We start from the raw sequence: 72,089 nt of genomic DNA on the forward strand, positions 1-72,089 counted from the left end.
GCTGAGTGACTCGCGGCTCCCTGAAGATCGTGAGACCTCCGAACTTGTGCTTGAGCCTGCTGAGTGATTCGCGGCTCCCCCTGACTCTCTTTGGTCCCGCCGGACCCCATGACGACAAGCGTATCCCCCAGCTCGAGGATTGTGAGCTGTGCGCCGGGTACGCTCCTGCATTTGATCCGATCCCCCCCAAAGACTGTCCCGCTACCTCCTACCCCCGCCAAGACTCTGTGAGCCCACGCTTTGCTTGTAAATATCTGCCTTGCTGATCATAAAGATCCTCCCGCTTCGATTTGATAAAGCTTGAAGCCTAAGAACCCCCGGTGTGGTGTCTCTTTGTCGTGTGGTGCCAAGTGTACGATCCTAGGTACGAGATTCCTCCCCTGCGGAATCTACCGCCAGTGCCCGGCTACGATACCTTGAGGGTGGGTCCCAGGACAGTCAGGGCCCCCTCCGGGCTCCCCTGAGGTCGCCTTCTAACAGTTAAAAAAAACAGAAAAGCAAATGTGCACAACAACAGACTCAGTGGAAACCATCTTTCTTAATATTTTATTTGAAAGCTACATCAGGGTTGGTTGTAGCAGATATCAGTTTTAATTCAAATTAACCATAGCAGTGCTGGTTTTATGAGTGAAATTGTGTGAAATAGTCGGAGTCATAACTACTGGATCCTTTGACCTCACATTATGCATGAATTTGTATTTATGGAGATTCCTTTTTCACTATGGATTGCACTCTGGAACCTCAAACCTGTAACAGACAAACACAACATATATTAATAGTTTTAGGTGTGTGGGGTCCATAGATAAACCACAATATTAATACATTAAGGTTGATCATTACAATAAACGTCAGAGATTGGAAAACACGGTGGTCACCTCCATAAAGTAATTTAATAGCATGTTTATAAAGCCTCGTGCATGGTTTGAGTTGCGTTGACAAGCGATTTGGAGTTTGAAGGTTGAACAAAACAAAGACTTTGGTTGTGCGATGCAAGAAGGTTTTTCTTACTTCAATATATGAGATTAAGTTCATTTGGGTGCAGTTAAAGAAACAACTGTGATTTATTTAACATGCCAATTCGCAATTTAACAGTTCGAATCTCCTATAAAGATAACAGTGGGAACTAGACATCCCTGCAATCCTATGCACCTCTGCAGAAGCCTGTGGGGAACTTGAAAGGTGCAGGCTTTAGTTATGCCTGGAATGGACAGTCCAACAAGGTCAATACAGTGAATGTCCCTGAGAGGCCTAATGAAAGTATCTGCTATCATCTGTGTAATTTGAGGTGTGGGTGATAAAATACAAAATGTCCAATCATAATTATTTCCTTCTGAAGTCGCAACCAAACTCTATTATGAAGCTATCAAAAATGTATCTTCAAACTTTAAAAGCAAACACCAAGGTCATCTTCAAATTGATCAAACGTTGTCAATCATTCATTAAGTAAAACTGCTTTATTCTCATTATACTGGCTATTGTATTGATAAACAGTGATTAGATTTTCTAACCCCAGCCTGGAAGCCACTTCCACTTTTGAAAGCTTTATTTAATGTGCTCTTCTTTCTTTGTACTGATTTGTTTTTCTCTTGATGTTTTGGTTGTACAATAATTGTAATATATCTTGAACATGGCTCATCAGGGGACTGAATATGGAAGATGTCATGGTTGTATACATGCAATTCCCCACAGTATGTCACCATTACTTCGCAGTTTTTACATAATTAGGGGCATATCAACAACAACCGGCGATAATTTTCGCTGAGCACACTTAGCGCCAGGATAATTATCGCCGGCTAGCGCCGATTTTTATCGCTGAGATAGCGTGCTATTAGCAACGCTTATCTCATCAGCGATAAAAATCCTGGCGCTAACTGGCTAACGTGAGATTATCGCTGGAAACCCAGCGATAATCTCACGTTAGCTTGTTGATAGGGACTCACAAACTTAGCCATGATATCCACCTCCCATAGGCTTTTCGGCTGAAAACGGCCACTAAAGCGGCTATAATTTTTTATCGCCTCGTTGTAAATATGCCCCCATGTCATTACATCGCAGGTAAACACACCGGGAGTCTGACATAAAGGGTGACATTGTAGTATTCGACTTCGCAGGGCTTTAGTTCACAGCCAAGTTAAAGGCTGATTTAGAGTTTGGCAGATGGGGTGCTATCACAACGTGAAGGATATCCCGTCCGCCGTCTTACAACTCCATTAGGATATGATGCACTTGCAATACGGAGGATGAGATATTCATCACGTTGTGACAGACGAACCAATCTGCCGAATTCAAAATCAGGCCCTTAGTGTTTCATGATTTCAAGGGCCTTAACAATATCATATATAGATTTATGGGAAAAACGAATTCTTGCAACCTTACCTGAGAAGCAATATAAGCGTGATGGAATAACCTGCAATGTAAGATGCTCCTCGTGTAATGACTGCGATGTAAATCACTCCGAAGTAGCACCTTACATTCATGGCCATCTGTTTGGATATCAAACATATTATGTCCAATTTGTCAAGCACTAATACCTGCCTTTATATCTGCCAGTGCCCATTCCATTCAACCTAATTTGTTCTTTTGAGGGTTTATTTTACATCTCTCACTCAAATTCCTGTAATTTTGTTAACCATCTCTTATTTAAACGTTTTACCTGCAGTGCGTAAAACTATGCAAAGGACATCAAGTGCTAAATAGATAGGTGCTTCCCATGTTTTCACAGCAGCAGAATAACACCAGGTTTTCTGACATTCTCAGCACTTAATCAGCTGATGGGAGAAGTTGTTACTGCTGCATATGGCCGTTTATACTTGGGACTGGTCAGCAGGAAATAATCTGACATACGAGGACCCGGCTATTATTAGGGCAATGAATGTGGATGACTGACAGAACACTCCGATGCATACAAATGGATCTTAGTATCCTCTACACAGATTAAATAGAATATACGGATATGATAAATATCTACCGATGAGGTCAGATGAGCCTGAAAAGTAGGGACATACCATGACACATAGCGTGGGAGTGGAAACCATATAGTGAAGCGCTTATTCAGACCACCACCAGTCACACTTTTCTTATCTTCTCACAATTCAGTTGACCCAGCAGTACCGCCATGGTGCTGATGGATACAATAAGGCTTATAAGAATAGGATGGTTAGTGCGGTCAGTAGTTTCCGAAAGGTCCTTATAGATAGGTCATTAGTGCTCATTTTTGGGCAGAGGTGCAGGGCCAATAACCAAGTGGTCGTTTGTAGGCGGTCTGTAAGTAGATCTGTTGTTTCCTATAGATACCATTCACTTAGAGCTTTGGGTCAGCCCCCTGCTCCTTCTTGGATTGCTTTCTAGGCCAGCCTCACTAGACTGCTACAGCTTTGATGGCTTTCCTCCATATTGTTGTGTTTGTCTCACCCAGGAGCATTTGGATCACACAGTGTTTTGATACTTCCACTTCTGACAGCCGGTCTTTCCTTGTGTATTTGGGCCTCTTCATGAGACAAGTGGGTTGAGTGGTCAGCCTGACAGTTGTACACCACTGCAAGAATGCTACTGTAAATGGCTGCTGTACCGAAGAGGAACTATTCTGAAACAAAATGTATCTGTGGTGCATGGGAGAAGAATCTATTTAAGCAAGAAGCTGTTCTGTTCGGTTTTTGAAATCCTAGAGATGATTTGACTGGAATACTGCTGAGTCTGGTCTATTTCACATATTTGACATGTAACAATGTTTCAGAATTAATGTTAATGGATACCAGTAAAGTTATCAAAGAATCTGTTCATGTGTGGCGTTCTTTGAAACAACTATCTTTCAGTTGGTTTCATCATTTTTGTAACACTTAATCTGGCCTATAGCTCTTGCAGAACAATAGTAAATCACATCAATCAGAGGAACACATTGTCTGTGAATTTGTACTGGTTAGATGCCTCTGCATTTGTTTTCACCAGCAATTCTCTGAAATGAAATATGGAGGGATGTTTAACTAATTTGAATTTCAAAGACTACATATGCATTTGTTGTGCGAGTTATGGCTTTCAAGGCTGTTGCAGGAGTGATGGATTGTGCTCCTAACCATAACTTGCAAATTTCAGTTTTTCCGTTTTATTTCCTAACAACCGCTGCACTTTAAGTGTGGTTTTTGAAGTGATTTTTTTATTTTTCCCCAAAAAATGGTTGAGGTGCTATACTCAAAGCCTTCACTTTATCAAGCAAATCATTTTAATCGTAGGATTTGCAAAGCCTATGCTGAATTTTAAGATCACGCAACTTCTTTAGGTCCCGAGGACGCTCCTGGGCCCCAGAATTCACAAAACCAGCATAGGATTGCCAAATTCTGCAAACAATTGAAAAAACTAAATAAATGGGGGGGGTTAGCCATACTCACTGGGGTGGGAGCACAGCCTGAATGCAGCCCTAGCCCTGAGGTAAACCCCGCAGTGTGTTGCTCATGGCTGTGCACAACAAAGTTAGGGCACAGGGCCAGGCCAAGGGCCAGGTTCTTTGATGAACTCTGCTGAGCACAGCCAAAGACCATGGGCAGCAGGGATTTGGCTGCCTATGGGGAGTTGGGGCCAGGCCCTGGCCTATGTTAGGTGCTGCAGCCAAATGTTAGTCGCTACCAGACTTCTATTACCCTGCAGTATTTACAATATAGTAATCTCAACGGGATTACTTTCACAATAGGGTGTTTTACAACATAATAATGTTATAATGCAGGTTAGTTGGTTTAGTGATATATATACATTTGTTTTAACTTTAATTATCATTTTTGTCATGCCATACACGGAAGAACAGCAGCCCCACATCCGGGGAGTAATATAAATCACATTACAGGATTATACATTGTAGGGATAATGAGAAGCACATAGTAAAGCATAGGGGCAATTAGTTAAGGCAAATGAAAGGGAATGTATTCAATAGTCTAAACATTAAGGCCAATACTGTAAAGCAGTGTTAGCACTGACGGGGCTAGGGTCTATGAAGTCTTCTTGGGATGAATCTGAAGACACACTTAAAGTCAGGAGTCTAGCTTTGGGGTTTCAGCAGGTAGTCTCTCAGTGGCTGCCAAATGTCTTTTAGTTTGGAGATTGGAAGCATAGTGTTTGCTTATAGTGTCACAGTATATGAGACTCTGTAACCAAGCCTTAGTCTTAGGCGAGCTCCTGCCCCCCTCCCCAGTGAAGCGCGATCTCACATTTGGCCAAGAGCAGTGCAGTGGAGGTGAATTGTAGCACGCTTTAAGGTATGTCTTGAACATAGCCCAGTAAATGCTAATAACGGATCAGGTTTGAGTGTGGTGTTTAGCATCAAGGCTAGGCGGCTGAGGGCATCTCTCCAAAATGGTTCTACATAACTACATGTCCACGTCATATGGACAAAGTCAGCCCCAGCAATGAGACATTTAGGGCAGCTAGACGATCGCGTGAAGTCGAGTTGCAACAGTGTGGTTGGTGTGACGTAAGCTCTGCTTAGAAACTTATAATGTAGGAGCTTGTGGCAGCAGCTGGGAGAAATGAGGCATGTTTGAGTGCAGCAGGCATACCAAATCTTGTGAGATAGGGGCTATCCTAAATCTGTTTCCCACATGCCTATACACTTCGCAACGTGTGTTTGCAGGAGGGGTATGCAGGTATCGCATCATTTGAAAACTAGTCTGCCCTCATTGCTATCTGTAATCACTAGTGTCAGCAGAGGGAATTCCTCTGAGGCCAGCGGATACAATGGGATCTGGGCTCGCAGGGCACAATGGAGGTGTTGCAGTATGAAGTGGTCCATGTGAGTTGCATTAGTAAATCTAACATCTTCTATTTGGGAAAAGGCATGTCCGTCTGGGAATAGGTCTCCGAAAGTGTGTAGGGCATGTTGTGTCAATGTTCACTGCAGCAGCTTCTCTTCTGTTATGGGGAGCCAGTGATTGTTTGCTAATTGTATTGCTGGGGAATAAAGAATCCCACCACCCAGAAGCCAGTTAAGTTTCCACTAGGCCCAGCTAGTGGTGGATTGGATTTGGCCATCCGTCGGGCCTAGTGGTAGCCCTGTGGGGAGCATTGAGCATAATGGTGTCAGGGTAGCTTGGTCCATTTCAGGTTTGGTGTAAGGAAGGGGTGCATCTTTGTGGTGCCAGTGGTAGGTGAATTGACACTGTGAAGTTAAATAACGCAAGTGTAAGTGAGTAACGCCAAAACCACAACGCTTGTTTGGGAGTACAAGAGTGTCCCACCAAATTCAGGGCCGTCTATCCACCCAGATAAGCCTCAGTACTAGTCTCCTCAGGGTGGTGAAGAGGGAGTTGTGCGTGGGAGGAGTATGTTCAGAAAAAGTTATAAAAAACGAAGAAGGGACACCATTTTTTGCAGGGTGTCATACAAATAACATAATGTTGTATAGCCAAAGTAGCAATTGTCTTTGGCTTGAACTGAAAGCCATGGTGTAAATGTTAATCTTGGAGGTGTTGCACCAGGGGGTCCATTGCTATAATAAAAATAAGCGGTGACGGGGGCAACCCTGCCTGGTAATAGCAAAGGGGGCTGAAAGGGAGCCATTGGCTCAAATCCGGGCAGTAGGTTGTGAATGTAATAGCATGAGCAGGGAGATGATTCTCTGCATCTAACCGGGCCATTGTGTCTAGTAGAATTTGTTGAGTACAGAGAAAACAGTGCATACGTTTAAGGATGTGGAGCAGTATGGGACAAAGCCTGACTGGGAGGGGTAGATGATCTGGTCCATCAGGAGGGAAAGGCGGGTGGCATGCACTTCATTCAGCATCTTATTATCTAGAATAAGCAGTGACAATGACAAATATAAACCACTGTGCTGGGTTTCTTTGCTGGGCTTTAACAGTAAGGTGATGACTGCCTCTGGTAGCATCGGATGGAGCACCCCAGCAAAATGCCATTCCACATACATTGCGAGCAAGTGCAATGCTAAAATATGTTTGAAAGTCTTGTAGAAAATCTGGGTGAAACCGTCCAGTTCAGGGGCCTTGGATCCATCCAGCGAGTCAATTCTGAGCATTATCTCTTCTCTGGAGTTGGGTTAACTAAGGAACTGCTGTTGTGCATCAATAAGCCAGACCATTGCCACCTCAGCGAGGTATAGTGCCAACTCGGTATACTCCTCGCTCAGTTGTGAAGAATAGAAGTGGGTATAATAGCTAAGTAGCTCAGCATGGATGTCTACATTGTCACTGCCCCTTTTCCCATCATCCTGCTTTAGTTCCGGTATATATTAGGCACCTCTAGGTAGCTGTATCAATCTACCAAATTGCAGCCCAGCCTTTCGCCTTCCCCATATCAGAGAGCTTTAGCGTATTTTCCCAGATTTCTTTCCATGTACACTGCCAGTTCACGAAATTCAGGTAATAGAGCTGTGCGTTCATGTAATAGAGATACATGGCATTGTTAGGTGTCTGCATTATCCAGGTCTGCTAGTTCATACTGAATGCGGGCCAGGCTGCTGTGATTGTTGTGCAGCATCCCAGATTGCTTATCTATACATACGCCTCTGATGTAGGCCTTAAGTGCCTCCCATAGGGTAGCTTGTGACGTAAAAGATCCGTTATTAAGCTCGAAGTATACTATAATAGCTGAGTAGAGTTCAGCGTGAAATAGCTCATCATGGAGCACCATACTAGGAAAATGCCACTGGTGCTCAAGGCCTCCAATGGGGATGTGTAGTACCATCTTGGCCGGTGATTGATTGGAGAGAGTGAATGCTAGGTGTGAGATTGAGCCTAGCCACAGAGTAAGTGTGGTGGATATGAGCCAGTAGTCAATACTTGTCCATGTGCTGTGTGGTGCAGAGTGGAATATGTATGCCAGAGCAAAAGCATGTTGCGAGTGCGAGGGGTCCCTGAGAGTTTAAGTGTCGGAGATGTCGTGGAGTAAGCTCAATGAGCGGTCCTTACCCACAGGGGTAGTGGCTTTAGTGTCCAGCAAAGTATTGTGCGGCATCCGTAAATAGTCAAGTGGTGCCTTGCAAAAAAGTCACACTGGATGGCATAGGTTGGCCATGGGCAGGAGTCTGGAATCTGCCAGGTACATCAATCCGGAGGAAACAGATCTATGCTGGCTGGGGCCTGGGAGTCCGGAGGAGAGCAATCTGGTTGAGGAACGTTCCCTAGCATATTGCTCACAGAATGCAAGGGTTTCTGCTGGGTTATCAAAAAAGCGGGTCTTGTCATTTACATCCATGTGAAGGTTGGCCGGATATAGCATGCCACAGCAGAGACCCAGTTAATGTAGCCCTGCCTTGGTGTTGTTAAAATTGTGGAGGGCCTCTTGGACCGCCTCGTAAAGTCTGGAAAAAGGGAGATCGTTGTTCCTTGGTACTGGAGTGGACCTAGCTACCTTGCCAGTTGCAGCACTGTCTTGCGGTCTCCGAAATTGAGGAGCCAGGAGACAATTCGGTGTAGTGGAGTGCCTGGAGCAGTACGTGGGTCAAGGGATCTATGTGCCAGCTCCACAACAAAGGTAGATGTGAAGTTTTGCCGAAGGGGAGATGCCGTGAGGTAGATAGACAACAACAGGCAGTAGTAGCCCAATGTTGGGGCAGCAGGGAATTAATGAAAAATTTAAACAAAATGTTCAGAGAATGGGAGGTGGAAGGGGTGATGTGGATGTAGAGCAGGAGACCAGCTAAAACAAGGTAAGAGGCTTGGGGGAGAAGAGTGGTAAAGAGAAATGTGTGGAAGGAAGATGTGGATGTAAGAAGGGCAGATCCTGCAAGAAGAGGCTGGGGAAAAGGGAGAGGTTGATGTAAAGGGGACAAACCAGCAAAAAACGTTCGGGAAAAAGAAGATAAGAGGCTCAGTGGGAAAATGGGAAGAAAGGCGTAGAGCATTGATGGGAAAGATGGATGTAAGACTGGCAGAATAAGAGAGAAAGAGAGAGAGAGAAGGTAAGATGCCTGGGGAGAAATGAGAGTTGAAGAGGAGATCATGCAGAGGTGAAGTGGATATATGAGGGTGCTGCACGAGTAAAAGTGGGTAATACGTTGGTGAGAGATGAGGTGAAAAATAGAACATGGAGGAGAGATGTAAGCGGGCCGAATCAGCAAAAAAAGTAAGAGGCTGGAGAAGAGGTAAAAATGTTGTTGAACCAGTGTGTGCTGCTAAGTCCGTTGAGCGTTCTGCCGAAGTTTGCAATTCACTATCTCTTTATTTTACATGTAAAAAAAAGTCTTCATTTTGAGATTTTGTCACATCCTTCACAAAGGGTTGTGATCTTCAAACATCCTCAATGTGTCTGCTGAATTTCAATTTCGTCTCTTTGTAATCTATTACTCCTCTTGACCTTTCTATTAAATCCCACTCCCGGTGGGACCCTCTCCTGCATATGTCCTTACTGGTGGTACAGAGATCATAGTCCTGCCCTGAACTCCCTTTTCAATATCTTACTTGCCCCGTCATTAGTTCTTACCACTGTAAAAGCTAAAAAAGCTATGGTTGTTGCTCTACTCAAAAAACCTTCAGCAGGCTCAAATCTTCTACTCATCATCAGACATCTTTACTACAATTGTATTGACTTTCCCACAATATTTTTGTGTGAATGAAAAAAAAGCAGAGTGTATTGTGAGACCCTTTCTTTGGATCAGGGACAATAGGTGAAAAATTGACAGCCTCTGGGCAGGATAACATTGTTTATGATTGCTGTTTCAGAACTTGACTATTTAATTTCAGTTGGATAAGTTATTGCTTCTAGAAACTTGTCTCTCCAAAGGTGGCAATAGCGAGCTGTCAAAGCTTACTCCAGGAGTTTATAAAGGCATTGGAACTCAAACACAGTATGTCATATTAATAATACCAGATAAGCACCTTATTCAACCAGTCTAGCTATGTCTTTCAAAAGTCACTGATTTAGAGCAAGTGGGTATGGAATGAAACACTAAAACGTGTTCTGTGACTAATAGTCCCCCAATACCCAACAAAAGTCTTACAATATCTCTGTGTGTGCAAAGTGTCATGCAAAGTGATCATGGACAGTTGCTGCCCATCAAGACTTAAGTGCCGCGAGACACAGGAAATGGGTTAAATTCAGGTAGGAAAGGCAGAGAATCCACAGGTGACTGACGGGCCTTGGCCGGGCCACTTGGTGAGATGATTGTTTTTATTACTATGGATAAACTGGGCTCTTTGCTTGGGCTGGCTTGGGTGCTGGTGCACAACCCAAAAGGCTGTTGCAGCCTTAAAGTTGGTATGCACAGAGTCACCCTGACTGTGCTTGCAAAGTCAGCCGGCACACTGGCGTCTGCAGAATGACAATGGACCACCTGGGCAATCACAGTATGATGTGCGCCTCCTCCCACAACAAATAATCCCAAACCTCATTGAGTGACAAGGAGGCCTGATGAAATGGCTGCTTTTCAGGTGCACAATCAGAATTGGCTTCCTGTGGGAGGAGAGGGGAAGAAGGGAGTGCACAGGAGGTGGGGGCTATGAGGAGGAGGGCAGCTGAGAAATGAGAGGGCTTTCCATAGAGTAAAATAATGCACAGGGAGTGATCTGCCAAACACTCACCCTATGTGACTAGGTAGCCAATAGGTTCAGGGAATCAGATCTAACTTTGGAGGTTAGAAGACCAACGGTATTTTGTTAGGTACCTAGGGAGTGACAAGTGTGGGAAATGGGCTCGCACTAAATCATCTCTTTAATCAAGATTCAAAGGATTTACCTGAGGGCAGGCACAGTTTGGTTATTACTTCTTAAGTTAAAAATGTGTTGAGTTGCATGGTTCTGGTCGTTTTGCAATTTGGCGACATGGGCCTGATTTAGATTTTGGCGGATGGGTTACTCTGTCACAGTGGTGATGGATATCCCATCGGCCGAAATATAAATCCCATAGGACATAATGGGAATTATATTTTGGCAGGTGGGATATCTGTCACCGTCATGACAGAGTAGCCCGTCCACCAAAATCTAAATCAGACCCTTACTGTTTTTTAAACTGTAAGTCTTACTTCAGCTTTATTTTGCAAGTAAAGCACCACCTCACCCAACCTACCTATTACTTGCTGCTCCATTTCCTTTCTATATATCTGCAAACTGTCATAGGTCTACTATAGTAAGCCCTTTTTGTTTTGTTGCTTTAATGTATCTCTTTAATGATTGGTTCCCAGTATAGCTTTGGCTGTCTTTTTTCCCTGGTCACAAATGTCTTCCCCTTTTTAGCCATCTGTTCTGTATATCTTGAAGTTCGTTCATCTCTTTGCATCTCTTAAAAATGTAGTTCGAGAGTAATTGTTTTGATTAGGTGCCCAGAATGCAGTTGTGGCCCAGCCTTTGGTGCTTCCGCCTGCCAATATATTAGCCGCCCACCCTGTGTGTGATATTTGTGCTGCCTCCTCTTTTCATCTTTCGGAGTCGGTGCTTTCTGATGTTTGCTGGTTCTCTTGCAGTCACTTACCCAATCTAGCATATATATGTTGCACTGATACCTCATGCCTGCTTAAAACGAAATGCCTCATTTTCAAATTCACTAGTGTAAAGGGGGAGCAGGGGAGTCAGCCAGTTTGATTAATGTAATGTATTCCCATGTTATATAGCTTTAAAATATAAGAACGTATTCTTTTAGGATTATTATTTATATTTTTAGCCAGATAGCCTATCATTTAATGGCTAATTCAGGTGCTGGTAATTTAGACAATGCAGTTACGCTGTAAAGTTGGGCAAATTTGAACAAAAGCAATCTCAACTATCCTTTGAAGGGTAGAACCCTTTAAAGTTGCAGTCAAAAGAGGGGGACATCGATGACATCAACAGTGACTCACAACAATGAAACAGTGGACATGGATGTTAAAAGACTGTTAGTAGGCATAAAACTTAGTCTCTCGTTGAATGGTACCAAGATAGATACCCTCATGCATCACATAGACCGGATAATTGAGAGGGTAGACAAATGTGTAGAGCTCCTATATATGTCTGAATGTCATGTATAAGAAATTGAAGATGAACATACTGAGCAAGCTAAAAAGATGCGCCAAATGGTTGAAGACCCAGCGGCTGTGCATGCAAAAAATGAAGATTTGGAATTTAAGTCATGGAGCAACAATTTGCAAATTATGGGGATTTCTTTGTCGAACAACACAGGCTTGATGTTGCTTTATGTAGAACTGCAACTAAAATCAATGTTTCAGGGAAAACCACTTCTCCAACATGCTTGCGGTGGAGGGCAGGCTCACTAGACGTTGACACCAAGGCCCCCGCCAGCCGCCACCAGAACTCATACTGTAGTGAGACTAAATTATGGATGCTGTGGCACTGCCTTAAAGGTGGCACATGAGCGAGTGGGAGCTCTGCACCATGTGAGAATTAATATTCACTCTTCTCCAATTTCACTGGCACTGTCCAGAAGGCGCAAATGGCCTTCCCAGTAAAAATATGATGCAACTGGGAATGGATTATGCAATGCTCTTCCCCTCCAAACTTAAGGTCAAGCATAAGGACGCACAACTGTTGTTTGCAGGACCCTAAAGGGGTGATGGTGTTCCTTCAGTCAAGTGTGAGGAAACCTCCTACCTAGTGAGAATATGAGCCGGGGGAATCCCTCCATGAACCCTTTGAAGACAATGACTGATATATACATCAAGTAAGCTGTGCTGTAAACTAAGCCCCCTAGGACTGAGGCATAGAAGTCTTGATGGGGGTGATTAAAGACAAACATCGGGTGACACACTGGTACAGATCTTCCGAGACATATTTTCTATTGTAACTGGCATGCATATGCCAAACAAATATGCTGTCATTTGTACATAGAACAGCTTCAAAGCATTTACTAAGTATTGGTTAGTATGTGTAACCCTATCCTGGTTCATGGAATTCATAGTTGTTGGTCGCTGGCACAGGAGTGTATGGGGTGGGAACTTAAAAGACACACTGAAAATTTGGTTTACTGGTGTAGATGGGGCATTTTTTGGGGTTGTTTTGAGCTGCCTATATTGTATTGTTCTACAGTACAGGAATGTGCATGAGTGAGTGGAGGTCCATCACTTTGAGGAGATTCAGAAAAGTTCAGAACTCAGATAATAGCTGCAATCCCAGGTGAATGAGAGTTAGGTAAGGCACAAAACAGTGAATATGCAAAGTGGTAAGTTATGATTACTTCCCTGGAATGTGCAGGGATTGAACAACCCAAAAATGGCTAGACAAGGTCTGTCATATCTCAATGGACATTCTATTGATTCTTACATTCAGGATTCACACCTTACGGCTGTCACCGAGCGGGGATTCACTTGTAGCTGAGGAACGCACAGATATTTTGCATCTTATAACTCTTCTTCAAGGAGAGTTACTATTCTTATTAGACTTTTGTATCAAACAGCAGGAGCAGAAACCCATAAACCACGTTGAGAATAGGGTAAGTGTATAAAAGAAGACAACAATTTCTCAACTGGTATCATTTAAAGAAGACAGTTAGGAATGTATGTACAAAACATTATAAGAAAGAAGGAGAGACTCTCAGTCAGTTTTCTTTGAAAAATATGCACATGGAATTATGTATTTAGCAAACAGAAATGACAAGGGAAAAAGGAAAAAAAGTTAAAGAATATAAAGGACAAATTACAGTTGTAACAGCACTGCAAGCAAAATAAATTTGCGTGAACAACCCGAATTGTACTTGGTGCTCGAGTGTGTTCGTGACACAACGGTGTGGCGACGCAAGTGACAATGTGAATTCAGCTAGGAACGGCGCAAAGTGAAGTGAAGTGAACAAATATACAGTGAAATCATAGGTTCTAGTCAGAAGTTTTCAAATATTTTGGTAATTAATAAGCAATTATTCAGAGAACCACATGAGAAGTGCGCCATCAATTGCGCTGACAGGTCGACGGCGTTTTGATCCAGTGACTTGGGATCATCATCAGGACCGGGTTGGTATGATAAAGGCGGTGCTGGGAGAGTGGAGGAGCCGTGAGAAGCTGTGCATCGGCATATCTGTGGAATCGGGTATTAATCCATCTGAATGGTTGCAAAGAGTCAAGCTCGGGAGCCGTGATTGGGATAGCATCGGCGGGGGAGCACAGACAGAACGGATTTGTGTCTGATTTGTAGTATAAATCAATCTCAGGAGCTGTATCCTGGAAAACCTCGGCAGTAAAACCACTGAGTGAGGGGTGAAGGCTCTAGTCAAGCGAGCTTCAGTCAGGCGCGGATGGCGTCTAAATCGGCCGGTATCAGCCGCGGTTCACTTGCGTCACCACACCGTTGTGTCACGAACACACTCGAGCACCAAGTACAATTCGGGTTGTTCACGCAAATTTATTTTGCTTGCAGTGCTGTTCCAACTGTAATTTGTCCTTTATATTCTTTAACTTTTGTTCCTTTTTCCCTTGTCATTTCTGTTTGCTAAATACATAATGGCATGTGCATATTTTTCAAAGAAAACTGACTGAGAGTCTCTCCTTCTTTCTTGTAATGTTTTGTACATACATTCCTAACTGTCTTCTTTAAATGATACCAGTTGAGAAATTGTTGTCTTCTTTTATTCTTGTTAGATGCACAGTCAACTTTAGATATCTGGACTGTTTTGTTGATCCTGATGGAAGTACATATTCATGCATGGTGTAATCGGAGGTCCCTAGTTGTCCTTAAAAAAAGCACTGACCCTCTAGAGTTCTATGATCATATGTTTGCTAAGTGTGATCATTTATACATGGTTATTCTTGGGGGGAGACCGCAATACTGTTCTAGAGGTTCATAAAGATTGATGTATTACCTTGGAAAGGATCCTGTTGTGGGCTGTACAGGCAATCTATACCCAGATGCTGAATTACCGTTGAATTAAATCGTGAGAAAAGGAAGAACTCATTCTACTCATCAGTACAAGATGCATACTTATGTATTTATTATTCAATATCATTCACATGTCTCTGAGATGTGCATTTACCTGCGTGCACTGTCTGATCATTCCCCTAAAGCAGTGACACTGTACCTGACATACCCGGTATATTTGGATAGGCTGTGGATCCTCCCATCATCCGCCCTACAGTTAATTCAGAAGTGGGGCAAAGGAAGGTTGATTTCTTTGCAAATAACAGGTTCTATCTTGAGTTTCTCTGTAATAAGGGATACATTGAAGTTATATAGCAGAGGGCTGTGCCTGTCAAAGAGGCATTCTGAAATCAATAAATGAAGTTGCTAGCACAGTTAGAGACAGATCTCAAATGGCTTTAAACACGCTCTGTTAAGTCACCAACCCAACAGGGGGGCTGGGAATTGGATGACAAACTTGCCCAATTTCGCACATTTTCAGGTAGAGAATCCTAGTACCTAGGAAAACATATGAAAGTCTGTTGCTATAGTGAGAGACCACCCGAGTAGAATTTTAGCTAGACGTTTAGCCCCTAAATGGGCTTCACGTGAGCTTGTGGAGGTGGAGGCAGAGGATGGCTCACGGTTTCTTACTACACTTAATTCACATCACAATTTATGCAGCTTTAAGCTGACCTCTATAATAAGTGTCAGTCGACCCAGAGGCCCATCACAAGGAGTATCTCTCTGAAGCAACTCTTGCATAGCTGGAGTCCATTAAAAGTGAGCCTCTAAATATTACCTTGACCCCAGAGGAAATTAAGGCAGCGAATAAAGAACTGCCCAATGGCATGGCGGCAGGCATCGATGGATTAACGTTAGAATTATATAGTGAATTTATTGACATCCTTGCCCAAAATTTAGTAACTATATATGACGGGGTAGGACAAAGGGGATGACAACTCCCACCTTGAGTAAAGCAGTTATTATGGTCAAGTCACCTTATAAATGTGCATCACATAGATCACTTGCCCTCTCAAATCTAAAAACAACAGTTGATGGACAGAATGCAGAAAAATGTCATACATTCACCCCAGTACAGAGATCTGGGCATAAATCCATTGTTTTTTTGCTCACCATGCCATTCCAGTTTAAACCCAGCCATATGCAAATCAGTCTTGACCCTGTGTGTCTTTTGCTTTCTCGCCCATAGTGCGCCAAGTATGCCCAGACGTGGGTCCTGGGCTCACTGTGCCACTGGAATCAAGCTATCCTGGCTGAAGAGGGGTGAAACCCCGAAACCGGTCCTAGGATGCTTGTTTCCGGTCCAGGGAGGATCTGGCTTGGCAGTTCAGGCTGGACTGTTCCCATGAGGCACAGGGTCAAGACTGATTTGCATATGGCCAGGTCTAAACTGGGGTGGCATGGTGAGCAAAAGAATGATGGATTTAACCCAGATCTGGGGTGAATGTTTTGATTTGTTCTGCATTCTGTCCATCAATTGTGTGTCTTTTGCTTTCTCGCCCTAAGTGCGCCGGGTATGCCCAACTGTGGGTCCTGGGCTCACTGTGCCACTGGAATCAAGCTATCCTAGCTGATTGTACAGGGGAGTGGCGTGTAGTACAGTATAGTTGAGTGTTGTACAGTGGAGTGTCATTGATTGCAGTGTTGAGGAGTTGAATGTGTCGTCAAGTAGAGTGTCATACAGTGGGATAGAGTGGAGAAGAGTACTGTACAATATGGGTCATAGAGTGGAGTAAAGTGGTGTAAAATGGAGTGTCATCCAGTAGCATGGTGGTGAGCCTCATACAGTGTAGTTTCATACAGTAGACTGTCGTAGAGAGGTGGGTTGTACAGTGGAATGTGGTACAGTGCCGTACAGCAGAGGACAGTGTCATAAAATAGAGTGCTGTGCCATATAGTGTAGTGTCGTGTTGTAGAGAGGAATGGAGTGGCTTGTGCTACAGTGTCATACTGTGTAGTACAGTGGCACAGAGTGGAGTAGTGTCATAGAGTAACACAGAGTGGATTAAAGTCTTGTAGTACGGAAATACATAGAGTACAGAAGGGTGTTGTACAGTGGATTGGCGTAGAGTGGAGTGTTGAACAGTGGCATAGAGTGGGGTAAAGGATTGTACAGTGGAGTGGAGGTGAGTGGAGTTGCGTAGGATAGAGTGGAGTAAAGTGTAAAACAGCGGAGTGTTATGTTGTAGAGTAGCATGGAGTGGAGTGGAGGGGGGTGGCCTAGCGTATCATACAGTGAAATAAAGTGTCATAGAGTGGAGTTCTGTGCTGTACAGTGGAGAGAACTGGCATGTCATAGAGTGTTCGAAAGTCATACAGTGTAATGGCATTGAGTGGAGTAGAGTGTTGTAGAGGAGAGTGGCGTACAGTACAGTGTCATAGAGTGTGGTAGAGTGGAGTGGCATAGATTGGAGTGGTGTAGAGTGGAATGCTTGAGTACAGTGGAGCAGAGTGGAGTAGTGTGTCATAGCGTAGAGTGGAGTAAAGTGGCTTAGCGGTAGTTGCATAGTGTGTCTTAGAGTGGAGTAGAATGTCATACAGTGGTATAGAGTGGAGAAGAGTGTTGTACAGTGAAGTGTAGGGGCATAGAGTGTACTAGTGTGTTGTAAAGTGGCATAGAGTGCAGTAGAGTGCTGTAAAGTGGACTTAGAGTAGAGTGTTGTAGAGTGGAGCAGCTTACAGTGACAGAGAAGAGTAAAGTGTTGTACAGTGGAGTGGTGCAGTGTAGAGTGGAGTAAAGTATCATACATTGGAGTGATGTCTTCTACAATACAGTGCTGTGGAGTGGAGTACAGTGGTGTAGCATAAACTGGAGCAAAGTGTCACAGAGTGGAGTGGTGTGCCGTAGAGTGCAGTGGTATGGCATGTCATAGAGTGTGAGAAACTGTCTTAGAGTACAATGGCATGGAGTGGAGTACAGTGTTGTTAAGTGGAGTGAGAATGAGTTGAGTAGAGTGTGGTAGAGTGGAGAGGCAGAGTGTTGTAGAGTCGAGTGGCATACAGTGCCGTTGAGTGGAGTGGCATAGAGTGGAGAAGTGGAGTAGAGTCGAGGAGCGTGGAGTAGTGTGTTATGGAGTGGAGTGTTGTAAATTGTGGTGGAATGGCATACAGGGAGTTGTGTAGAGTCTGGCAGAGCGGCATAGAGTGGGCTGCAGTGATGTCTGGTGACATAGACTGGAATACAGTGTTCTACAGGGAAGTAGTATAGAGTGGAGTAGAGTTTGGTAGAGTGAAGGGGGTAGAGTATCAGAGTGGAGTAGAAGGTTGTACAGCAGAATAGACTTGAGTGGCATAAACTAGAGTGGTGTAGAGTGCAATGTTGTATAGTGTCATGATGTACAGTGTTGTGTCATAGAGTATCGTGGAATAAAGAGTCATGGTGTAGAATTTTGTGGCGTACAGTGTTGTGGTATACAGTGGAGTGGTGTAGAGTAGAGTGGCATTGAGTGGAGTGGTGTACACTGTAATAGCATATAGTGGAGTGGCTTACAGTGGAATGACATAAACCGGAGTGATGTACAACGGAATAGCGTAGAGTTGTGTAGAGTTGAGGGGGTGCACTGAAGACAGGTACAGTGGAGTACCGTAGGCAGAACAGCATAGGATGATCCGGCGTAGAGTGGGGGGCATATAGTGGAATAGCGTAGTGGAGTGGCATACAGTGAAGTAGAGTATAGTGGAATAGCATAGAGTAGAGTAGAGTGCAGTAGGATTGCGTGTAGTCAAGTGGCATAGACTGGAGTGGCATACAGTGGAGTGGGTTAGAGTGGAAAAGCACACAGTTGAGAGGAGTAAAGTGGAGTGGCATACAGTGGAGTAGCATACAGTGGAATAGCAGAAAGGTGGAGCAGTGTGCAGTGGAGTTGCGTATTGTGGAATAGCATTGAGTGGAGTAGAGTACAGTGGAGTGGTGTATAGTGGAGTACACTGGAATGGCATACAGTGGAGTGGGGTGGAGTAGCATAGAGTGGAGTGGCATACTGTGGAATTGCGTAGGAGATTGGAATGGCGTACAGTGGAATAGCATACAGTGAAATGGCGTACAGTGGACTAGCATACAGTGGGGTGGCGCACGGATGTACAGGAAATTTGGCTGGAATGTACAATATGGTGTGCAGATGGGTGCAGGAGAATGATTTGCACTCCCTTATGTTTCTTCAGATTTACCAAGCAACACAGGGCAAGCTTGGTGGCCTTGTGTTGATTTGTAAATGTGACTTACTTAATGCATTGACCATGCAATACCGTCCATGACACAAGGGTAACTCAATACAGTAGTACATCTGGACCTTAGTTATATGGGCCACAGTATAATGTGGTGACTTTGTGGTATACCATGGTACATAGTGATAACAGGGAAGAATGTGATTATTTAATGGCTGTGTTTATACAATTAAAAGGCAGACATTATTTTTGCTACACTTTGTCAGTGTTCTGAGTTGGGGCCTTCGATATAGGTAAGTACTAGTTTTTTTTTGTTGTTCCTTACTTATTACCACTTTACGAAAGTAGAAATATGTATATACGTTCTTTCATTCCCACCGGACACCGGGGCTGGAGCCAGCGCCAGGGACTGCACTTCCCAGGCTCCCCCGCAACGCCGACACTGCATTCCGTGCCTGGAGGCACATAAATTAGGCACAGAGCTCCAGCTGCGCGAGACGCGCGCGGGCCAGGCCAAGCCCGGGCCCGCTATAGACTGGCAGAGGCCGGGCCGTGCTATCCCTTGACAATTTGCAGATTGGAACTGTGACATTTCTGGGTGAGCACTATCTGTTGAAAATCAACTATTAGTTTTATTCACTCTGTGCCATTGTAGTGTAAATTGGAAGTAAGAGGGACTATTTGCACGAGGTCCTTGGACTCATTTTACTTGGAAGAGTCGGGACATTGATTCCTTTTCTCTTTATTTCTTAGATGGCGTATGTGGCATGTAACCTGTTTGGTTTTGAGCTAATTTCTCCTGGTATATGCACTTTGTAAGCCCCAGAGCATTTTCACACTATTTGTTTTATTCGCTCTCAGACTAGATTCCACAGGGTCTCCCAGAGTATTACATTTTTACATACCCGTTTAGGCACAATGGGTAAGAGAAAAGCAGGATGTTTATCAAAAACAGCTGGGGCTAGGGGGGCTTTCGAAAAACAAATCCACACTGTAGAAGAATCGTTATTTCAAGGGTAAAACCCAGGTGGTGTGGTTACAAGTGTACTAAACTCTGATCTCCTTATCATTCCGGGAATGCAATTTGGAACCCCCACTGGCCTAACTCAATGTAACAGCTGTGTACAAAATGTGTCTGACCATATATACCTCTCTGACCAGGAGCGCAAATCCCGACCCCCCAAAGCGCCCCAGAAACCCGGAGGCTGTGTCTGACACACCAGGGGTAAACTCCCCAGACACCAGGATAGAAAAATTATCAAAATAGCGGAAGAAGTCAACAAAAAGTTGTAAGACTGGGAAAAGGGCTCAACACTCTTCTAATGACCATGCATATAACCACCCCGCAGAAACTACGAAGCTAACAGCCAAGATTGATGTCTTCCAAAAAACATTTAGTGACGCCATAACCAAATTATTTGATAGAGTTGTTCTTATAGAAGACATGCTGACTAAGCTTCTAGGAGTGCAACAAAATTCCCTTAAGACTAACACTCCTAATATTTTAAGTCAACCAGGCATTGAGTCATCTCCCAAGCCTGTTGATCAGAGTAGAGGGGCGGCCTACCACAAGGATTATTGAAGTAATTCAGGGAAGCCTTCCCCTTCTAAACCCAATGTTGGCCCTACTTCAATGGGCCCATCTTTATCTTGCAGAAGCAAATATGCCCAGCCACAAAAGGCAGTCAACAATCTAACTCTTCCATCTTGCTCAAGAATAATGTCAAACTCTCTGAATCGTCATGTGACAACAAGTAAACTAGATCCAGTCAACTCTAGGTTAGATCTACCACCTGCTGTAACCCCCTACACGGTAGTCCTTGCCAATGTCCCACCTTTACCACCACAGGCGAGTGAATCCTGGGACTCACAGAGAAACAAAGCACTTTACTGGTTGGGCTACAAAATAGGGTTAAAAGATGCTTTATTCACTGAATTTAAAATGGCAAGAAGGGTTAGCCGGGTTGGTGGGGATCCCAAGATAATCCCGGGCGATTGCATAGTTCTCACATGCGCATCAGTACATCTGACACAAGAGATCCTTTTTAGAGCTGGCACTGAATCCTGCACAGGTACTGACATTAATATAGTACAGCTGTGTTTCTTTTATCATCCCCCCCACTTCGAAGCAATTAAGAACTCATAGGAGTAGTCTCACAAGTACTGGATCCTATTCTTATAGCATCCCAACGTCCAACCGATTTGGCACTTTTCCGTCTCTGGAGGAAGTAGACTGACTAAATGTATCTGATTCAAACTTAATTCAACCAAGGAATGTGGTCTCACACTTAGATAGTGAATTCTTGCATCCTTTGGTTACTACTCCTTCTAATCTGGACTCTGACATTACTCCAGTGAGTGATACAGTACTTTTACCCTGCAGCCGAGGTCAATTGCCACTCACAGATCACCATCCCAATATGACAAATTCCACTATAATAAACCCTCCTAGGGAAAGCCCTCAGTCAAGACAATCCCTGCAAGGTACAATGTTCGCCGACTCACGGGTGATCATTATGTCTTGGAATCTTGCAGGGATACGCCCCAAATTAAATGAGCCTGAGTGGGGAACATTGGTGGATAATTGTCATATCTGTCTATTCCAAGAAACCTGGGCTACAGAACAGATCCAGAGGGTGGGTTTCTCTTCATTCAGTATAGAAGCTAGACGGTCCCCCTCTGGTAAATCTGCAGGGGGGGTGCTGATCTGGGTCAAGACCACTCTGGCATGCAAAATCAAGCGCTTAGATATAGATTCACAGGAGCTTCTCTGCATTGACTTGGAACCACTTAGAGGTGGCACTTTTCCTAGACTAATTAACATTTATAATTGGTTTAAAAGTCTCCGTAAGCCCTCGGACACGATGTTGTCACTTTCAAATTTCCTGGACAACCCTAATAATGGCTACCATCTCATCATCGCAGGCGATTTTAATACAACCTTTGAGCCTGTAGGTTACGTCCAGGAGATTGTTCAGGATGAAGAACATGCAAAAGGTGTCAAAAAGCTCCAACTACCACCCCTTAAAAGATGTACATGTGTTGGGCAACAAGTTCTATCGTTCACCCTTGCTTATGGGGTATGAACATGTAATGGGTGGACGCAGTCAAATGCCAACGCCAAATACACTTTTAAAAGGGGAAATATTTAGAGCGGAATTGACTACATCATAGTAGATCTTGATATCTGGCCCCTAATTAGAGACATGTGTATTCTCAACCGTGATGATAGCGATCACAACGTACTGCTTCTAAGCATTTCTGAGATTCCTACCCTTCAGCCTCAGCCACCTCGAGTGAGTATGTCACTGGCCACAACTAACAACAATAGGAGAGTAAGGTGGGCAAATGTCGTATCTGATGGAAAGGCCCTCTCACATATCTATAGTAAGGTGGCTCAAGTACTAGAGAAATGGAGCAAAGATAATATAAATGAGAACATCGTTCTCAATAGTTATCAAGAATTGTTCAACAATATCCAGCCATATTTCAGTAACAAGGGAAGGCCACCATTGCTCAGGTGCGATAATGCCCCATGGTATAAGAAAGCCTGTAAGCAATCCAGGAGAGATCTTATAGCAGCAGTGAAAGCAAGGCTTCAGTTTGATGTAATTAATAAAAGAAGACTCTACAAAAGAATGCAAGCTGAAGCTAAATGTGGTTGGGAAATAGATAACTGGAGTACTCTAGTTGAGGCTTTCAGGCAGAGGGATAGTCGAATAATTTGGAATCTTTTTGTCTAAAGGGGTAATTCACCAGGTCAGTGCAGAAGATTTGTATATACAACCACATCTTTGGGAATAGTATTTCCAGGAACTATATTCTTAAAGGTACTGCTACCCCGCCGGGGAGGCAACTGAGTCAGTAGATTCCTATATTAAAAAGTTGGATGACCAGGAGGCAATTTGTTTTTTCTTAAAGGAAACTTTGTATGCAAATAGTACACTACAAAACGGTAAATCCCCTGTGATAGACAGCTTACCAGGAGATCTTTATAAATCTGAACCCAACCTATGGGGTCCCTCGCTTTACACAGTATTTAATGCCATCACTCATCAGGAGGGTGACATACCGGCAACTTGGAAAGGTGCCGAAATCATCCCAATACATAAAAAAGGGGCAAATGACGACCCTGTAAATTACCGGCCAATAAGCCTCATAGATGTGACACAGAAAATCTTTAGCAAAATGATTCTTTTACAACTTCAAAGCTGGATAGAGGACAATAATATACTGTCACTTTTGCAAGCGGGGTTTAGAGCCTCTACCAGTACTCTCAACCAGGTTTTTAGATTTCTCCAGCTGATATGGAAAGAGGTCAAGCTACAGAAAGGTCATCTCTATGTAGTATTTGTTGACCTCAAAATGGCGTTTGATTCCATCCACCGCATCAAGCTCTGAATTACCCTAAGGGACCTGGGACTTCCCCCTGGCTTGCTCCAACTTATAATTCGTTTACACCAGAACAATTATGCCAAGGTCAGATGGAACCCTGATGGCAGCCTAACCACCCATCAAGAAAGGAGTCTGTCAGGGATGTGTCCTGGCCCCAACTATTTTCACTTTGTTTATGAACGGGCTTATAGGTGAGATGTATTAAATATACTCACTGAAAAAAACATAGGTTAATGAGATGTTATAGTTAAATGAAAATGGAACTTAAAACATCATTTTAAACAAAGGAAACCACTGAAATTCCCCAGTCATAGTTATCCCAAGTAACTATATAACTGGTACCCTAATGTAACAATAATTAGCGCCCTAGCCATGCACAGAATTATCCACAAGGATGGCATTTCAGATGAGATTAGAGATGTTATATATGTATTAAGTGAGCGTGTCATGAGTGATTTAATAATATGTGTGGATAAAAGCAGTGCATTGGAAACCCATTTGGACCCCCCCACATGCCGCCTCTTACATATTTTTTAAATAAATTTTCAGGAGACAGGGACCAAGTTCCTGAATCTTGTAATGGCTGCCAAAAGATATTGTGCAGGTTATCACCAACAATAGGGATTCGCCAATATCCTTTAAATTGGCCAATCATATCCAGATATCTATACAGTTTTAACCTTAATTTCTCAAAAACCACTGAATGGATTTACACCAAGTCACAGAAAGTCCGCTTTCTGGACCATGGTCTTGCTTCCTGCCAAATTTGGTGTAATTCTGTTCAGCAGTTTTTGTGGTAATGTTCCTTAAAAAAGTCAGTAGAAAATGTACTGGGATTTTGCATTTTGGGTCCATCCTTTTTCTTGGCTCCTACTTGACGGATCACCCCACAACTTTCCAGGCACAAACTACGCAAAAAGGGGCACTTTGTTGGAAGTTTCATGAAGAGTCGTCAAATGGTGCAAAAGTTATTAGCAAAAACAAATGAGCATTTGCAATGCAATAGGTCTTGCATTGAAAGTTTGAGCTATTGGCGTTGCATTATTATTTACAACGCAAGTAGCTCCAGCTTTAAGTAATGAAAGACCTATTGCATTGTAAATGCTTGTTTAGGAAGACTTCTATTTTCGTTTCAGAGATTCACAAAAGAAACTGAGAAAACTGTGACAATTTACTGGGAATATTACTTTTAAAGCCAAACACGTCTCACAAGTCCCCAACAATCACACAGATGGTTCGCTTTTTCCTTTAAAGGAGTGTGATTAAATTATTTTTACACAGAATTTTTAGAACAACTGCTTGGGGTGGCCTGGTGAATCAAAGTAATCCTGCCACTCTGTTTACAGTTCTGTTGTTGTACAGAGCCTGGAAGGGACCTGTTTCAAAGTCTATTGCTTATATGCTTACAAAACGCAGTATGGTTTAAAAAGACTTCCTCACCTCAATAATAGAAAAATGTCTGAAAAAGACATTTCCAGCAAAAGTGTTTGTTCTTTTTTAGATCCATTTCACAGGGAAACGAATGAAGGAAATAGCTGGTATGAGCCGTTTAAAGAAATCACGGTTTACAGCAAGTGAGGGGGAGCGAGACAGATACAGAAAGAGGGGGCAGAAGAGAAAGAAAGAGAGAGGGGGGAGCAGCTGCCAGCAGCAGAGCAGGAGGAGTGGATACCATCCTTGTTTTCTCTTCAAATGCACCACCTTACTTACCGCACCTCCGGCAGGACGGTAGCAGAGGCAACCGCTGAGATGGGCCTGAGCCCTGCCGATCACAAGAGGCACTCTCCTGCGGCGGTACTGGGTGGAGCTTCAGCCCAGGAAGGGAGTCGCAATGCTCCTGAACAACAGGGGGAGAGGAAGGCACCGAGAGTGCCCTCGGGAGGTAATGCCGCTCGTTTCGCAAATGCAGACCAAGTGGGCAAAGAGTGGCATCACACAGACTGAGGGAAGCAAGTTTAGAAAAAGTAAAAACATTTTTTTTTACAAGTGCCCCATTCCATGCTTTCATTTTAATAGCAGCCACGCACCTTTCTTTAGATGATCTGCGTCTAAAGAAAGTGGCGCGGCAGCCATTACATGAAAGCGTGGAATTGGGCGTTTGTAAAAAAAAAACAATTAGTCCCCAAAGAAACTGATAAAGGGCCTACAGTGTAAGGAAACTGTACTTGGCTGGTGCTTCTGGCTGAAAACGCAAGTGATGTAACAGGAGCAACTTCCAATAAGGAGCGAGGAAATAAGAGGGATGAGATTGTGAACCAATGGCACGCACCAGGTGTAATTACACTCTGTAGAGTGATTAAAACAGGTCTTGCAGACAGCGCATGCCAGCTGATGCTCGACCTAAAAAGTCTTTTCCTATGTAAACTCTGACCTAACTTTAACTATACAGTGGCGACCACCGTGTAAGATATATATATTTTCACTGAAAAAAACATAGGTTTCAGAAACGTTATAGTTAGAAATTAGCATTTAAAAAACCTTAGGAATGCACTGAAAAAAACATAGGTTTCAGGGGCGTTATAGTTAGTTTGACATTTCACTCGTACAAAACCAGAGAAATTCCCCCGTTGTAGTTAGTTCAGCTAACTATAACTTGCGCCCTCGCAATGCACTGCTGATGACGTCACATATTACATCACTCATGACATGGTCAGTGGCATCACTGATGCCATCACTGATGACATCTCAAATGACATCACTGATGACATCATCCAGTGACTGTGTGTTTCTGTAAAGTTTAAATATGTTTAATATATATAGGGAAAGGCGTATTGAAGAATGAGTGGGTGTATAAGTGTCTGAATGGATGATTTAGTAGGTGCGTGACTGACTATAAGTGAGTGATTAAACGTATCTTACTGAATGCATGGGTTAGTGATAAAACTGTGTGAATATCTGTATCCGTCTGTCTGTTGGTGATTAAGCGGCTGCATGGGTTTGTGGAAAGCTACATGAGTGTCTATATGGGTTATTGATTGGTTGTGTGAGTATCTGTATGGGTGCCTGAGTGTTTGTGTGGGTGGGGTGTGTGTGACTCTGTCCATAGATGTGTGAGTGGGTGATTCACTGGGTGCATAGTTTCAAGAGTGTATCTGTGATGGACTGTATGGGTGGGTGAGTGTGTGTATGGGTGTGTTAGTGAGTGAATGTATCTTTCAGTGGTACATTTGTGAGTAACTGCATATGTGAAAGGCAGTATATATGTGTGTTGGAGTATATAAATGGCTATAAGTGAGAGTGTGTGATTGTGAGAGTGGCTTTATGGAGAAGTGTGTGCTTGTATCATTGATTGTATAAGTGCGTAAGAATGTGCTAGTATTTGTATGAGTAAGTGAGCTGGTGTGTGTATAACCGTATAGGTGAGTAAATGGCAGTGTGATTAATTATTTGCATGCCTGACTAGCTGTGTGAGTACCTCTATGGATGAGTGACAGTCTGTGAGTGCCTATATGGGTGCATGAGTGCATATGATAGTCTTGTACTGAGTGACCATAAGTATGAGTGACTGTACGGATGAGTGAGTGGATGTGTGTGTAAACCTAAGAATCAGTGAGTGGGTATGTAGTTATTAGTGTTGGAGTGTCTGTGGTTTTGAGAATGGCAGTCTGTAATTTTGAGCGGGTGTATCAAAGGTCATATGTGGGTGTGAGACGAGGCATCAAATTATCACATGGATGATGTCATCAGTGATGTCATTTGAGATGTCATCAGTGATGTCACTGACTATGTCATGAGTGATGTAATATGTGACATCATCAGCAGTGCATTGCGGGAGCGCGAGTGATAGTTAGCTGAACTAACTATAACAGGGGAATTTCTCTGGATTTGTACGACTGAAATGTCCAAGGTTTTTTAAATGCTAGTTTCTAACTATGCCTACAGAGGGAGAACATGTGAAGAAAGAAGAAAAAACACACAGAGAGAAGCAAAAGAAATACAGAAAGAAGCAACAGAAGTCCACAAAGACAAAGAAAAGTGCAGGAAGAAGCAAGACATGTGCAGAAAGAACCAACAGAGGAGCAGAAAGAGGCCTTGTTGCAAAATCATCCTGTGCCCACAACTTTTTCTGACGGGTACTGGTGGTAACTGACTGACTAACCAGGCCTAGAGCCAATGCTATGCTAAAAAACACTTAGAATACAGTGAAAACACCTACATACACTAGGAAACACTATGCGTTGGGGTACCCCTGTGATTAGCATGACCTCCCCTGTAAGGCCCTAGTACATAATAGGGCAGGGGGATTAAACCTACCTCTAAGTCAGAGCTGCAGAAATATGCTACTTTAACTAGTAATCGCGTTGGCAGAGTGGTGGAGAAAGGGTGCTGGGCATCCAACCAACGCTCAGGAATTCCGCTGCGTAGGACTTACAGGAGGTACCATGAGGGAATCATGGCCCCCAAACTCCCTCAGGACTAAACTGGACTTCATCCCCCATCCCGTAGTTTGCCACGAGGCACAATTGCAGAGTGGTAGAGAGAGGAGGGCATGGCCTCCAAAGATGTCTTAGCAAACCCACTGTGTGGGACTTGCTGGAGGTAACAAGAGGGTTAGTTGGCCACCAAGGACATCCTTGGGGGCCAACTTCCCAAACTATTACCTCCAGTCAGTCCCACACAGCAGCAGTGGTAAGTACTCGTACCAGGCCATGCCCACTTTGCCCACCACTCTACAAACACGCTCCCTGGCACGCTCTTGGATGGGGATTGAAGTCCCCTTCACTGCTGTGGGTCCTTTAGGGGCCAACTAGCCTACCTTTTACCTCCAGTAAGCCCCACACAGTGGGATTGGTGAGAGGTAGACAAAGGCCATGCCCCCTTTCTCCACCACTCTGCAAACATGCCCCCTGGTGCCTTGTAAGTTGGGGGATTAAGTCCCCTTGAATCCTGAGGGTCCCTGGGGTCCAACTAGCTCACCAGGTACCTCCAGTAAGCGCCACAGAGCTGCGTTGCAGAGAGGTGTAAAAAGGGGCTTTGCCTGGACCACCTCTCTGCAAAGCAGGTCTATGGTGCTTACTGGAGGTACCTGGTCGGCTAGTTGGCCCCCAGGGGCCCTCAGGATTGAAGGGGTATTAATTCCCCAACTAAAAACGTGCCACAGGGCGTGTTTGCACACATGTCACTTCAGGCCCCGCCCCCTCCCTTTACCACTGTGCAAACGCACCTCGTGGGGCGTTTTAAGTTGGGGGATTAAGTCCCCTTGAATCCTGAGGGTCCCTGGGGTCCAACTAGCCCACCAGGTACCGCCAGTAAGCTCCACAGAGCTGCGTTGCAGAGAGGTGTAAAAAGGGGCGTAGCCTCCCAACACCTCTTTGCAACGCAGCTCCCTGGCGTATACTGGAGGTACCTGGTGGTCTAGTTGGCCCCCAGGGACCCTCAGTATTCACGGGGAATTAATTCCCCAAGTTACAACGCACCAGGGGGCGTGTTTGCTGAGTGCTGCAGGGAGGGGGCGGGGCCTAGCTGAGATATGGCTATTTTTTTATTTTATTTTTTAATAAGGGGGGCTGTGTGGCCACCCCATCCCCTAGGGCCTTGCCCCTTTAAAAAAAAATAAAAACGTCAACGGGAAGGGGGCCGCATGGCCCCCCTCCCGATGCCAATTTCGGCCCCGGGGCCACAATCCGCCGGGGCATGGCCATAATTTTTTGATTATTTTTAAATCTAGAAGGGGGCTGCGTGGCCCCCCTCCTGAGGCCTCTGTTATTAACCCCGGGGACCCCATACCCCGGGGATGTGCTTCTTTTATTTATTTATTTATTTTTGGGGGAGGGGGGCCGCTTGGCCCCCCTCCCGGGCCACTTCAGGCCCTGGGGACCCCATCCCCCGGGGCCGGCCTTCTCCTTTAGGGACTGTGGGGGGAGCCCCAATGCCCTCACGGTCCCTGCCGGCTCCCTGCATCCTGTGGGAGCCGGCATTGCTTTTCAACATGGGGAGCTGCTGACATGCAGCTCCCCGTGTGGAAAAGCAATGTGGTATGGATTTCGCTTTCGCTCTCGCTTTCAAAATCCAAACCACAGTTTGCTATGGCAGGGCGGAAGCCACGAGGCTCCCGCCCTTCCATAGCAAACAGCAGTGTCCTGGGGTTGGGTACCCCGGGACACTGCAGGAGCCGGCCCTGGGGGGTGTCGGTCCCCAGGACCATCACAGGCCCCAGGAGGGGTCCACCCTCCCATCCCATGCACAGCCCCGGGGAGGAGGTGGTCCCCAGGGCTCGGGGGTCCGTTAGGGACCCCCAAATTTGAATATTAGTGCCCCGGGGAGGTGGTGGTTCCCGGGGTGTGTGGGGGCCCTCGAGCCCTTCCACACAGGTGTAGTATTTATTTTTTTTAAAGCCCCGAGGGTGGCGGTCCCCGGGGCAGCCCGCAAAATAAACAATAAAAGCCCCTTTGGGTGGCTGTCCCCAGGGCTTGGGGGGGCCTTGTAGCCCCACCCACCCATTAAAAAAGAAGCCTCGGGGTGTGGCGGTCCTCGGGGCAATTTCAATTTTGCATGCCCCCGGGACTTGGCCCACCCGGGGGGTAAATAATAACGAAGCGCGGGAGACCGCGCATCGTTTTTTACAATTTTCTGCCGAAATTCTCGCTGATTTTTTTTTTTTTATTTTAAATGCTTTTTGGGCCCTGGGGGTCCTTCTGGGACCCCCTGAGCAGGCCTATGGGGTCAGGGTGTTTTTACCATGCCCCCTTTTGTTATTTTTCACCTTTTGTTTTTCTGTTTTCTTGTGCCTCGGTAGTGCTTGGTTCAGAAAGCGCACTTTTTTTAAAATGGTGTGAATCCGTTCAGTAGTTGCTGAGAAAATCAAAAAATAAAAGTTTTGATATTTAGAGGCGCGGTGGATCCGCGCACCCTCCCGATCACGAGCTTTATTCTAATTGGCTGTCAGCACTCCAAACCAGGAAGTGTTGGCAGCCATCTTGTGCCTCGGACGGATTCGAATGTTTACTGACATCTAACAACCAATCAGAATTGCACGGTGCGAGGCTAAAGATATGTATGTACTTTTAACTGCAATTTTCTCAGGAACTAATGAACAGATTGACTCCAGATATGCAAAAGGCACATCCCTGACCTGAATACTACCTCTTTGCCAAATTTAAAGTAATTCTGTTCAGCCGTTTGGGCTGTACCTTGGACTAAAGGTCCCTATGGGAAATTGCATGGGAAAAACGTGTTTTGGGACCCCCCTGTTTTCTCAGCCCCCGCTTGACGAATCCCCCCGAGACTTTCAGGGTAGGAGCGGAGCGGAGCGCCCCACCTATTTTGAAAATTTCGCGAGGATTCGTCAATCGGCGCCAACGTTATTCCAAATAGAATGTTGCGGATTTCCTATGGAAACACGGTCCTAACTATAACTATCTACTGGCGACCGCCAGTAGATAATATATATATATATATATATATATATATACATACATATATATATTCAATGAAAAAACCAAAGGTTTCACACATGTTATAGTTAGCTGGACATTTCACTCGTAAAAAACCAATGAAATTTCCCCGTTATAGTTAGTTCAGCTAACTATAACTCGCGCGCCCGCAATGCACTACTGATGACGTCACATATTACATCACTCATGACATGGTCACTGACATCACTCATGACATCACTGATGACATCTCAAATGACATCACTGATGACATCACTGATGACATCATCCTTGTGATTGTGTGTTTTTCTGAAAATTAAATATGTTTTATATTTATGTATATCTCAAGGTCAATGGAAGAATACATTGGTATTTTTAGTGTAACTGACTGATTAAGTGTATCATAGTGAATAAATGGCTTACTGAGTAATCTTTAAATATGAAAATATCTGTATCAGTTTCTTACTTTGTGTATAAGTGGCTGCATGGGTTGGTGAGTAGCTACATGAGTGTCTATATAGGTTATTAGTTGGTTTTTTGTCAGTATGAGTGTCTGAGTGTCTGTATGGTTCGGTGGGGGGTATTACGTAGTGCATAGGTGCATGAATGAGTGACTCACTGTTTGTATGTGTTGAAGACAGCATGTGTGCAGGACTGTATGGGTGGATGAGTGTGTGCATGGGTGTGTTAGTGAGTGAATGACTGTCTCAATAGTGTCTCCATGAGTAACTACATATGTTTTTAACTAGTATATGTGACTATTGGTGTATATAAGTGAGTATATGTGAGAGTGAGAGATTGAAAGAGTTCCTGTATGAATAAGTATGTGTTTCTATAAGTGATTGTTTAAAAGACTAAGTATGTGTAAGTTTCTGTAGAAGTAGGTGTGGTGGTGTGTGTATAACTGTATATGCAAGTAAATGGATGTTTGATTCTTTATTAGCATGAGTAACTATGTGTGTGAGTAACTCTATGGATGAGTGGCGTTGTGTAACAGGATGTATAGGTGTATGAATACATATGATGAGTGAGTACATGTATGAGTGACTGTAGAGGACTGTTGGTGAATGAGTGTATGTGTATGTGGTTCTTCGAATTACTGAATAGGTTGTTGTAACTGATATTGATATGTTCATTATTTTGTACATTTTAGTTTCTATTTTTGAATGTGTGTATTAAAGGTTATATTAGGGGAAGAAGAGGTCTGCTACTCTTTCACAAGGATGATGTCATCAGTGATGTCATCAGTGATGTCATTTGAGATGTCATCAGTGATGTCATGAGTGATGTCAGTGACCATGTCATGAGTGATGTAATATGTGACGTCATCAGTAGTGCATTGCGGGCGCGCGAGTTATAGTTAGCTGAACTAACTATAACAGGGAAATTTCATTGGTTTTTTACGAGTGAAATGTCCAGCTAACTATAACATGTGTGAAACCTTTGGTTTTTTCATTGAATTTCTAAGGTTTTTTAAATGCTAATTCCTAACTATAACGTGTGTGAAACCTATGGTTTTTTCAGTGAATTTGTAAGGTTTTTTAAATGCTAATCCCTAACTATAACATGTTTGAAACCTATTGTTTTTTCAGTGAATTTGCAAGGTTTTAAAAATGCTAATTTCTAACTATAACGTGTGTGAAACCCATGTTTTTTTCAGTGAATTTGTACGGATTTTTAAATGCAAATTTTTTTTTGTCATTTTTTGTAAGCCTTTGTATAAAATAATATATGTACTATATCCTGCATTATGGAAAGGTTTTTTTTTTTTTTATGCATTTTTTTCCGTGCGCGTACGGTAAGCTGACGGTACGCGCTTCGTACATCATAAGTACGGTGCGCGTACGTGATACGTGCGTGACGTACGCGTACACCCGGAAGCAACGTCGCGGGTACGCAGGGGCGTGTAATGCGCATGCGCGATACGCAATACGTGCGTGACGTACGCATACACCCGGAAGCAACGTCGCGGTTACGCAGGGGCGTGTAATGCGCATGCGCGATACGCAATACGTGCGTGACGTACGCGTACACCCGGAAGCAACGTCGCGGTTACGCAGGGGCGTGTAATGCGCATGCGCGAGTGTGACGTACGCGCTTCGTAAGCGCACCGTAAGCGTCACGTGCGCGCACGGCAGGTCATGTGACTTACAAAGAACACTTTTTATTGGTTGAAATTACTTTCACTTCCAGAAACTTCCCACACCACACCCATTCCCCTCATTACTGCTTGAAAGAACACTTTTCATTGGTTGAAACTACTTTCAGTTCCAGATTCTTCCCACACCACACCCATTCCCCTCATTTCTGCTTGTGATTCTCTAGGAGCAGGAGCTGGATTGACATTGGGATACAATGGCAGAACAGCAGACCTCTTCTGAGAGTGAGGCTAGCAGCACCACCATGATCCAGAGAAGGAGGAAACAAAAGACTTCTTTCGTATGGGAGTATTTCACTTTTCCAGAGGGGGAGAAAAAGGTGAATGCTCAATTGGTCACTTGCATACTTTGTGGTCGTGTTTTATCAAGAGGAAATCCAAGGAAGAAATATTCCTTTGGAAATCACTCTATGAAGAGACACCTCCAGGACAGACACCCAAGGACCTTTGCTCGACATACTGGAGAAAACTCTTCAGTAAGTCACCAGAGCCCAGCCTCAGATGCTCAGCCGAGTACATCATCGGCAGCTCAGCTGAGCCCTTCCTCTGATGTTGGAGCATCACCTTCTTCTTTTCCTGTGGACACCAACCCTCGATTTGGGAGGGTTGAAATGAGGTGTACAAGATGTGGTGGTCTTATTGTTTTTGGGGAGATCAGTCTTACCCTTATTAACAATAAGATAGACCAGCATGTTTGTAGACGCTCATAATACTCCCATTCTTTCTTTCCTCCATCCCTGTATGAACCCAACGGCTCTTATAAGAGCCAACCTTACCTCTCAACTTTTTTTTATTTTTTATTTGAAACTTTTTTTTTTTTTTTTTTACCGTACGCGCACGGTAAGCGTATTTTTTTTTTTTTTTTTTTTAAAACACTAAAAATCAATTACCACATCTCAAGATCCTTGAGAAATTAATAACTAATTTTAAAAAATCTTTTTGAGATAAAGTGGAAGAAAGAGACCTTCTAATTTCTCACTTACCTGTCCCACCCAACAATTTAATTTATAATTAAAATGTAATTGTATCACTTTTACAGACTGACACATTATGAATCCACTTTTCAGATTTTTTTAAAAGCACATGTCCAAACTGCTTTTTCAGACCACCACCATGTGTAACCTGGGTGACTGCCTACATTCCAGCAAGCACAACCAGCCTTAGTGATGCTGAATGTATTTGCATTACTGACTGAAACCTCAAACCCCACTCGCTTGTAAATACTGTGCATGATTCCACATGGTAAGCAGCTGGGTGTGTGCTAAGAGTCTGCTTCTGCACCAAAAAATGGCTCCCCCTTTCCATCTAATGCAACTGTGAAATCACCAGAGAAATACGCAATAAATCTCTGCCTATAATTCCTCTTTGCACACAGAGTCATGTTTTCACATTAGTCACAAAACGAAATTTCTTTGCCAATTTGAAAGCACACTTACTGCTCTTTTTTTTGACAAGTGATAATCACTTTTACAGACTGACACATTATGAATCCACTTTTCAGATTTTTTTAAAAGCACATGTCCAAACTGCTTTTTCAGACCACCACCATGTGTAACCTGGGTGACTGCCTACATTCCAGCAAGGGCAACCAGCCTTAGTGATGCTGAATGTATTTGCATTACTGACTGAAACCTCAAACCCCACTCGCTTGTAAATACTGTGCATGATTCAACATGGTAAGCAGCTGGGTGTGTGCTAAGAGTCTGCTTCTGCACCACAAAATGGCTCCCCCTTTCCATCTAATGCAACTGTGAAATCACCAGAGCAATACGCAATAAATCTCTGCCTATAATTCCTCTTTGCACACAGAGTCATGTTTTCACATTAGTCACAAAACGAAATTTCTTTGCCAATTTGAAAGCACACTTACTGCTCTTTTTTTTGACAAGTGATAATCACTTTTACAGACTGACACATTATGAATCCACTTTTCAGATTTTTTTAAAAGCACATGTCCAAACTGCTTTTTCAGACCACCACCATGTGTAACCTGGGTGACTGCCTACATTCCAGCAAGGGCAACCAGCCTTAGTGATGCTGAATGTATTTGCATTACTGAGTCCAACCTCAAACCCTTAAACTATTCTTTTTTTATACCAGTACACCTTAATTTATCGTGAAAACATAGTCCATATTATTTTACATGTTCCTCACATTTAAATTTCTCCCAAAACAGAAAATGATAAACACAACTTCAACAAAAGGAATTCCATTTCTATTATTCATTTCTTAATTTACCATATACATCCCCTCTCAAACTCTAAACTCACCTTTAAAATTAGTTAGCTGTGAAAGAAATGTGGCACTCAAACAGCAGATTATCAGAGCCAGGATCTCTTTTCTTTACACCTCTCTCCTATTCTCTTTCTATTGGTTGAAAACCAACCCTTTTCCAAAAGTACCCTTCCCCCAACTTGACTTCTGCCTAGTACCCTTCCCCCAACTTGACTTCTGCCTGCTACCATAGCAACAGCTCATGGAACACTGCTGTGTGGAGTTAGGTCAGAAGTTCGCCAAACAATGTTTCAATTCCACAAAGCAAGAGTGCTTGACTTTTCAAACCTAACAGCAAATCCAAAGTACTGTTCTTTGGTAACACATTTTTCTGTACCAATACAAAACATGCTTCTATTAATTTACACATGCAGCCTAGTTTTTATTCTAGAATGGTATGAAACAGCCAATCAGTTCTTTTTTTTATGAAAAAAATATGTATTCCTCCATTTCCAAACTGTCTTTCATTTCATTTTCCCATTCTACTGAATTACACCTCCTGAGTGCATCCAGATCTCCTTGGAAGATGTTCACAGTGTGGATTGTAGGGCACAGCTATGTTTTCTGGAGTGAAAAGTTTGCAGAGAAAACAGGTATGGTGAGAGACCTTGCTTTGCCAAATGTAGACATTAAATGGATTGGTCAGAGAGGGTTAAAGTGGCACCAATTGATGCCATTGGTGAAATCCTTCATGCAAATCCAACACCCTGACCTCATAATAGTGCACTGTGGTGGCAATGACCTAGGCACTTTGACTGGGGTAGGTCTGGAAATGCTTATGAAGGACACCTTTGCACAACTGTTTTCACTTTTCCCTAAAACTGCCTTTGTGTTTTCTAACATATGCCAAAGGCAAAAATGGAACTGGTCCAATCATTTCTGTCCGCAGATTGACAAAGCAAGAAAGCACGTCAACAAATCTGTTTCTGCTTTCCTCCGTGACTATGGTATGGGTTCCATTTACCACAACAACTTGCATTACGACATGCAAGACATTTATAGAGGAGATGGTGTGCACTTCAATGATGAAGGGAACAGAGTCTTCCTCTTGAACCTTAGACTCTGCATCGGTACTTACTTGTAGGTACCACTAAAAAATCACTTCATAAACACAACGGCTCTTTTTAGAGCCCCCTAATATCTAAACACTTAAATCTGAATTTTATTTCTCTTTTTATTTTTTTTTTCTACCGTACGCGTACGGTAAGCTTACCGTAAGCTTACCGTACGCGTACCCCGCGATTTTTTAAAAAAAATAATAAATGTTTTCTTTGAACTTTTCTGTCCTTCTTTGACCCCCTTACAAATGTTAGGGGGTCTGTAACTCTCCACCTTGCCCCCTTTTCAAGATATCACTCTTTTTTTTCTGAGTGAAACACACGAAATGGCGGCCGCCGCTTCCTGGTTTCGACCGATTCGAATGTTTACTAAGATCTAACAGCCAATCAGAATCGTGCTCGCGCACGCCACCGTACGCGTACGGTAAGCGCACCGTAAGCGCACGGTAAGCTGCCACAGATATATATATTGATTAAAAGGCTATTTTCTCAGATTCTACTGAACAGATTTACACCAAACCTACAAAAGGCACTTCCTTGACCTAGGGACTACCTCTCTGCCAAATTTCAAGTAATTCTGTTCAGCCGTTCGGGCTGTAGCCCTGTCTAAAGGTCCTATGGAAAAATGCATGGGAAAAACGCATTTTGGGAACCCCCTTTTATCTCAGCCCCCGCTTGACGAATCCACCCGAGACTTTCAGGGTAGGAGCGGAGCGTAGCGCCCCACCTATTTTGAAAAATACGCGAGGATTCGTCGACCGGCGCCAAAGTTATTCAAAATAGAATGTTGCGGATTTCCTATGGAAACGTGGTCCTAACTATAACTACCTACTGGCGACCGCCAGTAGGTAATATATATTTGTAAATATATATATAATCACTGAAAAAAATCAAAGGTTCAAGCAATGTTATAGTTAGGTGAATTTGTCAGTGACAACATTAACTTTTTTAACAAAAAAAAATCAAAATATTGATCTGTTATAGATAGCAGTGCTAACTATAAATTGCGATCCCGCATTCTACTGCTTATAACATCACATATGACATCACTCATGACATGTTCTATGACATCATTTATGACATCTCAAATGAACTCATTAAAGACATTACCCCATCCCCCGGTGCCCGGCACTGGTAAAGGGGGGTGCCTTGGTGCCCACCCAGGGCACCGACAATGCTCTTTTTGGAGCCTGCGGGTGGATCCCCCAGTCCCCAGCCAGCTCCCCATATCCATGGGAGCTGGCATTTCTCTTGCCCAAAGGTCACTAATATTTCTCCTCCCTGTGGGCAGGAGCAATATTTAGATCTGTTTCCATGCCCACATCACTGTGGGCAAGGAAATAGATCTAAAGTCAGCTCCAAGTAGGTGAGAGCATTTTTAAAGCTCCCATCCACTGCTAGCCTACTTTTTGGTTTTTTTCCTGCTTGGCATGAGATTTAAAAATGCTCTACCAAGCGATAACAAACACAGGATTCCCTGCCCACAGTGGCGCAGGCAGCAAAACCGTTATGTTCCGTGGTTGGGCTCTCGAAGATATAGCCTATGAGCTGGCCCCAGGGGCGGGGTCCCCCGCAAAGCTCTCTGAGACTCTGGCGGGCCCAACTACTAAAATATACAATTATTTTTTACCCTTAATTTCTCAAAAACACTGAACGGATTTACACCAGTTCACAAAAAGTGCAATTTGTTGACCAAGATCTAGCATCCTACTGAATCTGGTGTAATTCTATTCAGCAGTTTTTGCTGTAGCTCGTCTTAATAAAGTCTATGGAAAATGCATGGGGATTTTGTATTTGGGAACCCCCTTTTTTCTCTGCCCTGCTTGACCGATCACCCAGCAATTTTTCATGCACCTGCTAGTCAAAAAGTATCACCTTTTTTTGGAACGTTTCTTGAAGATTCGTCAAAGGGTGCCAAAGTTATTAGCTATACACAAAATGCTTTTACTTTGCAAAAGCGATCCTAACTATAACTACCTACATATATATATATATATATATATATATATATATATATATATATATATATATATATATATATATATATATCAAAGCTCCCAATTGCCCGCGGTCGCCAGTAGGTAGTTATAGTTAGGACCCTGTTTCCATAGGAAATCCGCAACATTCTATTTGGAATAACTTTGGCGCCGGTCGACGAATCCTCGCGAATTTTTCAAAACTAATGGGGCGCTAAGCTCCGCTCCTACCCTGAAAGTCTCGGGGGGATTCGTCAAGCGGGGGCTGAGAAAAAAGGGGGGTCCCAAAACGCGTTTTCCCCATGCATTTTTCCATAGGACCTTTAGACACAGCTACAGCCCGAACGGCTGAACAGAATTACTTGTAATTTGGCAGAGAGGTAGTCCGCAGGTCAAGGAAGTGCCTTTTGTAGGTCTGGTGTAAATCTGTTCAGTAGTTCCTGAGAAAATAGCATTTAAATCAATATATATATCTGTAAGCGCGCTCCGTGCGCTTACCGTGCGCTTACGGTAAGCTTACCATACGCGTACGGTGCCGTGCGCGAGCGCGATTCTGATTGGTTGTTAGATCAAAGTAAACATTCGAATCGGTCGAAACCAGGAAGTATCGGCCGCCATTTTCTGTCTGTCGCACTGAAAAAAAAAGGTTGATAACATGAAAAGGGGGCAACGAAGAGAGTTGCAGACCCCCTAGCGTTCGTCAGGGGGTTCACGAAGGACCAAAAAGTATGAAAAATAAATTTAATAATTTTTAAAAAAAATCGCGGGGTGCGCGTACGGTAAGCTTACCGTACGCGTACGGTAAAAAAAAATAAAAAATAAAAAAAAAAAGTAACAATCACATTTAATATATAAATCTAAGGACCCCCAAGGGAGAAAAAAAAATTGATATTTTGAAAAAAATGGCGAGGCGTGCACGGTACGAAATGCGCAACGTGGGCGCTCGGTGCACGAAGCGCACCGAGCGGCCACAGCGCGCGCACGGTGCGCGAAGCGCACCGCGCGCGCAAAAATTAAAAATAAATACATAACTTAGCATTTAAAAAACCGTACAAATTCACTGAAAAAACCATAGGTTTCACACACGTTATAGTTAGGAATTAGCATTTAAAAAACCTTGCAAATTCACTGAAAAAACCATAGGTTTCACACATGTTATAGTTAGCTGTACATTTCACTCGTAAAAAACCAATGAAATTCCACGTTATAGTTAGTGCAGGCAACTATAACTCACGCGACCGCAATCCTCTGTTGATGCTAATACTGTATCTTTAGCTATAGATATATTACAAATATTTATTTTTCATAAAGACACATATGTCATCAGTGATGTAATATCTGACATCATCAGCAGAGGATTGCGGTCGCGTGAGTTATAGTTGCCTGCACTAACTATAACGTGGAATTTCATTGGTTTTTTACGAGTGAAATGTACAGCTAACTATAACATGTGTGAAACCTATGGTTTTTTCAGTGAATTTGCAAGGTTTTTTAAATGCTAATTCCTAACTATAACGTGTGTGAAACCTATGGTTTTTTCAGTGAATATATATATATATACATATATATATATATATATATAGAGAGAGAGAGAGAGAGAGAGAGAGAGAGAGAGAGAGAGAGAGATTTACACATTTACATCTACGAAGCCTCGAGGAGGGATTCCTGAAATTCAAGAGGTTGAGGAAGCAATAAACATACCTGCGACAGCATTCATAACCGCCTTTTTTGGAACATGTGCATTTAAAGCAACCATCGATCCAGTCCGAACCCAGGGGATACTCAGTGCCTTGATGCATACAGGCTGCATTGAAAATATTAAAATAGGAATAACATTTATGAGTGAAGTCGCCCAATGAAATATACAGGTCATTTTTGTGATGGCATGTGCTGAGCTGACCAACGTGCTGTGCAAATCTAATTTAGAGTATGTGGCACACTGAAACAAAATCCATTAATGGAAAGAACATTTAAAGCATTTAAAACCTAAACGGTGATGCCGTTAATTAAAACCTAGTAGTAAATCTTAGCATATTTTACTTACATAAACGCTTTTCAATCCATATTTTTCTATGCTTTTTCTGTGTTGTGTAATTATGTATATTTTTAAGTTAATATTAAGAATCGAGAGATTTACTCTTAATTATCTGAGCTGGCATAATTAAGGATTTTTCAGTAACTTCACATCACAAGAGTATCTGGAAATTACCATAATTACACCGATTACTCTGGCATAATTTAAATTTTGCCCAGGCCTACTTCAAATGAAACATTAGTTGTGATTTTTTGTAATTTTTGTCTGCATATTTGCAGTTTTCCCCTGGTTCTTCCACGAGAAAATCAATGTTTTTATAATACCAATGTAGAGCATTATTCAAGTGAGTTTTGAGAACCTTTACATTATTCAAAATGTTAAAAAAAAATAGAAATCTGAAAAACAATCAACACGTATACAAAAACAAAGATTTCTACATTTTTTTCAAATAGTAAATGAAAAACCGACAAATACATGTTTTGAAATGCTTCGATACTAAGTTATTCATTGTATCACTGTTATGCTTACTTCACGTTCGAAATGCTGTTTCAAATACATTGTCCTGTGCAACCGGTTAGTTTATATATTTCTGAAGCTGTGATTGGAGAATCTATAGTATTAGTACAGAATAACTATGTAAAATCAGATTTTGATGTTCAAATCCATGCTTTCGCTGCAATTTCTGAAGGTAATAAACTAAATCTCCCCGGTAAATAAAAAGTAAAGGCTGAGCAAGTAATACCGCTGCCCAAACGGCTGGTTTTTTTTTTCATTTACGCCCAGGAATATGAGGTGTAAACAGCGGACACGTCAAAAAGAAGCCCCATCAGTTTTTTCCAAAGACCACAACATGTAAAAGACACCTCTGATAATTATTGGTGAATTAGTTAGACGACTTTTTATATTGCCATTGCAGCTTCTGAAAATACTGGAGATGTTTTCATAATGATGTTTAGCAGGACAAAATAAATTATATAATTTCCATATTTTTTACACTTCAAAGCACATTCCAAATCTGATTCTTTAAATCTAAACCGAAATACAACGAAATTATTTTATTGTTTTTTTCTCCTTCCTCATTTCACCAGAGGCCTACTTTGTGGGTTTTGTCTCGTTGATTCATTGATTTTTAAGAAGAGTTTATATTTTTTTACAAAAATCCTTTAAAATAAGTCTGTATTATGCGGTTTATTTCATTACTATCCAGTTATATATTTTGCTTTTTGGTGCTCACCATTTGTTCCCTTATCTACATTTTACATTTTCACATTCACTACTATTGTTAAGGCTCCAATAATATTTTGCTATAGCGCCTGTCTATACAGTGTTTACTATTTTCTTTCAATTAAAGTATTTACACCTTAAAAAAAGAAGAGTTTATGGGTTGTAAGAATATATGGTTTTATGATGAAATTAAAGTATTATTGGGTTTGAGGTGTAGATAAATGCTGATGCTTACAGGACTGTAAGATGTAACAAGGGGGATATTAATAATTTGCCGGGTGCGAGAATGGAGTATTTACGTGCTTATATGGGAATACTAAGATGGCAACGGGACACTGCCTATCATGCCAGATGTCCAGAAATCCTAAATAACCCCCAATGTCTTTCTGTATTAGTGGTAATGATAAAATCTGTAAAGAAGCGCATCATGCAGACAGGAGTCCGTCCAGTGAGACTGTCACTCGTATCACACCGCCTCCATATTACTGATGGGCTTAATCCCATGCAGGCACCGATTCAGCATGCCCCACTGGCACTAAGCAGATCACCACTAATGAACAGCCAGAGTTTGGGTCTTCCACCTAAAACTCCTCCAATTCAACATTTCCTATAAAGCGATCAGACAAAAAGATACAGCAATACTAGCTCATTGCTCATACTTAGACAAGAGGGATTACTTTTACTTAGGACAAAACCCCAAAACTAATGTGCAGAAACCAATTTGTACAGAAATAGTCAGGATATTACTCTACCAATGGGCATAGCATCGGTGGGGTTGGGGTGTGACACCCCCCTAAATAAATGTATTCTTGGTTTGCTTTTATTGGTTTTTCTCGTTGTCCTCGTTTGACTAAAAGGTTTTAACTTGTTATTTTTTTTAATACAGAGGTCCATCTAATGAAAATAAGCATTGAACCTGTTCCTCATGGAAACAGTATATCCCAAACTTGTGTCATCCCTCCACCCTGCAGCATACTGTTTTTTAGTTGGGAAATTAGCGATCCCCCCGCCTGAATCTCACTGTCTAATATATGTCCTTGACTCTAACTTCAATCAAAAGAGCACATCTCACCTTTCTTAAGTGTCCTTCATGACCAAAATAGCCCGGAGAACATCCATTACAGCATCCCACAAGTGCACTCCATCGAAAAGGTCTACAATTGCTCCAAAACAAACTGTTTAAATAGCTACCTAGATGTACACTACAATCATCTTAAACCTTAAGCTGATCAAAATTCCCAGGTTCTTTCATATCTCATGGAACTCCCTACCCTCCAACATCCAGAAGTTATGTAAGAGGCAAGACTTCAGAAAATGTCTGAAAGCATGGCTCTTTCCAACAAATCATGAAGGCAAAATGATACTGCAACATTAGTTAGAAGATATGGACTGGTAGGCAATACATTCACCACCAGGTTTGAACCTGACCCGCCTATATTGACATGAGCGTAGGAACTTGCACAAACATCCGCAAATATACATGCTTTGACTGCCTCGCTGGCCCCTACCCTGGCATTGGCAACAGAACCATCAATAGCACTGACTTTCACCTCTGTTAGTGTTTGCTCTGGCCCAGGTAGTGGCACGTGCATTTCGACTAGTCCTTGACCAGGATCTGCTATCAGCAACACTGGCACCTGGACAGGCATAGGCACCTGCATTAAAGCATGCACTAGCTCCTCGATTCACATGGAAGCCACCTAGACATCAGCCCTAACACTGGCACCTTCACAGACTGTCAATCACATGACTCTACCTCCAATTATACTTCAGACTAAATTAAGGAAACGTTTCAAAACCCACCTATTCTCAGTCTTCCTGCATCCTATGGGGTACCCCTTATCTCCTACACCTTGCTCCAATGTGAAGCTGTATTTATCATTTTGCCTCTGATTATATGTTTTTATTGTCCTGGTTTCCCCATGCAAACATCTCTACAGGTATCTGCATCCTCACATGTTGGCTGCATACCCTTTTTCCACAGACAGCACTCAGCTGACCCCAGGTGGTAGGTTTAAACTTTATAAATACCCTAAATAAAATCAATACTAAAGTAATAAAATCACGCCACACCTGCATTAGCACAGGTATCTGCATAAGCAGTGCACTAACACTCACACTGATACAGTCCCTTCATGGGCACAGACACTATGGCAAATCATATTGATTCTTACAAGAAGAAATGCAAATGGATAAAAGAAAACACTGAGACAGGAAGGCATGGCCAAAAGGAGGAGATGCAGAAACTGGGCTGGGTGACATAGAGTTTGGGACACAGAGACCAGGACATATAGATGCAGGTACTGGGGCAAGGAGACAGGGTCAAAGTGACAAGGAGACAGGCTGTGGTGCAGGGAGATACCAACGCTAGGATGGACAGGTATGGAAACTCAGATAACAGACAAGAAATGTAGACACCAGATCAGGGACAAGTGATCTCTAGAATACAGAGAAACAGTCACCGGGACACATACATATGGACCCTGGGACAGGAAGTCAATATGGAAGATATGGGGCCTGGTGTGTCATTATTTCTGATGGATACTTCTACCTGCAGATTTTTGACCTTTTTAATATCCCAGGTGTAAGACCGGATCTGCAAACTGTGCAATAGCTCTGCACACCTGTAGGTAGCGCTGGCTCCATTTTAGCTCTGAAAGTGACATCCCTGTGCCATAAAGTGCCCCTTAAGCATGCTAATGGAAGTTCTATTCTTCCGCACCAATGACGCAAGTTTAGAGCCCCCTGTTACCTCAGGAGTTTGTAGACATATTTTTTTCACATACTTTCTACAGATGCAGTGTATATTAAATAACCACCCAAATGGTCAAATTTATAACCATGTCGGGACTGGGACAGACAAATGTCCCTTACAGACTCTCTTCAAATCTGCCTTTCAATGTTTGGGGTTCGTTCACAATGTATAGGCTTGCGACTCTTCTAGAAGGAATGCACCCTAAGACAATCAAGGAGAGGAAATCCAAGATGTTTATGGCTCAGTGTGGGATGAACATCTAGGATGTAAAAAGTCCAAGTCGACGCCGAAGACACCAGAGTCTGCACTGTCTTCAAAGGCATCCTAGGAAAAGCTCAAAAAGAAGAGGGAACATTATTCAAGACAATGCCATTCATTCAAAAGTAAGTTGCAAAGGTCTTCCCCTCTCCAGAACCATTTGCGTCAGATCAAGAATCAATGGAAGATGCCACGGAGGATCAGGCATCTGCAGCTCCATGTGACCAAGCGCCAAACCCGGAGATGCTACCACCTGCTGTGCTGACTGCAAGGTTCCAGCCCAGTCAGTCTTATCTAGATTTCCCCTCCCGAGACATGGACCCAAGTGTCTTCCTTAACGCAATATGCAACACCTTCAGGTGTTCCATGGTCCCCTCTGGACCGTCGACGAGCTCCCTGGGTCTGATGGCCTTTACTTTCTGAGCCTTCCTGGTTACATATCATTTGGCACCCTTCACACCATTCCTACCTTTTTCTCCAATCACCTGGTGGCAAAGCTGGTGACTACAGCACACACTACAACACCGCTCCAGCATTCAAGATTGGCAACATGCCAGTTGCCACCTCCGTTGATGCTTACATCATCTTGGCCTTCAGTGCCGGATCTTTTTACCTCACTGGTGCCACAGTTGACTCCATCAGCTACAGACGACACCTCTGGTGCTGTGGGTGACGCCGCCAGCCCCGCAAACAATGCTGACAGTAACACAGCCCTTGTCTTCTGCTCCTGAACTAACTCCATGGGCTTCACAACTTTCTCACCCAAAGTCCTTGCCTCTGATGCAATTTTCACATCACCACTCCAGGAGAGAGGCCAAATGTGTCATAGAGGAGGTTGGATACTTTTTGGCGACTCAGATGCCTTAGTCTGATGATGATGGGGATTGGCAGTCCACTACTTTGGACCCTGATTTTGCTGGACTGAGAGAAGAAAGTGGCTTGGATACCTCTCTGGATTGAGAGCCGTATTCCCCAACAGGATTTTCTCCATCTGAGGTTCCCACTTACCTCTTGTTAATCAAGAGTACAGCAGAGAAGTTGGACCTACAGCTGCCATATACAGAAATAAAGGCAAACATCCTTACCGAGGTACTTCACACAATGTCCTGTGCCACGGAACCTTTGCTACTCTTTAACAAGGCTTTGTCAGAACCTATACAAGTAGTTTGAAAAAGGCCAACTACTTCAACCGCAATACACTGGTCAATATCAAGGTACTACAGACTGGCCCCTGGACACCCGGTGTTCCTGTTTTCATTTCTATCCCCTGAAGGCCTTGTGGCTCAAGCTTCAAAATTTCACCCAGTGTTTCTACCACCACATCCTCTGAGAGTATATAAAAATAGAGCAGTTTGTGAAGATGTACTCTGCAGGGAGCATGGCCCTGAATGTGCTCAATGCTACCTGTATTCTCAAAAGATATGTTGCATTCTCTTTGGGACACATCCCAAGTGTTTCTCACTAATCTACCAGACCATCTACATAGTCATTTCTCAGAACTGGTAGCAGATGGTTGAGCTGCTGACAAGCAAGTTATACAGTCTAGCCTGGGTACAGCATATTCTATTTTAAGACAAATGGGGACATCAATTTCTCTGGGCGGTCATGCATGGCGGAAAAATTCTGGGGTTACACAAGATTTCCAGACAACTCTACTTGAACTCTCTTTCAATGGCTGTCAACGATGGCTCTTTGGTGAAAAAGCTGACTCCACCTTCTAAAGGTGTAAGTACAGTAAGTCCATTGCCACGTCTTTGGGCCTTCAAAATCAAATGTGAGACAGTCACATATTTGAATGTTTTGAGGCTTCTCCAGAAGCTTTTTGTTTTATAGTTATCAACAACAGGCGTATCAGCAACAACAAGGGAATTTTCTGCATAGGCAGTACAGGGTTCGGGCAACGGGAGAACAGGAGCCCTCCCCTTTCTCTCATGTTCTCCTCCTCCTCTTTCCCAGTCACTGCAGGGAAGCAGTCCTGGTTCCCACTGGTTAGAACAGATGCAACCAGTTGGAGGATGACTATTTTCCTCTCCATAAACATGGAGGGCCATTAAAGTAGACCTTGGGGTCCTGCAGATTGTGGAAAGGGGTATGCCCTACCCTATCAACAACAACCTCCATCTTTTCACCCCACCCGATACAACTTCTGCAAAACCACCTGCATGTCCTTCAAAAGGAAGTGCAAATTATGTTTCAAAAGGTTGCAGTGCAATTAGCTCCAGAGGAGGAGGAGTGGGGTCAGAGGTTCTACTACGAGAACTTCTTGGTCCTCAAAAAAGACACGATTCTTCTTCCGATCCTATTCCTCAAAAAAATCACAATGCTGTTCCTAGCTCAGGTTCTGCTTGCAATGAAAGTGGATTTGGATGGTGTCTGTCGGCCTGCAGGATGCTTACTTCCATATCCTTATACTGCAGCCGCAGAGAAAGCATCTTTGCTTTATGATAGGGTACGAACTCTTTCACTTTACAGTCCTTCTGTTTGGGCTGACTTTTGCTCCCTGAATCTTCACGAAGGTGATGGGGTTGTTAGAGACCCATCTCATAGGTGCAGGAATTCCAGTATCACCTACCTGAAAGAGTGGCTCATGAAAGCCAGCTCTCGAGGTATAGTTTCCTACACCTGTAGATGGCAGCCATGTTGCTGCTCAATCTGGGCTTTTCCATCCACAAGCCCAAATCTCACCTGGTGCCCTCTCAGTGCATCCTGTTCATAGGGGCAGTACAGGACATCACATATACCGCATGAATTTTGATGATTGCCCCCGGGACCTGGCACACCCCTGGGGGCTTAAAGAAAAGGAAGCGAAGGAGACCGCGCTTTGTTTCAGCCCGATTGGCGGACCCAACGCGACTCCCGCAGAATTTTTTGTTGTTGAAAAAAATGCTTTTTTGGGCCTTCGGGGTCCCTGTGGGAAGCCCTCAGCAGGCCTAGGGGGTCAGGGTGCTTCTACCCTGCCACCTTTTCTTGTTTGTTCTTGTTTTTTTACCTTTTTTCTTGTGACTTGGTTCAACCAAGTCACAAGATGGCTTCCAACACTTCCTGGTTTGAAGTGTTGGCAGCCAATCAGATCTCAGGCTCGAGACCGGGAGGGTTTGCGGATCCGTCGAGTCAATATATGGATATTTGAGAAATCTTTACCTTTCTCAGGAACTACTGAATGGATTGATGCCATTTAACAAAACAAGTGCTTTCTGAACCAAGAGCTACCTCTCTGCCAAATTTGGTGTAATTCCGTTCAGCAGTTCGGGTTGTAGCCGTGTCTAAAGTTTCCTATGGAAATGAACATGGAGAAAACACGTTATGGGAATCCCCCCCCTTTTCTCGGCCCCCGCTTGAGAATCACCCCGAAACTTTCAAAACAGCAGCTGACCTGCAGCCCCATTAGTTTTGGAAATTTCATCAAACAGCACAAAAGATATTGGCAAAAGAAAAAAGCTTTTTGAATAGAAACAAGGTCCTAATTATAACTACCAACTGGCGACTGCCAGTAGGTAATAAATGTATTTGCTGTCACATAAAACCAGATACTTAGCGAGGTGCAGAAATTGTCCCGGTCTTTAAGAAAGGCTGTCCCCTCCTGCCTACTAATTATCGGCCAATTAGCCTAATTGACGTATCCCAGAAACTTTTTGCTTGTGTGCTTCTTGACCGCCTATTGGTGTGGATAGAAGATGAAGAGATCCTGAGTCCATGTCAAGCCGGCTTTAGAATGAACACCTCCACCATCGACCAGCTTTTCAGGCTCCAACTCTTGTACTGGAAAACAGTGTTTATAGAGGGTGAACCTCTATTTAATCTTTGTAGATCTAAAGTCTGCCTTTGATTTAGTTCCCAGGAACAAACTCTGGGATGTCCTGAGAGAACAGAGGATACCATCGTACCTCCTCAGTATTTTAGCGAGGCTCCATGAAGACAATTTTGCCCAAGTAAGGTTCGGGAAACACGGCGAACTGACATCTCGCTTCCCAGTGAGCAAGGGAGTGCGGCAATGCTGCGTGCTCGCTCCCACCCTGTTCTGTCTCTTTATTAATGGACTCATTGAGCCGCTCAGGGAGGTGAAGGACAACGATGCCCCCAGGCTAGCGTCTGGGAGGGTCCCAGCGTTGATGTTTGCTGATGACACCCTCCTATTATCAAAATCGCCCATGGGAATTCAGAGCATTCTTGACAGCTTTGATGCCTTCTGTAAAAACCGGGGGTTGGAGATCAATACATTAAAGACCAAATACATGGTCTTCAACCCTGCTAACAAGTATCGCGCAAATCCATCCCTACACGGCACCCCGTTGGAAAGGGTGTCGGTGTTTGACTACTTGGGTGTTACACTAACAGAACATCTGGAGTGGGGGCCCCAAGTGACCAAAGCAACTAATAAGCTAGCATAGACAGTGGGAGGGCTCACAAAATTACACAGAACTTCTTCACTTAAACCTATAAGGTCAGTTGTCGAAATCTACAAAACCCAGGATAGGGGGTCCTACAATGTATGGGGCGTAACTGTGGGGACACTGCTCTACCACCAGCTTGAACAAAATTGAGAAAAGCTTTATGAGGCAGCTGGTAGGTCTCCCCTCCAGCACACCCCTTATCCCCCTACGCCTAGACTTAGGCATCAGGCCTATCTGCGAAGAGGTAGCCCTCAGACCCCTAACTTACTGGAGGTGTCTATGGGTGACCCCCGCACTGGCCATTTATCAAGCAGAGCTCAAAGAGATACTGAACAACCCGGCCTCTACAAAGTTACCCTAGCTCAATCACATTAGGGTTCTCTGTAGTATCCTGGGCAAGGTAGAACTTTGGAAATCGCTAGAAGAATCATGCCCGGCAAACTCACGGCTGGAATTAGTAAGATCGTACAGAGTGAACAAACTATCAATCATCCAAAGTTCGCCCTGTGGTCACCTGGCGGCGGACTTTCTCCAAGTTAAAGATGATTACTCAATGGAGCCTCTTCTGGATGACATCCAAGCTAGCCTGGCTAGAAAACTGTATATGCAGTTCAGAATGGGGATACTGCCGCTTTTCGGCTTCACTAACAAATGGTCCAAACCAGACCATGACGGATGCCCTGCTTTTAGTTATAAGGAAGAGACAGATATACATGTGCTTTTCCTCTGCCCTGCTTATAAAAGAATGCGACAGCGCTGGCTCACTCAATTATGTAAGAACCTAGGTTTCACCCAATGTGCTGTGGCATACAGAGTTCTAAAATATGATACTCACGCCCCCATTGTCTTCCCTGTTTCCCGCTTCCTAAACTCTACGTGGCATTCCCGGCAGAATTTTTTTAATCAGTAAGCATGTTGTTGTTATTCTGTATATACATATTTTTTATGTTTTAACCTGGGACAGCACCCCAATTTTCTTTGTTTCTAACTGTCTACGGAATTCTTCTTGTATTTATTTTAAATTATACTTATTCATGTTTAAATGTGCTGTCCTCTTCATACAGTAGTTTTATGATAGTGTATTACCTATGATCTAATTGTATATACTGTCTTTTTATACTGTTTTTAACTGGACTTTTATGGTCCTCGAGACCGAAATAGAGTTATTGAATGGAATAATCAGTATTATAAACGTTCTTCCTCACCCAAGTTAAAACTATACATAAAATTAGAAAGACAATTGATCTAATGTCAGTGCATATCAATACTATAATACAGCTTTAACTTGAGTTAAATTCGGCATCAAGTGCAAGTATCGATCAATAAAATCATTAGTATATCTTGATTATTTAAACAATAGACCAACTGACATCTCGCTTCTCAGTGAGCAAGGGAGTGCGGCAATGCTGCGTGCTCGCTCCCACCCTGTTCTGTCTCTTTATTAATGGACTCATTGAGCCGCTCAGGGAGGTGAAGGACAACGATGCCCCCAGGCTAGCGTCTGGGAGGGTCCCAGCGTTGATGTTTGCTGATGACACCCTCCTATTATCAAAATCGCCCATGGGAATTCAGAGCAATCTTGACAGCTTTGATGCCTTCTGTAAAAACCGGGGGTTGGAGATCAATACATCAAAGACCAAATACATGGTCTTCAGCCCTGCTAACAAGTATCGCGCAAATCCATCCCTACACGGCACCCCGTTGGAAAGGGTGTCAGTGTTTGACTACTTGGGTGTTCCACTAACAGAACATCTGGAGTGGGGGCCCCAAGTGACCAAAGCAACTAATAAGCTAGCACAGACAGTGGGAGGGCTCACAAAATTACACAGAACTTCTTCACTTAAACCTATAAGGTCAGTTGTCGAAATCTACAAAACCCAGGATAGGGGGTCCTACAATGTATGGGGCGTAACTGTGGGGACACTGCTCTACCACCAGCTTGAACAAAATTGAGAACAGCTTTATGAGGCAGCTGGTAGGTCTCCCCTCCAGCACACCCCTTAACCCCTTATCCCCCTATGCCTAGACTTAGGCATCAGGCCTATCTGCGAAGAGGTAGCCCTCAGACCCCTAACTTACTGGAGGCGTCTATGGGTGACCCCCGAACTGGCCATTTATCAAGCAGAGCTCAAAGAGATACTGAACAACCCGGCCTCTACAAAGTTACCCTAGCTCAATCACATTAGGGTTCTCTGCAGTATCCTGGGCAAGGTAGAACTTTGGAAATCGCTAGAAGAATCATGCCCGGCAATCTCACGGCTGGAATTAGTAAGATCGTACAGAGTGAACAAACTATCAATCATCCAAAGTTCGCCCTGTGGTCACCTGGCGGCGGACTTTCTCCAAATTAAAGATGATTACTCAATGGAGCCTCTTCTGGATGACATCCAAGCTAGCCTGGCTAGAAAACTGTATATGCAGTTCAGAATGGGGATCCTGCCGCTTTTCGGCTTCACTAACAAATGGTCCAAACCAGACCATGACCGATGCCCTGCTTTTAGTTATAAGGAACAGACAGATATACATGTGCTTTTCCTCTGCCCTGCTTATAAAAGAATGCGACAGCGCTGGCTCACTCAATTATGTAAGAACCTAGGTTTCACCCAATGTGCTGTGGCATACAGAGTTCTAAAATATGATACTCACGCCCCCATTGTCTTCCCTGTTTCCCGCTTCCTAAACTTTACGTGGCATTCCCGGCAGCATTTTTTTAATTAGTAAGCATGTTGTTGTTATTCTGTATATGCATATTTTTAATGTTTTAACCTGGGACAGTACCCCAATTTTCTTTGTTTCTAACTGTCTATGGAATTCTTCTTGTATTTATTTTAAATTATACTTATTCATGTTTAAATGTGCTGTCCTCTTCATACAGTAGTTTTATGATAGTGTATTACCTATGATCTAATTGTATATACTGTCTTTTTATACTGTTTTTAACTGGACTTTTATGGTCCTCGAGACCGAAATAGAGTTATTGAATGGAATAATCAGTATTATAAACGTTCTTCCTCACCCAAGTTAAAACTATACATAAAATTAGAAAGACAATTGATCTAATGTCAGTGCATATCAATACTATAATACAGCTTTAACTTGAGTTAAATTTGGCATCAAGTGCAAGTATCGATCAATAAAATCATTAGTATATCTTGATTATTTAAACAATAGACCAATAATTTATACAAAAGATCCCTATGTCGGTGTTAATAGGATCTAAATACAATTTCAATGGGTTATTTCTAGAATATCAATAATCAAAGCTTGGGGCTGATTAAGGCCTTGTTTCTTTGGTTCCATGTACAGTAGAGGTACCGAGATACCACAAAAACTATTTGTTCTCTTGACTCACTTTTCAATAGCCTTGCAGCTTCCCAATAGTGCCTCTCTCCCACAAGTCTGCAGTTTGCAATTATCCATTTCTTGCGTTCTATCTTGTACAGAGGACACAAAAATAAAAAGGGCCCTTCCGTCTCAACAGTTTGTGGGCAACGTGGGCAGAATTTTGAGTTGGAAGGTAAATTACACCACTTTGAAGTATGAACTCTCAGCAGGAGAAGACCGCATCTGTATTGCACATATAGGCATTTGGCCTGGAAAGTATGAATTTTATCCATGTAGGGATCGAACCTTGGTACACATTTGTGATTCAGGAAATGACCAGACATGAAACTCCCTTGGCGGACTCTCGCTGTTTGCTCCAGCACTTCCTCCCAATGTAGGTACTTTGCTTTCTATGCATCTGCTTTAGCAGTCGGCGCTGGTGATGCCCACAGTTTGCCTATTCCTATTCTTTTTTATATTTCCCTTATTACGTTCATCCAAGGGGTGTTCACATCCTTATCAAGAGCTAGTAGTTCCTTTACAGCATACATATAAATTGCTAGCTCTTGGGTAGACCAAAGTCTAATCCAATACAACAAGGGTTTAAGCAAAATGGTTAGGTGTATGGGGTTTATACCTAGATCTAGTCTCACTGGGGTAATGGGTGAGCTTGGGGGGAGTTTAAAGAGAACCCTAATAAAATGATTCTCAACTTTAATTAGGGTTTCTGATTGGGCATATCCCCATATCTCTGCACCATAGACTGCCTCTGTTAATGCTGAGGCTCTTTATACAGTAATAGCAGGAGACGCTGCACCCCCAGATGCGGCCTTATATTTCCTCCCTATTGCAGACTCTTTCTTATGTAGAGTGACTTTACTTTTTTCCAACTGAGCTCCCCAAGTTAAATTGTCTGTTAGTCTGGCACCCAAATAATCTCAAGGGGCATCCCATCTATTGTCACATTACCTCTGTGTGATCAGTGGGGATTTATAGCCATAATTTCAGGGCTAACAAATCTCCTGAGTTAGATGGGACTGGTCTCACCACTGGGAACAGATCGAAGCTTAACCATATCATGAACAAGCTACAGCTCTCTGTGTGACTAGTGAGTGAGTGGGACAGGATTAATGTGACTTGAGATATTTCAGATTTGTGACTATGCTCCATGAGGAAAGAATTGGGCCCCGGTAATTTCATTTAACGTTTTTATTAAATCAGTTTGCCAGGGCCCATAAAACTCAAGAGCCATAGGTGACAACTGTCATCAATATTATCTCTGGAACTATTGGAACTGGATACTTCTTTATTGAAGCGCCAAGAAACTCAGATTTGGGTGTAAACTCGCAGCTGATACAATCAATGAGTACTCATAGAGGGTGGTTAGGTTTATTAATGTGCATGTAGGTTAAGCAATAATTAGACTGTCTAAGCCACATTGCGACTTAAATACTGTGGCAGCGTTGTCATACCTAGTGCCAAACCCAGGGGCAGGTACTGTAATAAATCCCAATGCCTTTAGGCTCACATTCCAAAGCTCTCAATCATGGCTCATTAACAGATTTTATAACGGTCCGTGACTGAGAGCTCCGGAATTAAGGCTGAAGGCAATGCGAGTTTATCACAATGCTTGTCAGTAAGCCCAAAAATTAAAAATAAAATGTAAAATGTACTTACCCATGCTACCTCGTCTTGATTGCAGTCAGCTCGAATCCTCCTGGAGCTTTAGCCAACCATCTTCAAATCCTGATGCTACTCTCATGCTGCAGATGAGCAGCTTGAGAGCAGCACCAGGATTGGCAGAAGCGGGCTGCCTCGACGCTCCAGCAGATACAGGAGGCCTGTGCCTGCTTCCACCCAGCTGTCTAATACAGCTAGGTGGAGAGGTTTACACTGTGCATGTCAGACTGGCCGTCACGAGACAGCCCGCCAAACAGACAGACGTAGTATATGTACACTGGTAGAGTGAGCGCCACTCTCCTTCTGCCAGTCAGCAGCTATGCCCCGCCCACAAACACTGCTTGGGCTGGGTGCAGTGGAAAATAAAATGGTAATTCATTTTATTACAATTTTATTTTTCACTTTTGTTGCACTATCAACAGGGGTGTGACGCTCCGCCGCCCTAATGGGGGGCACCACTGCTTAAATAAAAGCAGTAGGTAAGAAGTTACTTTTCTACTTTTCTACCAAATAATATTCGGGTGCAGCTGACTACAGTTGTACTCTTTTTGGCTGCGACGCTGTACTGATTATGGAGCACTTTTAACTATGTTGTCAATGTTCATAAAATTATGGATCTCACTTCGCATAACTGGGAAATATCAGCAAATAAAACTGCCCCGTGGAAATCCCCGTTCCGCATTGTCACAGTGTTTTGCAGAATGGTTTTACCAGCCTTTTTCTTTCTCTGTTTCTCTTTCTGGGTGCTTGCGCCAGCTTTCAGACAAACCGAGGTAGAAGCCGGTGTGTCTACTTTGTATTAGGGTTTACATTTTTTAAACTGTGTGACCCCTCACACCTGTTTTTGCAAAAAATTGTTGTCAAATCCTAAATTACTTTGCGTTTACAGTAGCTTAGGTTTACGGTATCAGGTTACTAAATGATCCAACGTAAATTGATATAAACGTGCTGCTCAGCTAATGTTTACATATTTTTATAGTGTTATAAGCGTCTGCTTGTTTAACAATGGTATATTGTACAAGTTGCTTTAGTCAAAATAATCAACAGCAGATAATTATAATAAGGGTTAATCGTTTCTGTTATTTTTTATATAATTACTAATAAACTCATAGTTTAACCATTATTAAGGAATCTGCTATTTGTATTACGGGGCATATTTATGAGGCTTGCATCACGTTTTTACCACGCAAAGTGGCACATGCCTGACAAGCCTCTAAGTCAGCTTTCTGAAGCCAACCAAACCACATTGTGTGGCTTTGAAAGGCTTCATAAATCTGGAGGAAGGCAACGCAGTGTAACTCGCTACATTGCATTACTCTGCGTAAGGAAGACGCTCCATGGGCATTGCGGTGGGTGTTCTCACGCAACTCCCATGGTTTTTGACGCATTCCCAGATTTACAAGAACTTGTAAATATGGGAACGTGCCAACATCTTACGGCTCCGCAGGGGAGGTGTAACGAAGAGAAATATATTTACCTCTCCTCGTTTCTACCTCTTTCTATGTGTGCCACATTCTGCAGCACACCCAGAAAGAGGAAAACACCACTTGAGGTGCCCCTCTCTTCACAACAAAAATAATCCTGCATGCAACAGAAGCCCCCTTGCACCCTGGTGCAAAGGTGCTTGCGTTCAGGCTAGCCTGCCTAAACGCCACCAGCACAGGGCAAAGGACAGGAATAGGCCGTATTGGATAAATACGGCTCATTCCTGCCTTTTCCCAGTGACGCAGCAGCAAGATGACTTGCTGCGCTGCCGTACGCCACTTTTTTTTCGTAAATATGCCCCTACGTGTTTAGATTGTGTGTACACAGTACTACTAGTATTTTTCTGATCCTGTCACATTTTAAATGCTAGTTGTACAGATAATTTCGATACTTACGTTTTACTGTCAAGGTGTCAGGGTCCACTTCGGGTAGTGCCCGGTAACAGTCTGCATTGCAGAGAGCGACTGAGATAGCGAAGGCAACAAGGGCTAGGAAGTACTTCTGTAAAAAGAAGCGAACAAAACTTTAATATTATATCATAGTATTAAAGAAATGACCAAAGTGATAACTATTAAAGAAACCTTCATTAAAAGGGCCAGTGATCACCCTACATTTCATTAGCTTTAGTACTAAATATGGGCCAGCCCTTGCTTTCCAATGGGCACAGAATGTTCCCTGACTTTCTGTTTGCAAGCACGTTAATAAATTGAGGGACCAGCATTAATAAATGAACCAGAGTTACAAGATGGCCTACCAGTAGGGACTGCGAAACCTTAACCTTATCATAAGGTTTTTCATTTTCTAACCAACACACGACAACGTTTTAGGGAAAGGGGCAATCTAGGATCCCAAACGAATGTTCCTAGCACAGATGGGGCGTAAGAAAGACTTTCAACTCAGAATCTGGGCCATGACTTGAAAAAACTAGCAAAACATTTCCTTTGTGGGATAGCTGTGTGGAATCAGAATAAACAGTTAAATGTCCCAGATTCTTTTTTTAGAACTAGAGGACCCCAAGTCACTTAAATCTCTACAGGGAATAGTCAAAATGACCATGCGTCCATTGGTTGGCTAGATATTCTATGATTAATGTTGGTTTATTATAGCTTTCGCGAATAATTCGAAAAACAGAAACCCGGGATTCATGTTTAATTGGCTGGCGACAGGTAGGGAGAGGAAGTGACATTGCTTTTTTTGATAGAATTGTGGCACTTAACAACAGAGCTCGAGACTTCCAGAGGGCTGAAATATAAAGGAGAGGTAAGGTTTGAAGTGCAATACCAAATCTGCGCAAGAGGATATTAAATACATAGATGCACGCCTACATATATGACATCTGCTGATAAGGTTGGGATATTTGTGTGAGTTTTGATTGAAGGACTGTTTTATTTAACCATCACCTTTATTTGTTCTATCATTCCATTGACTAATTCCCAAACAGTGCATGAACTTCTTAAACTCTGTATCCTTAAAAGGAGGTCCATTATCTGTTTGAGGGTGCATGGTGCCCCCCATGCTGAGAAGATATCATCAGGAATTGGCCACACCCCTAGGGCAGACGTAGACAGCACTTTTCTTATAACTGGAAAGTTAACATATTAATTGATAAGGACTAGCATATATGATCTTAACTTCACAGATCAATTAAAATCAGTAGGTCAATCACAATCAATTTCAAAAGTTGCCCACTCTCTTTCAGATAGAACAAATTTAATGCAAGGCATTGTTCAGTAGTCTTAACTGTAATTATTGAGCGCTGTTTACATCCTACTGTAGTTATGTTAATTTATTTACTTATCTATGAACCTGTTTATTTGATTAGCTTTGTATTTTTTTTAGGGGAGGGAAGATGTCATGTTCTAGAATTGTGACTCTTGGGAACTGGAACGTTGTGGAAAGATAGGATTAGTACAAAGGGAGAAAAGTTTAATCTGCTGCACAACATATGTGCTAAAGAAAATATTAAATAGATGGAAGTCTGCTCCTTAATCCGAGGTCTTTGCACATAAAACAGAAACATCAGATAATTCCTTTCTACTCACTGTTTACTGGGTAAAATGAGAAAAAGCCAATATGCATTCCTATATATAGTATTCTTTCCGGACTGACCATCTTGCGAGGTGGCTGTTAGTTTTACCTTCTTCCCGAGCTTGTTAATCTATGACCCTCAGAGACCCTTTTGACTATCTCTGTTTCCCAGATCTCTCCACCGCCTGGATTCCCAGCTACCGAACCATACTTAGCTATGCTGGATTGATTCCAATGCTTAATTTGAGCCTGTGATTGCTGGTGGGGCCACCAGTACATGTTTTTGGCAGTGTTTTATCTATACATATATATGTATATATATATATATATATAGAGAGAGAGAGAGAGAGAGAGAGAGAGATAAGAGAGAGAGAGCGAGAGAGAAGAGAGAGAGAGGAAGAGAAATAGTGTATAAATATATTCATATAAATACACATATACATATATGTGTGTGTGTGTTTGTGTGTGTGTCAGAGATGTTCTCGACAAAGGTAAGACAATCATTACATCATCAGGGGGTCCTTTGGGAAGTTTGGAGTCCTGGTCAATAACCCACTTTGCTCATGCCTAAAAATATCTAAGTTTTGAAGACTGGTACTTATTTTTCCTCCTCAGACTGACCCAGAGCAAGAGAGAGAATACCCAAGACAGAAAGGAGGAAGTGCCTGAGAGAGTTAGATAAAGAGGCAAGGGGTGTATGCGAATATATGACGTTACAACGCAAACAATTGAAACGCATGTCTTTACAACGCAGTTTTTACATCGCAGCATCCATTACAATGCATGATTTTACAAAGCATGCCATCACAACGCATTTTTAGAAACTACATTTACAATGCATTCCATTACAATTTCATTTTTAGAAACTAAGTTTACAATGCATTCCATTACAACGCATACCAGTACAACGCATACCATTACAACGCATAATAATTTTAGGGCAAGAGTAGGATAAGTGTTTGATAGTGTAGGGGTATAAATTACTATTCCCACTCCAGTGAGTGCAACAGTAGGGTAAGTGTTGGATAGTGTAGAGGTAAAAATACTATACCCATGTACCCCAAAACCCATACCCACCCCAAAACTAAAAAATCTCAATTACTTGCCTTATAATGCATTGTAATGGTATGCGTTGTAATGGCATGCGTTGTAGTGACATGCGTTGTATTCACATGCGATGTAAAGGGAGCTGCGTTGTAATGACTGCGTTGTAATGGTTGTTTCCTGGTGTATGTTGATGGATTAAAGAGGGATGAGGTGGAATCAAAGCACACAGCATTGGTTTTAGGCACCCCACCGTTGGATACTCCCAGCCCCTCAATCCGAACAAGCGTTTTGGTTCTGGCACTTACTCTTTTACAAACTAAGCACTGTTGATAAGCGTACAAGCACTACCCTACATAAATAGAACAAATACATAGTAAAGCGAAATTAGACTTCTGAAGGGTTGTGCCCCCACTGCACTGTTCAAGTTAGTTTTGAAGCTTTGTTTTAATTCGTCAATCATTCAAACACATGCGAATGTGAATAGAGCTCAAAACCGCCTCCTCGATTTGCTTTGAAGGCTGATAGAGGGCAATTAAACAGCCAGAATTTAGATAAATGGATTTGGATGTCCAGACTTGTTGATATGAAGTGAAGAATATTACCTATTATCTACTCACCATTGCGGGGAAAACTGAAAGGTTTCCGGGGAGAACCAGTGCTGCAACTGCTGCTTCAAGCTGATTCAAGCGGTTATATATATACACAGGTCACAGTAAAGTAATTACACAACGTTTCAGGATGTGTACACAGCAGTTTATGGTACTGTCATTATTCATACATTTGGCAAGAGTAATCCATGTGCAAACTGTGACACTGTTTGCCCTCTACAACAAAGTGCACAGGATTGGGCGGAGAGATTTAATTATTCTCAGACAGTGGGCTTCCTCGGGCTATGTTCATCAACAGTTTCATTCTAGACAGAGATCAGCAATTTGCAGATGTCTTTGTCCCTCTTCATTAAGAATAGTCCAGCCCGAGCTGCCAAGCATGGTCAGCTCTAGGTGGAACACAAGCAACCACACACCAGTTTTGGCCTCTAAGGCCTTATCAGTGAGGTTTACCTTGAACAGTAGTAAAAAATAAAACTCTGGGAAACAGAATTTTAACTTCATGACATGTGCCGAAGTTGTAGCTGCACTGATGAACACATACATGACCACTTGCTAATTTGTTGAAGGATGTGGTTTTATTCTTTGTGCCAGATTAAAACTAGCAATTTATTGAAGTGAAGTGGTTTCTCACAAACAGCTTGATCTGTCTGTAGGCTGACCCATTGTTATCAATATATAACATTTATTGACAATGGACTTGGGTCTGAGACTGCTCATGATCGCCTTGATTTATGTCTTTAATTGTCTGCTCTTGAATCAGGGGCTTTCCTCCCAGTTCCTGTTATTGTCCCATCCAGGAGCATTTCGGTCTCACAGTGTACTGTCTGGCTGAGGTGTGTCCTTTCACTGCATTCTTGAGGGGTTTCTCTTTTTTATTAAATATTCAGCACGCCATCGGATGCAAATGTTTCGCTGCTCTCGTCCACTCCTTTTTCTTCTTTCCCCACTGCATATTCAATTCCCCACTCCCTGCTCCCCGATGCTCCCTGCCAGCGCCCTGTGATTTATTTATTTAATAATTTGCTATGAGGGCCCGTTAACGGCCATGTGCTTCCAGGATGTTCCATCCATTTTTTCATTAGCCATGCTTTCTTTTTATTCCCCCTTTCTCCAACCCGGCTCTACATCGCCCATCCGGCCCCTATGATATATGTATTTATTTTTTACAACAGCCTGGCACCGGCAAAATGCTGCTGGGCGACTCTAACCATTGTTCGCACTTTTTACGCACTGCATTTTACTTTTCTTTTTCTTGCTTGCATTTTTAATTTACCATTCTAGCATGGCTGCAGTCCTGTTAAACAACAAAGCTAATAGCTTGGCCTTTTAGAACTGATACCTATTGCCTTTGCCAATGCTTGTTAGGTCTGGTGCCAGATAGTTTCTGGAATACCCTTTGTCACAAGTTCTTGAAAATGTTCAATATGAAGTACAGAGAGATAGCGCGTTTGGGTCAGCCCCCATCTGACATTGGCTTCTATGTGTTTTCCTGGTTTGCCATTGCTTGGATGGACTGTTCATCAAGGCCACGATATTGTATGGATGGTTCCTTTTTTCCTACTTGTGATGCCATCAGGTTTGATGATGGGGTACCAAGTAATCCTGTTTTTTAGACTGCAAATGCAACATCACGCGCAGTTTGTAATCGGGCCAGTTTGTGTTCTTTGGGATTTTTACTTTGAAAACTCAGCAACATTTAAAATGTTGTTGTATGTATGATTTTGTTTAGGAAGTGCTTCCTGTTCTTTCTGTGTTCATTAGTTTTACTTTGTTGTCATGTTGAAATGTTGCTTTGATCTTTGCTGGCCACTGTTGTTGCTGGAGGGGTCTCGTAGTCCCAGAATCCTGTGGCCCAGCAGAAACAGTGTGTGGTGGGCTGGGCCCACATGTTCAGGTGATGAAGTAGACGTAGCCAAGATGATTTTATGTAGTTTATTAAGTCCATAGGTAGAGGTTACAGCAAGATAGAACAAGCCCAGAACAGGCCCCACCAGCAGCAGCCTCCTAGCTGCTCAGCCCATCTTCCCAACTGTCTCACACACACACAGGCACCCAAGCATTCCACTCACACTAACATTCTACGCGGAACACTCACACTGGCTGAGCAGCTAGGTACAGAATGAAAGGGAACATATTAACATGACCTGAGGATACTACACATCCTCTCCCTTTACACTGAAAACTAATAAGACCTAAACTAAAATGAAAACAAATAAATACAGAAATGTACAAAAGATGTAAAGAGTCCATAAACCCAGGGATGCATGTAGAAATACATCACGAGAGGGAAAACAGACACACTAAGGAGGAAGGAAAGATGAAAGCATAGATCAACACACAAACACCATCCTCCTCCTTTAATACTGAACAAAGAAAATTTAAGAAGTGAAATAAGAGCTCACATAAAACAAGTGACTATGATACCCAGACTAGAATCCTATGGGTAGAACGACACCCAAGGAAGTACTTCTCACGTGAGAAGACTGTGGCGAAAACCCAATACGCCATCCCTCATTTGAGGGGCACTATGGGACTTAAACCCAAGTGAAATAAACATTGTTTGGGACTGACAACCAAATGTACAAAATACGTCACATGGGACTAAAACCCACAGACTTGTGCAGCATGTAAAACAGAAATGCAGCACAGTGTGGCATCAACAGATGGCTACCCACACACACAACAGCGAATATTTAAATGAAGGGGCTAATACCCAACACAACCATAACAAAGGTGGGACTCACACCCCCTTTAAACAAAATATTTCTGTGAACGTGGGGTGATGGGACTAAAAACCCACTCCCATCCCTAAGCAGGGATAAAAATACCATTAAAGGAAATGGGACTAAAACCCACTCCTATCCCTTAGGCAGGGATAACATATGTGAAATAGGGGTCATGGGACTAAAAACCCACTCCCATCCCTAGGCAGGGATAAAATATCTGAAAATGGGGTCATGGGACTGAAAACCCACTCCCATCCCTAGGCAGGGATAAAATATCTACTGTGAACGTGGGGTGATGGGACTAAAAACCCATTCCCATCCCTAGGCAGGGATACAAAATCTGAAATATCTGAAAAGAGAACATGCGTAAATAAGAGACATGAGACTAGGACTCACTCCCATGCCAACAAAACATAACGTGTGAAATGCCATTCATAGATGTTGACATGTAGCAATAACAAAACACACTGTAAACCCATAAATGTCCTTTTCCTGTGAAAGAAAACATTTTTGCATTGAATCTTATAAAGCTACACAACAAACTTGTATTTCGAAAATGACAATGGTGGGCCTGTCACCGCGATAAAAAGAAGGCACAGGCAGATCAAATAAACAAACAAGTACTTTGCAGAAGAGACAACATGACAATGCCGGTGGGCGATCTCTCACCGGATTATGCTGAAAATACTTATGGAATGATGGATAGTCTCTAATGTAAAGGAAGAATTCCAATTTGAGGCACTAGATGGCAACGTAACCTTATGCAGTACATTAAAAAAAAGCTGTTCATGTTTAAAAGTCATCGTCTCTCCAATAAGCCTTAAAAATATTCCTGTGACTCATCGTTTATTCCAAATGTTAAACTGCCAAAAGAAACATCAACTCTGACAGCGGATGATGGAATGCACTGACCTCTGTAAGATAATCATTATTATCATGTATTGACCTTCTAACGCTGCAGAAACTCGAGTGGAAACCAAACTCCCACTCGTGACAAAGAATATCGCACCCATGATGATGGACGTGAACACTTTAAAATATATGAAGAAAACGCAACTTCAAAATGAAGGCACGCAAACGATGTGAAAGCTGGATGGCTTACGGTGCGCTTGTGCACCAAAACGTCCAGAACAGCCTTAATCAACGAGGATGAGCATACGTCACAGAAGCTCACACGAAAGGACAGCAGGACTCAACACACAGGTGAGTGTGCGCGCGACGCGCTTGAATTTCAAATTTTGACCTTGTGGGGAAACTGTCAAATATCCCATATTGCAGTGAAGAACAAAGTTAAACATGAAATATAAAACTTACATTGCTCCACAAGCAGTCTCCAAGTAAAATATTTATGGAATGCCAATTTTGACCAACACGTCGCACGTCAGCTAAAGAGGCTGTTAAATAAATATGGCCTTCAAAAGACACAGCACACGACAATCCCGGTACGTTCATGCTCACACAGATCCCATATTCAGAGGCATAACCAGCCCATAGATCTTCGTAAATGGTCACCAGGAGTGTCGGTTTTCTCCTAACGCTGTTCACTGTTGATAATTACCAAAGCATGACGCTGGCTCACTAGCGGTAGGTATCTTTTAACTGAGAAAAGTGAGCTGCAGCACAGCGTTCAAGAAGTAGCAAGTCCCAATAATAGGTTGCCTTGAGAAGCCTTTCCAGGTAATGAAACAACTTACCTCAGAGCACAGGCAGACACCAATTACCTTGGTTGCAGAGGTACAGTCTCCATTAATAGTGGCATTCTTGACGTTGCTTGTACACGGTGTATATTTTTTTGAGTACTTGGTTCTTCTTGACAAACCTAGACACCTTTGATGATAAATTTCTGGTTGTTGAAGACACTGAGATGACAACACAACACGCCTGGGCTGGGGCTGTCCAGTGTATTGGACACTGGTGGGGCTGTGAGGCGTGCTTGACTGGTTTCCTGCTTGACTGGTTTCTTTTCTTTTCCTTGAGTTTCTTGATACTTGTTTCTTCCTTTTTCTTAGTAAGTGTAGTAGGTCATTTCCTACACATAGTCTTGCTGTACTCCACATCCTTAGTTGGCATCCAACTACCTTTAGCGTGAGATGAGCTCTAGATCGTCGCCATAAATGTAGTGGGCTGGGCCCACATGTTCAGGTGATGAGGTAGACGTAGCCGAGATGATTTTATGTAGTTTATTAAGTCCATAGGTAGAGGTTACAGCAAGATAGAACAAGCCCAGAACAGGCCCCACCAGGAGCAGCCTCCTAGCTGCTCAGCCCATCTTCCCAACTGTCTCACACACACACAGGCACCCAAGCATTCCACTCACACTAACATTCTACGCGGAACACTCACACTGGCTGAGCAGCTAGGTACAGAATGAAAGGGAACATATTAACATGACCTGAGGATACAACACAGTGGCTGCCAGCTGCATCTCCTGAGCCAAATCTCTATATAGCGCTCACCATCTCCCGCGGTGCAGGACTCTTTGTTCTTTGCTGGCCTCTATTACTACTGGAGGGGACTCGTAGTCCCAGAATCCTGTGGTGCAAAAGGAGGAGGGGCTTCCAGCTGCAGGTCCTATGCCACTGCGCTATATAGATCTTTACCATCTCCTGAGGTGTGGGACAAGTGCAGGTCGCATCCGGACAAAGCTCGGGCCAAGGGCAGGCCCATCTTGGCTGGGCTGGGCCACCCCCCTGACATTGGCAAGGCCAGAAGGTATACTTGTGACATACAGTATGACCTCAACATTTGGTCTGACAAACCGAATATACCCCATCCAAAAACAATCATCACTGGCCTAGTGTTAGAAGGGGACCTCAGAGGGGCCCGGAGGGGGCCCTGACTGCCCTGAGACCCACCCTCAAAGTATCGTAGCCGGGCACTGGCGGGAGACTCCGCAGGGGAGGAATCTCGTATCTAGGATCGTACACTCGGCACCACACGACAAAGAGACACCACACCGAGGGTTCTTAGGATTCAAGCTTTATCAATTCGAAGTGGTAGGATCTTTATGATCAGCAAGGCAGATATTTACAAGCAGAGCATGGGCTCACAGAGTCTTGGCGGGGGTAGGAGGTAGCGGGACAGTCTTTGGGGGGATATGGATCAAATGCAGGAGCGTACCCGGCGCACAGCTCACAATCCTCGAGCTGGGGGATACGCTTGTCGACGTGGGGTCCGGCGGGACCAAAGAGAGTCTGGGGGAGCCGCGAGTCACTCAGCAGGCTCAAGCACGAGTTCGGAGGTCTTACGATCTTTAGGGAGCCGCGAGTCACTCAGCAGGGCTCAAGCACAAGTTCGGAGGTCTTACGATCTTCAGGGAGCCGCGAGTCACTCAGCAGGGCTCAAGCACAAGTTCGGAGGTCTTACGATCTTCAGGGAGCCGCGAGTCACTCAGCAGGCTCAGGCACAAGTTCGGAGGTCTTACGATCTTCAGGGAGCCGCGAGTCACTCAGCAGGGCTCAAGCACAAGTTCGGAGGTCTTACGATCTTCCAGGAGCCGCGAGTCACTCAGCAGGGCTCAGGTGTTCCAAAGCGAATGTTAGACCCGGCCTCGTAACATGGCTCTTCCTGTCCTCGCACTACCTAACCTGGTACCTGGGACCCCAAGCACACGGCCCAGCCGATCCTTCCCACCAGAACACACACACGCGACCAGGGCCTCCCCGTCCATGGCCTCTCTCCTTTCGGCCACCCCGGGCACGCGTGCCCACTTCATGCACCAAGATGGCCGCCCGGCCCCAGCACAACCCGGGCCTAGAGGCGCCACTCCGGCTGGAGGACATCACTCTTCCAGGGGATGAGAGAGGGAGGAGCAGTTTCTATCGCACCTCTGAACTCCCCTGGGACGATGGGTTTCGATCGGCCCTCCGGCCTCCCTGAGGGCTGGCTCCACGCCTGCTGGGTTTCTGGGACTCCTCCCGACCCGGCCCTGAAAGGATCAAAAGACAATGGCAGGAAATCTCGACAAGCGACCCCCAGGTGACAAGACCCCTGCCTGCACAGACTCCGGACATCAAAGAGGGGTCGACCTATAACAAGGGGTGCTCTGGGACTGTCCGGCAGATTCGGCTTGGAACATCTGAGCCCTGCTGAGTGACTCGCGGCTCCCAGAAGATCGTAAGACCTCCGAACTTGTGCTTGAGCCCTGCTGAGTGACTCGCGGCTCCCCGAATATCGTAAGACCTCCGAACCTGTGCTTGAGCCCTGCTGAGTGACTCGCGGCTCCCCGAAGATCGTAAGACCTCCGAACTTGTACCTGAGCCTGCTGAGTGACTCGCGGCTCCCTGAAGATTGTAAGACCTCCGACCTTGTGCTTGAGCCTTGCTGAGTGACTCGCGGCTCCCTGAAGATCGTAAGACCTCCGAACTTGTGCTTGAGCCTGCTGAGTGACTCGCGGCTCCCCCAGACTCTCCTTGGTCCCGCCGGACCCCACGACGACAAGCGTATCCCCCAGCTCGAGGATTGTGAGCTGTGCGCCGGGTACGCTCCTGCCTTTGATCCATATCCCCCCAAAGACTGTCCCGCTACCTCCTACCCCCGCCAAGACTCTGTGAGCCCACGCTCTGCTTGTAAATATCCGCCTTGCCGATCATAAAGATCCTACCACTTCGATAAAGCTTGAATCCTAAGAACCCTCGGTGTGGTGTCTCTTTGTCGTGTGGTGCCGAGTGTACGATCCTAGATACGAGATTCCTCCCCTGCGGAGTCTCCCGCCAGTGCCCGGCTACGATACTTTGAGGGTGGGTCTCAGGGCAGTCAGGGCCCCCTCCGGGCCCCTCTGAGGTCGCCTTCTAACATTGGTGGCAAGCGACGGGATTCGGGCCCATAACCTAGAGATCGTACCGTGAACGACTGACGCACTACCGACAAAGATGGCAGAAGGAAGCGCCATGAGCCCCGCAGAAACCAACACCAACAGGGTGTTCCAGGTGGAACAACTAGAAGAATACACACACAAAGAACTGAAGCAATTCTGCAAAGAACTTAAAATCGCTACCACCGGTCTCAACACCAAAGAAGATTTGCAGAAAGCACTGAAAGCTTGGGTGGATGCCGGGGCCTCCCGCCCAGAAAGCATGGGGGAGCGACACGACGAAGCAGAACCCACCCAAGGCGAAAGCAGCAGCAATCAGGTGCGAGGCTTCGTGCCAGACGGGGGCCTTTCCCCGGAAGAACTCGCAGACAGAGAGAGAAGTCGCAATCACAAACTCGAGTTAGCCAAACTCAAAATCGAAGGCGAATTGAAATTAGCGGAAAAAAAGCTAGCAGTAGAACAAATGCGCGTACAAGGCGAATTGGAAGAGAAGAAGCTCCAACGGGAGCACGAAGGAAGGAAGCTCCAACTAGAGCACGAACGCAGCTTGAAGGAGATCGAGCTCAAAGCCAGAAACGAGGAAGGGAGGCCCCCGGGCAACCAAGAGGCGGCCTCCCCGGCGGAACAGAAGGTCCTTATCCCCAAGGACGTGGTCAAAGAATATTATAAAAATGATGACATTCAACAATGGTTCAGGGCCTACGAGGTCGCCATGACCTCTCATCGGGTCCCGCAGAAGGACTGGGGGGCAGGGCTGTGGGGACGGTTTCTGAGCGAAGGAAGGGACACCCTGCTCGACCTACCCCTCTCCCTGCAGACCTCCTACAGCCACATGAAAGAGGCTCTCCTCACTAGGTACGGCCTCACCCCAGAGATGTACCGTCAGCGATTCCGGGACTGCAGGAAGATCCCGGGCACCACCTGGGTGGAGTATGTAAACTTTTTCAGTCGGGCCTTCGATGGGTGGATCAAGGGCAGCAAGGTCACCACCCTCGAGGAACTCACCGACCTCATGTTGTGGGAACACCTGGCGGCGAACTGCTTTGTGAAACTACGCCAGCATCTGCTCGACAGCAAACTCACCGATCCCCGGAAGCTGGCTGTGGAAGCAGACCGCTGGACCAACACCCGGGTCCCCCGGAGCATTGTAGGAGAATACCCCCGAGCCAGTCAGGGACCACCCCGCCAGAGAGGGGGAGGGAACCAGGGAGGGCAGAGAGAGTCCCAGTCGAGTCCCCCGAAGGCCCAACCTCCACCTTTCCCGGCGCCCCCCCCCACCAGTCTCCGGACCCCCCGGGAGACGGGAGCACCGGGTAACCATCACTTGTTTCCGTTGTCAGTGGCCCGGGCACTACGCCAATGACCCGGAGTGCCCCATGGCCCCCCAGGTCCCCCCTGCTGCAACCCCTGCTAGACAGATAGCCAACGTAGCCCTGGGGGAGGAGGTTGAGGACACCGGGGAGTGGGAACCCGCAGCTATGGCCCTAGTATCCCTGGGAGATAGAGAGATGGTCCCTGGTAGCCTCCTGCCCTCCAACACGAAGAAGTACGGGCAGCTCATCAAGATCAATGGCCACCAAATAGAAGCCCTGCGAGACACCGGGGCCAGCATCACCGGTGTCCTCAGGCACTTAGTCCCCGAGGAGCAGATCCTACCCAACGTCTTTTGCCCCGTAATTTCCGCAGATAATAGAGAGAGTATGTGTCAGGTAGCCCTGGTGCCGTTTGAGTGGGGAGGGGTGATAGGTAAACTGAGGGTTGCCGTAAGAACCTCCCAGCCGGTCGACTGCCTCTTAGGGAACGACCTAGAGAGTTCTCCCTGGAAGCACGTCGAGCGCAAGGCCCACCTAGGGATGATGGGACTCCCCGAATGTGTGTGCGCCACCACCCGATCTATGTCCGCACGACTCACCCCCCTGGGGGAATTCGAGGACCCCCCGACCGAGGGAGTCAGAGCAGTCCCCGCCGAGGGTCCTCCCGTCCCCCCATCGGGAGGGTCAGTCGCCAGCGACGAACCCTCACCGTCCGACACAACCCCGGTCCCCGAGTTAGACGATCTGGCCGAATTGGCCCCGTGGCGCCACGAGGGCGGGCCCACCCGGGAGGAGTTCTGCCGGGAGCAAGCCACCTGTCCTTCCCTGGTCGGACTGCGGCACCAGGCCGAGGGCCAAGCCGCAGGCGACCAAACCGGAACGCACCGAGTTTATTGGGAGAATAACCTCTTGTACAGTAAGCAGAAGTCGGTGGAGCTAGGATCCGGCCGGGTGCTGGTGGTAGCCCTACGCTTCCGAGACTTCCTCCTGGGCTTGGCCCACGACGTCCCCCTTGCCGGACACCTGGGTCAAGACAAGACCTACAGCCGTCTCGTGACTCACTTTTACGGGCCTAGGATGAGAGCAGCTGTAGAAGCCCACTGCAAGTCCTGTCCCACGTGCCAGGCTAGTGGGAAGAGTGGGGGGAAGCGCAAGGCTCCCCTCCAACCCTTCCCGGTCGTCAGTACCCCATTCGAACGAGTCAGAATCGACATCGTGGGGCCCCTGGATCCCCCCACCTCCCAAGGTCACCGTTTCATCCTGGTCCTAGTGGATCACGCCACCCGATACCCTGAGGCGATCCCCCTACGCACCGTCACGGCTCCCGTGGTGGGCCGAGCCCTGATGGGGATCTTTTCCCGGGTGGGTTTTCCCCGCGAGGTCGTGTGCGATCGCAGCACTAATTTTATCTCAAAATACATGACGTCCCTGTGGCAACAATGTGGGGTGTCCTATAAGTTCACCACCCCGTACCATCCCCAGGGGAACGGCGTAATAGAAAGGTTTAACCGGACTCTGAAAGGGATGATCAACGGCCTAGAAGAACCCCTCCGGCGTAAGTGGGACGTCCTGCTCCCCTGCCTCCTGTTCGCTTACCGGGAAGTCCCACAGAAGTCCTTGGGGTTCAGCCCGTTTGAATTACTATATGGACACCCCGTCCGAGGTCCCCTCAGCTTGGTTAAGGAAGGGTGGGAGGCAGCACCCCAGACCACCCCACGAGATGTGTTCCAATACATTCTGGCCCTCCGGAACCAGACCAGGAAGTTCCGAGAGCTGGCCGAGGCCAACCTGGAGGCAAGCCAAGAAGAGATGAAGCGCTGGTACGACCAGAATGCCACTCTGGTCGAGTTCCAGCCGGGCCAGCAGGTATGGGTCATGGCCCCCGTGAAGCCTGGCGCCCTCCAGGACAAGTGGACCGGGCCCTTCAAGGTGATTGAGCGGAAGAGTCCAGTCACGTACTTGGTGGACGTCCAGTCGTCCCGGGATCCCCTGCGGGTCCTACACGTGAACCGCCTCAAGCCTCACTTCGTGCGGACAGAACTGAGCCTCCTGCTGGCCACCGATGACGGGGCCGAAGATGAGTCCGATCCCCTCCCAGACCTCCTGTGTGTCAAGGAGAAGGATGGCTCCGTGGAAGGAGTGAACCTCTCCCCATCCCTCACTGACCAGCAACAAGCGGACTGTCGCCAGCTCCTAGGACAATTCTCCGACCTCTTCTCCCTGATCCCCCGAGTCACCGACTGGTGTGTCCATGACGTGGACACCGGGGACAGCCCGCCAGTAAGACACCGAGCCTACCGAGTCCCTGACCGGGTCCGGTCCTGCATTCAAGCTGAAGTCTCGAAGATGTTGACCCTGGGGGTGATCGAGCCATCCGATAGTCCCTGGGCCAGCCCCGTGGTCCTAGTTCCGAAGGCAGCGGCCCCCGGTGTCGCCCCCGAGCTCCGATTCTGCGTGGACTACCGGGGGCTCAATGACGTCACCCGGGCCGATGCCCACCCCATTCCCCGAGCCGACGAGCTCATTGACCGGCTCGGGCGGCCCGGTTCCTCAGCACATTCGACCTCACCTGCGGATACTGGCAGATTGCGCTCACAGAGGAAGCCAAGGAGCGGTCCGCCTTCTCCACCCCAGATGGGCATTATCGCTTCCGCGTAATGCCCTTCGGAATGAAAAATGCCCCGGCCACTTTCCAGCGACTGGTGAATAGGCTCCTGGCCGGGATGGAACAGTTCAGTGCGGCCTATCTAGACGACATCGCCGTTTTCAGTTCCGGATGGAGTGAGCACCTCCAGCACCTCCGGAGAGTGCTAACCGCCCTGCGCCAGGCAGGCCTCACAGTAAAAGCCAGCAAGTGCCAGATTGGGCAAGGATCAGTAGTCTACCTGGGGCACCAGGTCGGGAGCGGTCAGGTCGCCCCCCTACAGCCAAAGATCGACGCCATCCTAGCCTGGGAACCACCCACCACCCAAACGGAGGTCCGAGCCTTCCTGGGCCTCACTGGCTACTACCGAAGGTTCATCCGGGGGTATGGCAGCCTGGTTGGCCCCCTCACCGAACTCACATCCAAAAAACAGCCCAAGAGGGTGCAGTGGACGACTGCCTGCCAGGAAGCGTTCGATGCCCTAAAGAAGGCCATGTGCACGGCCCCCGTCCTCCAGGCTCCCGACTACTCCAAGGAGTTTGTAGTCCAGACCGATGCCTCCGAGCATGGCATTGGAGCCGTCCTGTCCCAGGTGAATGACCAAGGCCTAGACCAGCCCATCGCCTTCCTCAGCCGGCGGCTGTTGCCCAGAGAACAAAGGTGGAGCACCATTGAACGCGAAGCATTTGCCGAAGTCTGGGCCCTCAAGAAGCTGCGCCCTTACCTGTTTGGCACCCATTTCAAAGTCCAAACCGACCATCGGCCCTTGCGATGGCTCATGCAGATGCGAGGAGAAAACCCCAAGCTACTGCGGTGGTCAATCTCCCTCCAGGGGATGGATTTCACCGTAGAACATCGCCCTGGTACGGACCACGCCAACGCTGACGGCCTCTCCCGGTTCTTCCGCCTCAGCAAAGAGAACTCCCCAAGATGATGGGTAGTTCTCTCCGGCTTTCAGCTGGGGGGGACGCGTAACATGGCTCTTCCTGTCCTCGCACTACCTAACCTGGTACCTGGGACCCCAAGCACACGGCCCAGCCGATCCTTCCCACCAGAACACACACCCGCGACCCGGGCCTCCCCGTGACAAGACCCCTGCCTGCACAGACTTGCAGGCAGGGGTTTTCTCCTCGCATCTGCATGAGCCATCGCAAGGACCGATGGTCAGTTTGGACTTTGAAATGGGTGCCAAACAGGTAAGGGCGCAGCTTCTTGAGGGCCCAGACTACGGCAAATGCTTCGCGCTCAATGGTGCTCCACCTCTGTTCTCTGGGCAACAGCCGCCGGCTGAGGAAGGCGATGGGCTGGTCTAGGCCTTGGTCATTCACCTGGGACAGGACGGCTCCAATGCCATGCTCGGAGGCATCGGTCTGGACTACAAACTCCTTGGATTAGTCGGGAGCCTGGAGGACGGGGGCCGTGCACATGGCCTTCTTTAGGGCATCGAACGCTTCCTGGCAGGCAGTCGTCCACTGCACCCTCTTGGGCTGTTTTTTGGATGTGAGTTCGGTGAGGGGGCCAACCAGGCTGCCATACCCCCGGATGAATCTTCGGTAGTAGCCAGTGAGGCCCAGGAAGGCTCGGACCTC

At 44.9% G+C, this 72,089-nt stretch overlaps 1 protein-coding gene across 1 annotated transcript; it reads right to left on the reverse strand.

The window, feature by feature from the left end:
• Window positions 1–527: 527 nt before the first annotated feature.
• Window positions 528–59,141, reverse strand: LOC146867180 (small serum protein 3-like). Its single transcript, XM_085603768.1, has 4 exons — window positions 59,011–59,141; window positions 55,714–55,819; window positions 39,868–39,970; window positions 528–747 (listed from the first exon to the last, which is right to left on the reverse strand). The coding sequence occupies exons 1-4, from the start codon at window positions 59,011–59,013 to the stop codon at window positions 720–722; spliced, it is 240 nt and encodes a 79-aa protein (XP_085459894.1). The 5' UTR covers window positions 59,014–59,141; the 3' UTR covers window positions 528–719.
• Between the last annotated feature and the right edge of the window lie 12,948 nt (window positions 59,142–72,089).

Source organism: Triturus cristatus, chromosome 1_2 (assembly GCF_964204655.1).
Source record: "Triturus cristatus chromosome 1_2, aTriCri1.1, whole genome shotgun sequence".
Classification (NCBI taxonomy): Eukaryota; Metazoa; Chordata; class Amphibia; order Caudata; family Salamandridae; genus Triturus; species Triturus cristatus.

What these genes read in the sequence shown, in the direction of transcription:
- LOC146867180 (XM_085603768.1), bottom strand. An exon ending in TGACACCTTGACAGTAAAAC is followed by an intron (nt 39,971 to 55,713) that starts GTAAGTATCGAA and finishes TTTTCAATGCAG; the next exon opens with CCTGTATGCATCAAGGCACT. An exon ending in GGTTATGAATGCTGTCGCAG is followed by an intron (nt 748 to 39,867) that starts GTATGTTTATTG and finishes TGTCTGTTACAG; the next exon opens with GTTTGAGGTTCCAGAGTGCA.